General features: G+C 37.8%; 6 protein-coding genes and 1 long non-coding RNA gene across 14 annotated transcripts; 4 read left to right on the top strand and 3 right to left on the bottom strand.

Annotated features, from left to right (window-relative positions):
* Window positions 1-2,350: 2,350 nt before the first annotated feature.
* Window positions 2,351-5,720, top strand: LOC141599096 (uncharacterized). 3 transcript variants are annotated; one of them, XM_074418997.1, is made up of 3 exons: window positions 2,351-2,512; window positions 3,312-3,682; window positions 5,068-5,720. In XM_074418997.1, exons 2-3 carry the CDS (start codon window positions 3,509-3,511, stop codon window positions 5,260-5,262), a joined length of 369 nt encoding a protein of 122 aa, XP_074275098.1. In that variant the 5' UTR covers window positions 2,351-2,512; window positions 3,312-3,508; the 3' UTR covers window positions 5,263-5,720. The 3 variants fall into 3 exon arrangements, with proteins under 3 accessions (XP_074275098.1, XP_074275097.1, XP_074275099.1); XM_074418996.1 differs by having other exon boundaries at window positions 3,315-3,682; XM_074418998.1 differs by having other exon boundaries at window positions 3,332-3,682.
* A 728-nt stretch (window positions 5,721-6,448) lies between these two features.
* Window positions 6,449-24,778, top strand: LOC141599099 (nuclear pore complex protein NUP160). 4 transcript variants are annotated; one of them, XM_074419001.1, is made up of 27 exons: window positions 6,449-6,795; window positions 7,893-8,025; window positions 8,158-8,422; window positions 8,504-8,564; window positions 10,397-10,545; window positions 11,729-11,814; window positions 12,048-12,152; window positions 12,323-12,420; window positions 13,362-13,482; window positions 15,539-15,721; window positions 15,887-16,079; window positions 16,193-16,752; window positions 17,109-17,271; window positions 17,999-18,276; window positions 18,368-18,555; window positions 18,676-18,752; window positions 18,840-19,186; window positions 19,604-19,672; window positions 19,769-20,084; window positions 20,445-20,573; window positions 21,010-21,118; window positions 21,218-21,289; window positions 21,425-21,545; window positions 22,592-22,699; window positions 22,820-22,957; window positions 23,836-24,009; window positions 24,236-24,778. In XM_074419001.1, the coding sequence occupies exons 1-27, from the start codon at window positions 6,638-6,640 to the stop codon at window positions 24,278-24,280; spliced, it is 4,446 nt and encodes a 1,481-aa protein (XP_074275102.1). In that variant the 5' UTR covers window positions 6,449-6,637; the 3' UTR covers window positions 24,281-24,778. The 4 variants fall into 4 exon arrangements, with proteins under 4 accessions (XP_074275102.1, XP_074275104.1, XP_074275100.1 ...); XM_074419003.1 differs by having other exon boundaries at window positions 20,448-20,573; XM_074418999.1 differs by having other exon boundaries at window positions 6,451-6,795; window positions 8,155-8,422.
* Window positions 24,779-28,047: 3,269 nt separating this feature from the next.
* Window positions 28,048-32,407, top strand: LOC141599101 (uncharacterized). Of its 2 annotated transcripts, XM_074419008.1 has the most exons (6): window positions 28,060-28,289; window positions 29,051-29,146; window positions 29,274-29,344; window positions 30,224-30,423; window positions 31,636-31,708; window positions 31,892-32,407. In XM_074419008.1, the coding sequence occupies exons 3-6, from the start codon at window positions 29,296-29,298 to the stop codon at window positions 32,083-32,085; spliced, it is 516 nt and encodes a 171-aa protein (XP_074275109.1). In that variant the 5' UTR covers window positions 28,060-28,289; window positions 29,051-29,146; window positions 29,274-29,295; the 3' UTR covers window positions 32,086-32,407. The 2 variants fall into 2 exon arrangements, with proteins under 2 accessions (XP_074275108.1, XP_074275109.1); XM_074419007.1 differs by lacking the exon at window positions 29,051-29,146 and having other exon boundaries at window positions 28,048-28,289.
* A 2,204-nt stretch (window positions 32,408-34,611) lies between these two features.
* On the top strand, window positions 34,612-40,996 carry LOC141599103 (uncharacterized). Of its 2 annotated transcripts, none has more exons than XM_074419011.1 (5): window positions 34,612-34,853; window positions 37,722-37,989; window positions 38,988-39,224; window positions 39,307-39,524; window positions 40,555-40,996. In XM_074419011.1, exons 2-5 carry the CDS (start codon window positions 37,741-37,743, stop codon window positions 40,808-40,810), a joined length of 960 nt encoding a protein of 319 aa, XP_074275112.1. In that variant the 5' UTR covers window positions 34,612-34,853; window positions 37,722-37,740; the 3' UTR covers window positions 40,811-40,996. The 2 variants fall into 2 exon arrangements, with proteins under 2 accessions (XP_074275112.1, XP_074275111.1); XM_074419010.1 differs by lacking the exon at window positions 34,612-34,853 and adding an exon at window positions 36,737-36,844.
* A 21-nt stretch (window positions 40,997-41,017) lies between these two features.
* Window positions 41,018-44,885, bottom strand: LOC141599102 (MLO-like protein 13). Its single transcript, XM_074419009.1, has 13 exons — window positions 44,685-44,885; window positions 43,813-43,870; window positions 43,485-43,699; window positions 43,203-43,389; window positions 43,032-43,120; window positions 42,884-42,958; window positions 42,716-42,804; window positions 42,568-42,617; window positions 42,340-42,380; window positions 42,019-42,261; window positions 41,847-41,914; window positions 41,675-41,735; window positions 41,018-41,583 (listed from the first exon to the last, which is right to left on the bottom strand). The coding sequence occupies exons 1-13, from the start codon at window positions 44,799-44,801 to the stop codon at window positions 41,332-41,334; spliced, it is 1,545 nt and encodes a 514-aa protein (XP_074275110.1). The 5' UTR covers window positions 44,802-44,885; the 3' UTR covers window positions 41,018-41,331.
* Window positions 44,886-45,566: 681 nt separating this feature from the next.
* Window positions 45,567-46,648, bottom strand: LOC141602427 (uncharacterized). The gene has a single exon (XM_074422715.1). It carries the CDS (start codon window positions 46,525-46,527, stop codon window positions 46,054-46,056), a length of 474 nt encoding a protein of 157 aa, XP_074278816.1. The 5' UTR covers window positions 46,528-46,648; the 3' UTR covers window positions 45,567-46,053.
* A 6,931-nt stretch (window positions 46,649-53,579) lies between these two features.
* Window positions 53,580-57,728, bottom strand: LOC141602428 (uncharacterized). Its single transcript, XR_012524439.1, has 2 exons — window positions 56,500-57,728; window positions 53,580-54,071 (listed from the first exon to the last, which is right to left on the bottom strand). It is a non-coding gene; the product is annotated as an uncharacterized LOC141602428 (long non-coding RNA).
* Between the last annotated feature and the right edge of the window lie 12,478 nt (window positions 57,729-70,206).

Here is a 70,206-nt window from a genome sequence, read left to right on the forward strand (position 1 = left end):
AATTGGAGAATAAGAATCGGTTTCTAACTAATTATTATTTATGCATATTATAACATATGATAAGATCAAATTGACATGTGCATCGTACTTTAATAATTTGGCTAAGCAATTTGATTTTTAACCTGTTTGACAAAGTAAAAATAGAACATAAGTGTTACAAAGCAGATTAAAGTGTAGGAAAGAGTGAAGGACAATAATGCAATAACATGTCAACAACTTATTAAAGATTTTTGCTACCATTCGATATTTCTAATACACCATTGCAGAAAAAGAAAAACTGACAAAAATGAAAGAGTCATCCAAACCAAGAAAAAAAAATCTGTAAAGAAGATCCATAGCCATTATTTCGAATCTCGTGCATTGTTATTGATATGTGAGTATGTCATCCTCCTATAATATTAATACAAACACACACACAAAAATAACTAATAAATTCTAATTAATTCAAAACATAATAAAAATAAAAAGTGAAACAATTAATTTAGTTCTCATTGTATAGTTTACCTATCAATTTTTTTTAATAAAGTTGAAAATTCATTCTCTTGCAATATTAATATAAACACAAAAAAGTAACTAATAAGATTCTAATTAATTCAAAACATAATAAAAATAAAAAACGAAATAATTAATTTAGTTCTTTAGCTATACCTTACCTACCAATTTTTTGAATAAAGTTGGAAATTCATTCTCCTGCAATATTAATACAAACACAAAAAATAATAACAAATTAATACAAAACATAAGAAAAATAAAAAACGAAACAATTAGTTTACTTTTCTATGTATACTTTAGGTGCTATTTTTTTGAATAAAGTTGAAAATTATGGTGAATATAATAGTTATATATATGAAAAATTCTATTACAAATTCTCTCAAAATTTTATGAATGAAAGAAAAATAAAAAAATATGGTACATAAATACGAAGTATATATAGTAATGATGAAAGGAAAGTTAAAAGGTCATTTCATTAAATAAATGAAATAATGGTTAAATAAATAAGGTAAATAAATAAAAAAAAATATGAGAGGAGATCAATGGTTTACAATTTTTTTTTTTTTTTTTTGTGTGTTTATACCTTATTTTAAATTTTTTTACCTTATATTTTTTAATTTTCTTAAATTGGTAATCCATATCACTTTTTTTACCATGTCACATTAAAAGTTGCTACGTCACAATTAAACTTGCAATGTCACATTTTTTAAGTTAGCCTTTTAATAAGATTTTATAGATAGAAACTATTATAGGTTTTATAGCTATTATACAACCATAAATTCCAATATTTTAATTTTATTTTGTGGTATTATTTAATTAGATAATTGATTGCCGAGAAACTCAAGAGGTGAATTAAATAGGAAAAAATGTCAATGAAAATTATGGGTGTTAACTGTTAAGTAATATAAAGAGTTTTAATCAATTTATTAACATATTATATTATAAAAATTAATTAAATAGGAAAAAAGTTTAATTAATTTGGTGGGTGTTAAGTATTATGAAGAGTTTTAATCAATTTATTTCCATGTTTAATTAAAAAAAATGAATTAAATAGGAAAAAATGTTAATAAAAATGGTGGGTGGTAAGTAATATAAAGGGTTTTAATTAATTTATTTACATGTTTTATTACAAAAATTTCAATTTTAATTATAAATTATAAATTTTATTAACATGTTTTATCACAAAAATTTCAATTAAAATGTCAATATTAACTATAAATTATGAAATTTTGATTTAAATTTCTAAGGTTTACATAAATTTGGGAAAACAATATATTTAATATACAAAAATCATTTAAGAATATACATAATATCTTTTAATATTATAGATAAGTGAACTAAATTAATTTATAGATAAATGAATTAAATTAATGTCATGTAATAATAAATTAATGCCGGTTAACGAAATGAGCGGAAAAAGGGGGATTGTCGTTGTCAGTAGGAACATTGATGATAAGAGACGGGGTAATTGGGTGTGTGTGTGGCATTTGGGTTATGACGTGAGCTTCAAATGTCTGCGTGACTTTTTTTATCCTATGTGGCATTGTCTACGTGGACTTAATTGGACATTTTAGGGTAGCCTTTTAATAGTATTTATAGATTTATATAAAATTGGTTTGTAAGTAATTTTTTAATTTAATATATTACATTAATTTTTTTTCGATTTTTGTAAGATTTTTAATTCCTCAATGACCAAACAGCTCCAAATAGTCGAGTTGGATTTCACCCTTAAAAATTAAAATGACGGATTATTTCTGATTCAGGTCATTCGGGTTGTGGGTCAAAATTTATAGGTCTTTGAAATTGAAAAATTGTGGGTCAAAATCAAGTTTTGACAGATTTACGTCAGCCCACTAATCTAAACCTGTTAATTTTATGTCGGTTTGTGTTGAGTTTTCCGGTCGTCCTTATTGTTTGCTGACTCTTACGTTTAGATCAGTCTGAATAACTATTCCAGGCTGCTCATCTCACATCCTTCGGCCACTACCACCAACGTCATTCCGCTGCGCGACTTTTAAAGGTCGGTCTCGCTATCTTCTATCAGTTTAAACTAGTATTTTCTTACGATTGAACTTGGGTTATTACCGAAGCGGTTTTAGATGATGATTCATGTTAGTAGGCCCTAAATTATTTTGAGACCTTCGTCCCAATGGTTTGTTCCTTTGATTAAAATACCCCTCATAAAAAAAATTAAAAAGTAAATAAATGATTGAGATGAAAATTTAAAAAGTAATAAATGATTGAGACAGAGGGAGTATATGATTCGGGGATTCGAGTATGCGAGATAATTGATGTTTTATGATTCACTAAGCTTGATTGTATAATTGCATTGATATGGTTATGGTGAGTTTGTATTGTCTTGGCTCGAAACCCAAATGTGAAAATAGGTTTTCGTTTGCTTATCTCTGGTGGTGTATCAATTACAGTTATTTGCTACATTTTGATAGTGTTTGATGATACTCCTTTCATCCCGTTCATTTGTTTACCTTTTGTATTCTTTGTGAGAGGTAACGGAGAGAGTAAGATAATTGTTTGATTTTTATCATGCCATAGGATTTCGAGAAAAAGGATTACGCATCTGATGTATTACTTCAGACCCTTTTAGTTATTGAGCATACATGCATTTTTTCTGAGCATACTTCAATTTATATGTATAGTTTTTGAGTAATATTGTATATTTTTAGTTTAATGTTTAAGCTGAACATGCTCAAAAACCTTATACTAAAACTCATAATATTTAAAGCAAAACTCAAAAACTTTATAATAGAACTCAGAAAGTACACAATCAGTACATCTGATGTAGTTATATTGCCCTTTAGCAGCTCCTTTTTCATTGAAGGTTCAAGGCTGAGACGTGTCAGGGCGCCACTGTAGTTGCAGTTGCAGTTGCAGTTGCAGTTGCAGTTGCAGTTGCAGTTGCAGTTGCAGTTGCAGTTGCAGTTGCAGTTGCTGACTCGAGGAGACGAGACGATAGGAGAAGAAAATAGGGTTTAGAGAGCGTTAACAAAATCTGAGAATGGTGGTGAGGACAGTAATGAGAATGATGATATCAAAGAAACCAAAACCGAAAATGAAGGCAATTGAGCTGAATTATCAACCGGAGCAAACTCAGACTATCACTAGAGCTGTTTTCGATATTGTCAAGGAACACGGTCCCCTCACCCTCGCTCAAACCTGGGACCGAGTCCAGGTCTGTCTCTGAATTACACCATTTCTATTTTCTAAAACCCCTTGTGTATCACCATTTCGTAAAGCGGGTCAGTCTGTCTCTGTATGTTCACTTCCAACTCTATTACATTTGGACTTCCACAAAGTCGCGAACTTTCTGCTAAGCCCGTGGGTTTGAATTTGCGTCTGATTGTTGTTGTTCTTGTTCGGTTTGCAAGCACTAGTTTTGAGGATACTCCTTGTTCTGATTGGAGGATCTGCCCTATGCATTTTTTTTATACTATTATGTCAATCTTCTGCGGAAAATGAACTAAGTTCACTGTATGGCTATTTTAAGTTGTGAAATAGGTCCCTAAATATCTGACGTTTGATTGTGATCTTGAGCATCTTCTTCAAGCAAGGATATCATAACATGGTCACAACTCATAAGTATGCCTGTCGGGATGAAACAGTAGCCGTCATATTAATTGAAGTGTATATGTATTACTCTGTTAAGCTAATCCTAGGAAGAAGATTGCAATGGAGTAATTAGTGACTTTAGTGGTAACGGATAATTATTCAGAGTAGTGAAGGATCCCTCATACCAATTCATTACCTTCATTACCATTGGGATACATTCCACTAAAACTTTTTAAGTACAAAATCGATCATCATCCACTAATCCATTGACATACTATCTGTTGTCTAACGGACTGTGAGAGTGGCAACGATACAAAAATAGCATTACTGGAGTCACACCAATATATGGCTATTGTTTTCCAATAAGCCATGGTTTTTGCTGAAATTACGTTGCATATTATATCTCTTGATGAGATTTTTGCTGGTGGGTGTGGCTTGTTCATATGCGTGCAAGGGTGCATGACTTCTCTTGTTTCTCTTAGGTAGGCAAATGTTACTCATCCGTTAAATCTTGAGATTCTTGTGTTCATTTTGTGTTTTCTGTATTACTATCATGTCCGTGTTAACTTCCACATTGTGAGTAGATAGTAGATTCACGGTAAAGACATTACCCCTTTATTTCTATGGTATTCATATAAATATCCTCACGATTAGCTTCTTACCTATGTGTGACTTCTAGTTGAATGCGATTGATCTTTGCAAATTGCTTCAGGTTGATAACAAGAATTGCGTAAAAGTTACTTAAGTTATAGGAGGTTATTGCCTATTATGCGGAATTAGACTTAAAAGTTGTTGGGATCTTAATAGTTGAGTCTTCATCAAATACTTAGTGCCTCAACCCTTCGAAACTCTGTTCAAAGCGTGGGTGTAGTTTTAATGAAAACGCTGGATGATGATTTATCATGTTATGTTTTCTTACTACAATATCTCGTGTTTGTGGTCTTTTTTGAAGAACTATGTTTATGTAGAACTTCCTTTGATATCGACTTTCCTGATATTTTCTTATAGGAGGTTGGCTTGAAGCAACTCACTAGCAAAACTCAAATGAAAACTGTAATGAGGTGGATGAAGGAGAGACAGAAACTCAGACTGATTTGCAACCATGTCGGGTCTCAAAAGCAATTTCTGTATACGACGTGGTTCACAAAGGCAAAAATGAGCCAAGAACAACCCACAAATCGTACTTCAGACAAGTATGAATGACAAATTCACTGCTGAGTACTTTCTGGTCCTGTAATGTGCCTACGGACATTGATTGACAGATTACATCCTGCAACAAATCACGACTTTATGTACATATCTCTATACTTTGGGGGACGTTTAGGCGTGAGCTCATGGCTGTTGCACTTTCAGCCTACCGACTCCTAAGGCAGTTTGTTCGACAAATTGGCATAACCTGGCGCACCTGCTGAAGTATAGGGGTTACACATAAGCTCAGTACGAATGCGGTTGACTGGTTGTCCAAGATGCTCATTATCACTGCTATAGAGTGACTCTGAAAAGATTCATACATTTACGAATGTATTTTCCCTTGAGGATCCAACTTTTTCTATATTCTGTATGAAATGTCGTATTGCTACAGTTATTTTTTTTCTTTGTAAATTATCAAAATGGCTTCATGTCGAAACAAATTATCACAAATTAGTTCACATAAGTTCTTTATTCTTTTTTCAACTTTGGTTTAAAACCGCTAAATTGCTCAGCAGCTTTGGTCTAATGTAATGATTCGTAAATACAAGAAATTCGTGCAAAATAATAACTTGGAGCAAAGTCGATACATCATTCAGCAACTTTGAAGCCGTTGAATCATTCATTGGACTTTTTGTTACCTGTAAATTTTACAAGTTTTTGAGGATTTTATCTTGGAGAAAAGTAGCTCAATGTGAAAACCATGTGAAAAAAAAAAGAGAAAAATATGGCTGCTTAATTAGTTAACAACTTACGATTTTACTTCAAAACCGATTAATTTTTTTTTTTAAAATTTAATTCAAAGCACTCTTTTATTTATTTATAGGCCATATGCATTTCTTAAATGTACACAATTTGAGTACTGGAGTTGATTTTAGTCGATTGAATATTTTTATAACGACAAAAAAAACATACGGTGTATAAAAATTAAACATAGAGGGTATTATGTACAGAAACATAAAATACTGGGTACCATGTGCAAAGTGACAAAGTTTATGGGTATCACTTGAATTTTCCGAAGATTCATTAATCATTACTCCATTGTATAAATTCAATTCATTTAAATGTTGTTGAACCAATTTCAAACTCGAGTCCAAAAGAACGGGACCTAAATGAGGCAAGTGCTCCATAGTTTGATGGGCTTGGACCGGTAAAGTGAATACCTTATACTCCCTTTGACCCTTTACACACTATTAGGAAGGAAATGCTGCGTTGCCCATTGTTATCTTTCTCTTCTCCGCTCTTATTTCTACTCTCTTACACTCCCTCCGGCGACCGGCGTTCCTTCAAACTCTCCAATCCTAACCTACTTTCCTTCGTTTTATCCTAACCTAACTTTCCTTTGAGCAACGCCGCTTCGGCCCGTGACTCCGTGACCGTGTGAGCAGCAATGGAAGTGCCCTTTTTCGGGTTCGATTCCGTAAAATGGGTCGAAGCCGCTGTTCCTGATACCGCCATCTCCGCTTCCGCACCGCCTTCCGTTGCTCCTCTTGCTGACGACTGCGCTTCCTGCTCTGTTATTGGCACCCCTCCTACCTATCTTATTTGGTACCTTCTCGTCCCTTTATACTAGTCGCTTTAGCTTAGTTGTTAAGACGGAGGTATCCCCGTTCCCAATGTAGTCCCTCTTCGTTTACCTTTGATTAAAATACTCTTAGTTGTTAAGACGGAGGTATTCCCAACTCCCCATTCCCTATGTACTCCCTCTTCCGTCCCAATTATTTGTTTATCTTTGATTAAAATACTCTTAGTTGTTAAGACGGAGGTATCCCCAACTCCCCATTCCCTATGTACTCCCTCTTCCGTCCCAATTATTTGTTTACCTTTGATTAAAATACTCTTAGTTGTTAAGACGGAGGTATCCCCAATCTCTATGTAGTCCCAATTATTTGTTTAGCTTTGATTAAAATACGGTATACCGCTCACATAGAATTTAAAAGCAACGTAAACAAATGATTGGGACGGGAAGGGCAGGGTATTTTAATCAGAAGTAAACAAATGATTGGGACAAATCGAGTGTTGTTCTAGCCTTGTTCCTGCTTTCATTCCACAAAGGTAGCCAATTATTTGTTTGCTTTTGATTAAAATACGGTATACCCTTGCATGGAATTAAAAAAAACGTAAACAAATGATTGGGACGGGTAGGGTATTGGCCTTGTGCCTTTCACTGCATAAAGCTAGCCTTGTAGGTATGGTTAGCCTATAACTTTTCGCCGTTTTCTCAGGACTTTGTAAGGTTTGTAAAAATTTGATTTACCAACGTGAGCTAATTCAGTTAAACGAGTATTTGAAGGAGATAAGAAAGTTATTGGTTATACGATAGACAATTAGGCGAGGGATAGAATATAAGTAGCTACATTCGCTACTGTAATTGCATGGTTCAATGAGTATTTGAAGCTAAAATTTGTGGCAACAAACGCTTTTGGCCGTTTGTCACAAATTTGTTGTTATCAAGGATTTCGTCAAACCAAATGAGCACTTGAATTAACGGCAATAACATGAACTATGTGGTTTACTAATTACTACGAGCAAGTTAATAGTAGTACTATAAGTGTGGAATTGACAACAAGTAAATAACTTAGATACTTTGATTTGCGTCACTCAATGTCTATTTGGGGTTCTGACTAGTGGCATATTTTTACTAGGCGTATTTGTAAGAGGCTCCCTCATGCTATTGAAATATTGGAGCTTAATGCTGATAAAGAATTGCCGAAGGTTGGATTGCGCGTCGTCTTTCCGGAGGCATTATCTCCTTTTGCCTGTATTTGCAAAAATGAGGTTTATCTTGTTCCCTCTAACGTTTATGTTTAGTCTTCTCCAATTGTTTTTTTGTGAATATTGTAAATATTGAGTAAGCCATGAGGACCCCATGGAGAATATTTCTGACTTGATTAACTTGCATTGAAGCAGATAGGTGCTGGTTACGGCAGTGTTTATCTTCTGTATGTTTTGTCTGTGTCTGGTGTGGCGTACCTTCTAAGCCTCAAAGACATCTCAACGTATGCTTCTTCCTTTGTTTTCTCATCCAACGACTTTCGGCACATCAGCACAAATGTCTCTCCTGACTGTTCACCTATAACTTCTGCCACTGCAACGGCTGGCTGTCTTATTGTGGGGAGAGATGATGGGTCAGTCAGTTGTTTCCGATTGGGTGCCATTGATGAAAATGCTCAAGGTAGAGGCTTTTATAATTCTACTGCAAGTTGTTTGTGGTGTTGTTAGACTGCCATTTATTGATACTGCTTTCAATTTTTAGGTTTCATGTATGAGCTGCGAGATGATGCAGCTTTAAGTCGCTTATGGGGTCTCATGTCGAGGTACTTCTACATCTTCATCTTACAAATATCTTGTATAATCACAAAATAAAGTATGTGTATTACTTATCAAAACAATCTTGTTACAAAACACGTTTATGTAAAAAAATGAAAAGCTTTTTATTATATGAAGAATATAATATGTACCCTGACTTCAGTAGGATGTGCTGATGTACACGACAATGCCCTAGAATTAACATGAATATAATATGTACCTTGTTTGAAGCAACTTCGAAGCAGCATATAGAGGCTTCAGTGCTTGTAATTGTATGTGTTGGACACTTCTTAAAAAGACTCTGGTGCCTTCTCAAAATAGGCTCTAAATTGAACTGTATTTATAGTTTTTTTAATAATGCATCATTATTAGTACAATTTTTATTATAATTTTTATCTATACATCTTCTTTGAAGGGAAAATGTTTAATAAACGCTTTTATGTTGTCAAGTATAGAGCTGCAAGGTCAGACTGGGTTTTAAAGGTTTAAAATCTTGTGTGGCCGGTAGACACATGACTATGCAATATCTCAGATACTATATACTATGTGCTTCTTGTATTTCCTGATCTCTTCTGATTTTGGACTTCTTTGACGTTCTCTTCAATATTACAGCCTGTGTTATGATTTAGAAATAGTGCAAAATGCAAACAAATTTTATTTTCGAAAAATTAGGCTTCTGGGTTGAGGTGGGTGAAAAGACAATGACAAAAGTAACAGAATTGCAAAGACTAAGTGACATAAAATTCTTTCCTATTTCTAACTTGGATACTTTTAGGAGTGAACACCTTGAGTTGATGGTCACAGTAGTTCAGTAGCAGTTTTATAGGTGTTGAAAGTGGAGTTAGTTATTGGTGAAATGCTTGCAGAAGAATTTCAAAGTGATTTGCAAACATTATGGCTTTTATCTGTCCAGTCTCCAGTGGTTTCTCTCTATAGAACTGAAACAGTTTAATCAAATCAAATTTAAGTTCCAAAATACAACTGTAGAGAACTTTAGAACAACGTATTGATAGGATCAGTATGATCATATGGTCATTTATGACCAAGTGATTTATATTCGTATCTTCATTAATCTATTTTTTCACGTGTTGTGAGCTTAGTATTTGAAAGAGACGGGGTTAATAAGCGTGTCTGACAAGAGGCACTTTTTTCGGAAACAAATTTGTATTTTTCATGATAAACATTCATGCAACAACACCCTTTTGGTTTTTTATAGAAAGTTTATTTGTGAAGAAGGCATAATGGAGCAAAGAGGAGGGTAGAATAATATAACTTGTAGAAAAATATGGATTTTGCTACATAGTTGTAGATAGATTCTTTTAATGGGCACAGATAGATTATTCCACCTATCATAGTGCTGCACCTTGGTGGGACCCTTCCCTGGACCCTTGCCTTGCAGGGACGCAATCGTGCACAGGCTGCCTTTTATCATAGTGCTGCACCTTCCTATATTCCTTTTGCGCCTTGGGCGAGCCTTCCTAGTTGCAGTATGCTGGTATTGCACCGTAAGGCATTTTGTCTGGCACCTTTTGTTCCTTGTGTCTAAGCATGTGTTTTTATTCTAAGATTATTACTAGCTGTTGTCCAAATGCATCGACAGATTTTGAGGTTATACTTTCCCGTTAAAACTTAGATATTGACATTGTTAGGCCTTATGAGTCAGCTTCACTGATGACCAATTGATTTATTTGGGCTTGTACTGATTGTATACATGTCTGAATCACTTGTTACCTTTTAAGGCGCAGTTTTCAGATGATTTTCTGCATAATTTCTTTTTTATTGATCTCTGCTTTTCTCGATCAAGACTGATGTATTGTCCTTTGCTGATTTATGGTTACAGGAGCAGGTTAGCTGGGAGTGTAAAGGATTTAATGATATCCGACATTTCTGGTAGAGAGTTTGTGTTTGTACTTCATTCCGATGGAAACCTACGAGTTTGGGATCTTCAACGTCGTGGCAAGATTTTTAGTCAATCTTTAAGTGACCCAGGTATCCTGAATTCATTACTTTTACATTACCAGACAAGTTCGGAAGCTTGTTTTCCTAGTCGTTCCTCTGCATAAGGAAAATTGATTATGCTTCTTGTAATTGTTAGTTTTCGAAATGATGTTTCACATGCATTCTCTTATCAAAGGCCATTAGTGAATCTGTTGCACTTTTCTGTACATCGACTATGGATACACATTTTGCATGGGACATGAAGATTTTACTGTCCTCATGGTTTCAAGATGCTAAGATATAGGTTAATCCATGAATCGAGGACCGTTGGTTCTGATGAGGTAGTTGAAAAGAGTTGTGTAAATGACCATAATTTTCCTTGTGGGCATCATCCCGATGGTTTTGTTTTTAGATGGGCGTCACCTCTATGTATCATTTTGTACATAGGTGTCACACCCTTGGTGTCCCGTAACTAATGTTATAATCTTACATTTAAAAAAACTAGCAAGGGAATCAATAAATTCTAAGTGTGAGTCTCCAACCTGAAATTGTTTGAGGTAATGAAAGATAAATAATTGGAAGGTTAACAAGGACTATTGGCCATCCAAAAAATGGACGTTTGTGGACTTAGTAACCAGTTTATCACACTTCTGCCCTTCTATTGTAAACATAGAAACATTCTGATTTTAGAAGTCAAGGAAAGACGATCTCTGGCCTCTATTAACCATGAAGCATTTGACTCCAGATATTGTACACTCAAGACCTCAAGTTTTGTATGATGTTTTTTTTCCTTTAAATGTTACATCGACTCTTTCTTTTAGTTCTGGATGTCGGTGTGGACATGAGGCTCTTACCAACATCACATGCCAGCAAAAGAATATGGTGCAGAGAAGCATTCATTTCATTGCACCATTTAGAGATTACGTGTCAGACCCTTGGTTCTTACTTGCACTAAGATACTTTTTATTTTCTGATTACCATTTTCTTTAACTCTGTAATTCTTGTGGATTGTTGGAGCAACCAACGTAATGAGCTGGTAACTTTTGAGCTTCTCAAATGTGAGTATCTGTTATCCTAATGCTAGGACTCACTGTATTCATTCTCCAGGCATTAGGATTTCACTAATAATTTTATTTGCATGTGTTCAGTGATGGTGAAATTTTGGTATGTAATTTGAATATCTGTTCTAGCTGTAATGTCATGGAATGCTATCTTAGTGTGTTTATCTTTCCAGGAACTACTCCATCTCGATTGTGGGTTGGTCTAGTCAATGTCAACTCATGTACCATTCCCTTGGCAATCTTGCACAAGCAAAGCTCGGTATGTTTGTTGTCAAAGTACTGCATTGTTGATTTTTTGTTCAGCGAAATTTCCAACAGACAAGTCATTATGTCTATAAGAAATCAGCAATAAGCTGTAGTTTGTGATTATATCCAAGTGTACATTTGGATTGGTAATTGTCTGTTGTAATTTTATCATCAGTGGCGACTCTTTGATTCGTCATATCTTTACCTATTGGCTTACAATTAACTGTTAGCTGCTTCAAATTGAAGGAAGCCAACATGCAAGGAGTCCGTATCTACCGACTAACTTTCCCGCCAGGGCAGACGCACAGTTTGTCTATTGTGTCTTCAGGGGAGAACATCCCCTTGTGTGAGGTAAGGATGTGCCCTTTCTTGAGGATTTTCAAGCATCCTAGTTGTGATATCTTTCTGCTACTGTGATAACGGCTATACCTCTATTCCTTTCTGCTACTGAGATCTTTTCTTAATTTGTAAAAGGGATTGTTGTATACTTGTATAAAGCAAAAGTAATTTTTTCTGCTTAGGGAAAGCTGCTTGATGTAAAGTTTTCATCAAAGAACTTATGGGTTCTGAAGGAAGACAGACTGCTAGAGTGGAACTTGAATTTTCCGAATATTAACTGGTAAGTATATGCAAATTTTTGGTCCATCAAGATATTGGAGATTTTTCATAATAAGCTGTTGTGGAACTTCCATGTCCTCAAGATTTTAAAAGCTAGCTTCATTTTTTTTACCTCCCATTTTTCCTCAATTACTATCCATCTCTGTGTCAATGTATGAACAATAACCTGCAGGCTGCAATAAAATTTGGTGGTAATATTTTAATTGTTTTGGAGAACTAAGTTTTTGATTTGATTATGTTGACAAATAACGCTCTGTCGCTCTTCATAACATTTTAGCTTCTGTTCCCATCACATCTGGCGCATTTATTTGATGATAGGATTGTTGGTCTATTGTTTGATTAACATTTTAAGCTTCTGTTTCCTTAATATCTGACACAACCTTACCCTTAGAGACTGTTTTCGAGTAATCCATAATGAAAATTATGTTGGCAATCCTCAAACAACCGCTATTTTGCAATTAAAGGAAGTGCCATTACTTTAGCAAACCATTTTGCTTTATTCCATCATGAATGATGATCTAGAAACAAGGAAAAAGTCTGGGGGTTCATCGGATATGGACATTTCTCATCACCTGGTTCAACCTGCACATTATCTCCTTCTCTCCTTCAGGGACTAGTTCATTGAAGCCTTTCTCTCTTTATAGCAAAAATAGGTAATGGGGTGTTGGGGATCGGGTAACTGCGGTAACTAGAATTGGACTCAAAACATTATTAAAGGTATCAATTGTTTCCTGTGTCCGTGATAAAAACAACAGTTGTATTCTCTGAGTAGATATACTTCTTATTGTATTTTTTTTCTTTTTTTAAACTTAGTTCTCTGCTATAAAATAGATATAATGATGATGGAGCTTTAGATAGTTGTTAAGATCCTTTATTTGCAATTGCACCTGTGTTTATCTGCTTATATGCATAATATTGACTTCAACATATATGTTTTCTTAGGGAAGAAAGGAGATGTTACTCCATGCAGGAAGCCTTCATTGCGGAGCAATTGTTTCAGAGTTCTGAGAATGACCTAGATGATTTATACCAATCTACCTGTTCGATTTTTTCGTCATCAAAGGTATCACAATCTTTTCGGATAAAAAAATAAAAGAGAGGACGACAATGTCTGCATCTTGTATATGGGTGTCCTTTTACAGTGTCACCTCTATGATATCTTTTTGTACATGGGTGCCCCCCCCCCCCCCCTCCCTCCTTTTCTCCTTGGTGTCCCATAATTTATAAAATTCTCTCTTATATAAAAAAAGGCAAGACTTGGTGAGTCATTTAGAGAGAGGAGTGAAGTGAGAGGAAAAAGAACAAACAACTAAGTACAGCTCACTTCCAACATCCCATATTCTTTTTCTTTCAAAGAATAAAAAGTTCAGTTTGCCTGTATGTAGTTTTGGCTTTATTTTTTTATTTTTTTTGAGCATGGGAAAGAGAAAATCAGATGTGATGAGCTGCGGATTCCTGGTTGGATCGGTTGATCTGATTTTCAAAACGCTGTGTTGTTGAAGTCTAACTTTGAGTTCGTTTTCAACATTCAATATATATATTGTGGCAATGAGGATCAATAAGCAATCATATATTCATATTCAGGGATGTTTATGACTTTTCTCTTCAAGTCACTAAGTCATCACAATTCTAAACTTGTGACCTTTGTTTACAAAATGAGCTTAAAATATTGTGGCATTCTTTTAAGATAATTTGAGAGTATAATTATCTAAATCTAAACTCGTCTCTTCTTATTTTTGTACATTAGATTACCCACGATAGGTTGAGGCCATAATTATCCATCTCTCATTTTGTATATTATGGGCGTCACATTTAGGATGTCTCTTTGTATATGGGTGTCATGTTTAGGGTGTTTTTTTTTTTTTTTTTTTTTTTTTTTTTTTTTGTATATGGGCGTCTCCCTTATGAGTTATGACGTCTTTTTTTAGATGGACATCACTTCTATGATAGCTTTTTGTACATCGTTTCCCGCTTGGTGTCCCTGAATTAATATTAAAAAAAAATTGTGGCATTCCTTTTCTTCATTCTATCTGAGTTCACGGGCTTCCCCTTTATAGTCTGATACTCTGATGTGATTGGTGATCATATGGGAAGGGTAATTTAAAAAGAAAACTTGTTGGTTGTTATTTATGCCACAACAAATAAGAACGCCTCTATAGCTGCGATGCTGTTATTCCAATTCATAATGATTGCCACAACTCACTCGATTCCTTGTTTCGTATGAATCATACACTACTTTGACATTGTCATCTGTCAAACGATGAGACAGCCAAGCTGTTTCTTTCTTCTTTTGTTCGTGTGTGCTGACACTAATTGTCAATACTGATTTTGCCACTACATTAGTGTACAATTTACTTTGATTGGTATTAAACTCCTGCTAATTGCATGCTAGATAACCATTTTGGCTGGATTCTTAGTGTTTCTTCAGCGTGATTTCATGCCTGATCTGGCAATAATAAAACAAAGTTACGGGAAATTCTACGACGTAGTGAATCACTAAGAGTTTAGACAAGTGGACCAGTGCCTCTATTTTGTTGGGTGATATAGGATGCATCATTCTCCACTCTTTTTTGGTCTATTTTGTACCATCTATTTCTAAGAATTTCTTAATAAGCAGTCAGAAATGTTGAGAGAGAGATTTCCTTTGGTCACTCAGGTAAAGCTAAGAGCATGACCTTTGAGTTAAGAGCTTGTTGGTCCACCTGCAAATGATTTAGGTCTTGGCTTTAGAAGAGCACTGGTGTTTGAAAACATTTTCTTGCTGACTAAGTGGCTTTGGCAGTTTCCTCTAATTCCCTTAACTTTTAGGTCACTCGGCTAAAATGTATTAGCTTTACTACTTTAAGAGGAATTGTCTGGAAAAGTCTTTTAGGTGCTTATGGTTGTGGAGATTAAGTGGATGTGCCAGATTACTATGATAACTTAAGAGTTTAATCTTCTCGCTTTCTTTATGTATATGGGGTCACTCCCTTGGTATCCTCTAAACAATATCCTCTGAAAGAAAACAAGTACTTGGAAGTTTTTTCGAAGTTTGGATTACTAAAGAAAGTTGGTCCTGCTTCAATATCTTGCGATTTTGATACGTTACTGAAGCAAATGTATACTATCTTTGTCTGCAGGCACAAATTATTGGATTTCTTTCATCTATTGTGCTGCGCAGGCTTTTGCGTTCAGGAGTTTATAATGGCGGTGTCTTGCGTTTGACCTTCCAAGATTATGATAGGCGGTGGTCTGATAACGAGTTTAAGGCTTTGACTGTTGATGAGTTAAAGAGGGAAATCCTTCTTCTTATTGAACATCAGGTACGTGAATGACTCTCTACGTTCCCATTCCTATTTTTTGTTATTGAAATCACAATAATGTCGGGAAGGGAAAGAAACAGAACACTGAAATTAACTAATCCTGTTCTTTCAACCTAAAACCTAGTAAGTGATGATCAAGCTGCCTAACGTACTTTTTCTTACAAGGCTGTCAGTGGAAGTCCATTTTCAGCTTTTAAGTGCTGGAAAGAATTTTTATCTCGCTACTTTGATCGGTGGCGCAAGAGCAATGTGCCGTTCAGCTTGCTTACTGATCCAGCTTGTGGAGTTGTTGGATTAATTAGAACGAATGCTGTCTCTCTCTTTCGCTCACTCGAGGACGTTGAGCTGCTTATGTATGGTTGGTTTCCATCTCCTAGAACTTTTAATTGCCGCCAAGTTTGTTGTATCGATCTCTAAAACATGACAATAACATTTTACATAATGTGTTTCTTTGGCTTGGCACTTTTGAAGAGTGTAAAGATTTTGAGGAGTTGGGCATGGATTTATCAAGTGATGACTTAGAGCATGAGATTTTGTATGAAGTGCTTTGCTGTACAAGACATTTAAGCAGACAATTGGGGCCAGCAATTTCACCCATTCTTTATGAATCAGTTGTTGGCGTATCAATGATATCTCCTGAGGATATAGTACCTCGGTTGCTGAAGACCGTAGAGTCTGGATATGATGCATCACTCGCAGCACTCGATGTTTCAGAGCTAGGAGCTGATTTTGTCTGGAAGAAGGAGCTTTCAGATCACAAACGTTTCAGGAAATTCTCTATAGATACTCTAATTTCCATCCATGGTTTATGCAAGAAAGGCAATGGATGGGCCAAAGTTCTCGGGGTTATAGAGAGTTATTTGAATCGTTTAGTACTTCGAAAACCCACAGAGAAGTTAGATTCTGAAGTTGTATTCAGTGCTAACCTATCCATTATGGTTCAAGCCACATCTCAAGTTGCTGATACAATGTTTAAGTCTGCTTTTGATGTGCTACTCTTCCTGAACTACATTATAGACATCAGTGGCCAGGTACATGAAGCTACCTATGAGTCTTTAGTTTTATCCCTTTCTTCTTTTGAACCCATACACTTGTTTGTCATGATGCATCGTATAATTTCCCTTTTTTTGTTACTTGTTTTATGTTATATGGATCCTACAAATTTTCCTTGGGTGTATGGAGAAAATATTTGCGGGTTAGACTTAGATTCTCCTTCCATCCCAGTAGGTTGATTTTCGAAATATGTGGGCCAATTTGAAATATGTAAAAATCGTCTGGGAATGGTAGGAGTTACATATTTGTCCTATTCCCTCTTGGGGGAGAGAGGGGTAACAGAAAACTTAGATTCTACTTTTGACGAGTGATGCATCTGCCTTCCCTGTTACAGGTTCATATGTTACCTGATGATAAGTCTAAAATCCAGCTTGAACTCATTCCAATGATTCAAGAAATAATTGCCGAGTGGCTGATTATTCATTTTCTGGCTACCCTACCATCAGAATCTCTCTCAGCAGAAGATTTCAGTGCTCAGTTGTCGTCTCTGACCATTGGTATGTGTAGGTTTTCTCTGTTTGTCCTGCAATGATAAATCGTGGATATTATGTTATGATTAATATGTGTGGCCCTGATGCAACTAGAAGTTTACTTTGGCACCTCACACTCCTCATTCCCTCCCCATCTTTGTGTCTCTTAGTAGTCAATACTGATATTCAGAGGCAGGGGCGAAACTTCAAACCTCCAACTAACACCAAAAAAAAGGGCCTTGGGTCTTTTATTTTCCAGTCGTTATAAATTTTGTCTTATCCAAGAACAGTGAAACCTTAGTCTCAACCTAATTAGGGGCCACCAAACATTAACTGACGTACGAACTTTGTAGTAGAGTTACAAAGAGGAAAGGGAAGGGGAAAAATATAGGGCAACAGGAGGGAAAGGGGGAAACGTATTGGAACAAAAAATAAAACAAGCGCGTGTTTCTGTATGCAAGAGGGAGGGAAGGGTAGAGAGAGTGAGAGAGGTAAATATTACCTGAAAATATAAGCAGCGAGGCAAAACAAATATGTGACACGAATTCAAACCCCTCTTTCCATCAAATTTCCATCTATCCATTTTGAAAGCCTGATTTTGCTCAATCCCAAGTAGGTGTGTGTTAACTCTGTTTCCGCCATGTTTTGTGTTTCTTGGAATAAGTTGGAAGCCAACGTCTCAGTCTTTTAGACATCTTTGATTAATTGTGTCATTATATGTTGTACTCAATCTGGCTTTTTTTCTACTGTACAGATAACAGTAACAGTAAAAGATCTTGGACTGAGAAGCTAGGTTCTGTTGACTTCACATTGGCTTTCATATTGCTCTTAGATGCTCAGGATTCCTCCAAAGACTGGAGAGGTCACTCCTTTTCTGGCCTTCCGAATCCAGGAAGCTGCATTAATTTAACAAGGCATTTAAGCAGTTGGATTATTTGGGGAAGATCTGAGAAAATGTCGTCACATATTTTTGGCCACACAATCGAACTTGCTCAGAGCTTGCTCAAGCATCGACAGTATGATGCTGCTGAGGTTCATATATTTTTCTCGCCTTTCTTGATGGTGTAGCTTCATATATCGTCTGGAATCTCATACCGTTTTACCTTGATCTTTCTGTTGATAGAATTTGCTCATGGTTATGGATGCGCGTCTGAGGAACGAGAAGCTATGTGGAAGCATTCAAAGCAGCGGTGGTGAATGGTGCGTGCTTCAGCATTTACTAGGATGTTGTCTGCTTGCTCAGGTTCAAAGAGGATCACATGGACCTTCGAAGGAGAAAAAAGTTAGAGAAGCCATGCGATACTTCTTTAGGTATGTACTATGTAATATGGAATTGTATTTCATTATTATTGTGTGCATAAAAGTTAGAGAAGCCATGCGATACTTCTTGATTATTGTCGATGTATAATAAGAAGTTATTTCTTTTTTCAGGGCTTCGTCTGGTGAGGGGGCTGCTGGTGCTTTACAGAAATTACTTGCAGATGCTGGATTATCACATCTGAATAATTGTAAGTGACTAAGTACTACTGGAAATCTTGTTCATGGAGTTGTTTCTTTTCGAACACGTTGATTGTTGACATATTTCTTGAATACAGCTGGATCTGTATCCAGTGACGCCTGGAAGCTCTACTATTATCAATCGGTGATGCAGAAGTTTGAGCAATTTGGTATTAGTGATGCTGCTTGCCAATTTGCTCTTGCTGCTCTTGAGCATGTAGGTGATGCTGTTTTGCCTGACAGTGATGCCTCCAAGAACCTTTTCCCTGATGAATCAGCAATTTCCGTTAAAGGGAGACTCTGGGCAAATGTTTTTAAGTTTTCTTTGGATCTTGATCAATATTATGATGCATACTGTGCAATAGTTTCAAATCCTGATGATGATAGTAAATACATTTGCTTGAGGCGGTTCATAATTGTCCTTTATGAGCGTGGTGCCACAAAGGTAAACGCTCCAACTACTTTTGTTAAGTTATCTTCCCTCTTTCTCCTATTAAACTTTCTCATTGGCCTTTTATGGTAAAAAAATTTGAACTTTGACCTTAAGTATGTTTAAATTTGAAGAAACTTATTATTAATTCTAAAATATTTACATTATACATGATCCTCTCACAGAATATATTTTGCAACAGACTAGTACTCTAATATGTAAATAGAAAAAATAATGATCAAATTGTGTCTTGGAGATCACGAAATAGATCACGAAATGTCAAATGAGAATTTTAATCTATAAGTAATGATTGCCGGCTGTAGTATCTGTCGGTTTCACTGCAGAGGAATCCACAGTTGTTGACGTCAGCACTCTTCACATTTATAAAAGAGTCCCTGAAAGAAAAGCTAAATGCATATGTATTTATTGCAGATACTTTGCAACAGCCATCTTCCCTTCATTAGTTTAACGGATAAGGCTGAGCAAGAGCTAGTTTGGAAGGTAACAGGACATCGCACAGTGTCATTTATATGGTAGTTATTCATTTTGTATTTAGTCCTGATTTGTGAGTGCTCATGTTCTGATGTTTTTTTACAGGCGGCATTTGCTGACATTTCAGCAAAGCCTCATCCTTACAAATTACTATATGCCTTTGAGATGCATCAACAAAATTGGCGGAAGGCTGCAACCTACATATACTTGTATTCAGTTCAGCTGAAAAATGAAATGAACATGAGGGCTTCCCAGAACACATCACATACTCTTCAAGAAAGGCTGAATGGCATATCTGCTGCCATTAATTGTCTGCATCTTGTTCATCCCATGTATGCCTGGATCAGTTCTCATTTGATTGGAAATGACCGACCAAGTGCTTCTCATCCATCTAAAAGGGCTAAAACGAGGGAAGAACAATGTAATGGACAATTGGAATTCTCTTTTGTGACTTACAAGCCAGTTTTTCACGCCACAAAGTTGTGATTTCTGGCTTATTTTTTATTTTTTTGATGGCTTAAATCATCACTCTCGTTCACTCAAATGGCTGCTTTTATTTTCAATTTCAGTTTTCTACAAATCTGTTAATCCGTACCAGTCTCTGCCTCTTGTGACTTCTACTTTTTCTACCTACTTTTCTTCAAAAATGTTGTTTTTAACGTTTTCTTTATATAACAATAGGCAATTAGAGCAAGCCCTTTGAATCGGCGCATTTGTCATGAATCTTTTTAACATTGTAAGTGAAGGCAGAACACCAGACTGACTTTCTTTTTATGTGTAGCAGGTACAGGTGATAATGAGACTCAAAAGCAGGAATCGTATATTGGCATAGAGAAACTTGAAGATGAGTTTGTGATGACGTCTGCAGAATACATGCTTTGCTTGGCGAATGTTAAATGGATGCGTACAGGTAGTAGCCTGCTATTGCACTTTTAACATTTTACCAGATTGTGTACATACGAAAACCAACCTAATAGAGAGGCCGTTTCAGATTACCCCAAAGGAGCGTTGCTTCGTGAATGACTACGACTTCACACTAAAAGGAAACACAACCAATTTAACAAATAATTTTGCTTTATTTGTCATTATTCGAAACCAAAAAATAACAAGTATTTGGCTCCATTGGACATGAAAAACGAAGTAATAAATGCAAGTCATTATTAATTTTTTGTAAGTTTTACTTGGTACCCACAAGCCCCAATGTCTCTGGTTGAAATTTAGTCTTTGCTACCTTACTTGACCTAGAGAGATTCTTCCGGCGAATGTTCATCTTGGGATGTTGTCTCCTGTTTGAAGAACCTGTGGTCCTCTTGTAGAACACTCAATAGTTTTTTTTTCTGCCTCAGGAAACAGAAATTTGCAGGAAGACTTAGTGGACCACTTGATTGAGGCGAATTTGTATGATATGGCGTTTACAGTTGTTCTCAGGTTTTGGAAAGGTTCTCTATTGAAGAGGTTTGCATCTTCCCAGTAGAACTAATTAATTTTTTTTTTGTGTTTTTGGGGATTCATCTTGTCGTCTTCTCATTATTCTTGTCTTTTGTGCTACTATAGGGAACTGGAAAGAGTTTTCTCGTCCCTGGCCCTGAGATGTTGTCCTAATAGAGTTACTTCTCCTTTGCTCGGGTAGGAGACCTCTTCTTCTTATAACTTATTTTAGAGCACCAAATAAAAAGAAATGCAAATACGATTTTCAGCTTTTGCAGGTCTGTTCTTGTTTTAGTTCATGGTTAATTTTGCTCTCTTGTTGTTCCGTTGTAGATCACCTGGTCTTTTGTTAACATATACGCAAGATGAGACAATGACTGAACCACCATTTGATTTCGAATCTCAATCGCGACAACAAAGGATCAGTCAGTGGGAAGTCCTTGAGCAGAATCTTGTACGTACTTGTTCTATCTTTCTGTTGATTCTCTTGTTGTGATTTTAATGATACAGCTGTTGCTCTGTCCTGACAAAGCGAACTGACAAGGCCAGTTTTTAGCATTAATCTATATTGTCTTTCTTGTTTGCTTTATTTTTAATTGTACTCTCTCTGATTCACAAATACTTTCCGTATTCAATACATACAAGGATTTAAGCAGTAGTGGTAGAAATATCAATATTTCATTTTTTTGCACATCAAGGATAAGTGAAACTATATTCGTTCTCGAGGTGCAAAAAAGGAACACAAACTAGAAGTACGTGTAATTATACTCCTTTATGATTTTGAAAGTGGAAGGTATTTGTCAATCGGAAGGGCTAAAAGTAAAAGTAAATAGAGCACTTGCTAGTTGCTAGCGCCATTATTCTTTAAGTGGAATAAATAAGTCTCTTGATGTCTGTATATCTTTCGCTTTGTAGTTTCTTTACTATTCAGAGTGAGAAACTCTGTTTTTTATGTTAAATGAATTCTAGGTTACGTGTTACCTCTTGATGCATTGGGTATTATGATGGACTGCCAACGTTTACTGGCCTTTTTTCATGTAGTATAGCCTTCGTCATCTTTTTGTAAGTCAACTTTAAAAACGATTCATTAGTGCTTAAAAGGTTAAGCTGTATTGTATTTGAAAGTTGAAATTATCTTTGATAGAGAATGTCTTTTACAAGCTAGAGGAGTAACTTCTTTGTCGTCACTTTTCTTGTGTATTTTTAATAAAAGTTACTCCCTCTGTCTCCATCATTTCCTTAAATTTTCCTTATTTTGGTGTCAAACATTTCGTTATGTTTTTGGTTTTAGTAGGTAAAAGTTACTAATTCTTTATATGTGCAAGTTACTTTTTCACTTTCTGTATCCTACAAAGCAAACCTCTCTCATCTCTTTGATCTATGTGCCAAAACCCGGGCAGAGGGAGTAGGTTACTAGTTTACTGCTACTTCTAAGGTCCAAGTTTTTAAATAACTGCCTTATTGAGTTATTATGTCTGATGATCGAGTTTCTTTTTTTAGGAAAAATACAAAGGACTCCATGAAAGATTGCCTGCAGTGATTGCAGAAACGCTCCTGCGCTCTGATCCTCACATTGAACTGCCTCTTTGGCTAGTAGATATGTTTAAGGTAATTTACGCATCATTAATACTGACTGTTTTGAGGATGTTCAAGCGACAGTCTTGTTGCAAGCAGGTAATTTGTTTTCTTGAAGGTTCTGTGATCTTTTTTTTTATTGTTTTATTCAAGGGTCGTCAAAGACAACAAATAGGGATGTCCGGCCAAGAATCTGCTCCTGCCACGCTTTTTGGTTTGTATGTTGACTATGGACGTTTTCCAGAAGCAGCTGAGCTGCTAGTTGACTACATAGAGGCCTATGGATCAATGGTAAGTTGCAATCTCTGTTGGCATTATGTTTACTTCTTAACTATCTTGACTCGTAGTGCTGCCAAAGTTGCTCATGTGCATTTAAAAGTGTAACCTGTGGAGGTCATCTTTGCATCTCAGACATCTGCCAGTAATCCAGTATATCTTTGGTCCGTACATCATTAATGCTTTTATTTTCAGAAACCATATCAAATTTCCATAACCGTGATGAGGTCTTGTCTATTGTGAGCTATTGGAGTGTCAATTTATCCAGCTACCCATTTACCTGAGATGCCTTCTTGGCTGCTCATTGTCCTCATTAGTACTCTCATACGTCTGAAGAAGCACCCAAAGCTCTGATGGACGAGGTGGCCTTCTGCTACTTCCTGAAAAGAAAGGCTTCAAGGATTTTAGGAGTCATTTTAGTCAATTATATACAAAGTCGAAAGAACTTCTAATGATTGACACTTTGACCTCGTAAACAAATGGATAGAACAACTTGGTTGCTCATTTACAGTACACACTATACAAGCTCTTGTTTAAGACCGCCCTCACAACCGATTTAAATAAAACAAAAATAAAGGAGTCCTGTGAGACGTCTTAAGCTAAGACGGTCTTAACTAAGTCCGATAGGCAAAACTACTGATGTAGGAATCTGAGAGGCATAAATTTAAGTCTGATATAGGAGTATTTTTTTCTGCCTTTTAGATTTTTTCCCCGTTTTTGTTTGTACTGTTGCTTCAGAAAGAGACATGACCTCTACATTTTTTCATACTCTGTTTTTGAGCTATATTTTAGGCATGACAAATTTACAATCTTTCTTGTACTTGGTTAGAAAGTAATTGAATAGGTAGATATTCTTAATAATGTTGTTGAGAGTTCAATCTTTGTGACTACAGAGACCAGCGGATATTATTCACCGAAAAAGACCTTTTGCTACTTGGTTCCCATACACAGCCATTGAACGCTTGTGGTGCCATCTTGAAGAGTCAATACGTGTAGGTCACATGATTGAGCAATGTGAAAAGCTAAAGGCACTTCTGCACGGAGCTTTACGTAGTCATCTCATTCTGGTATCCTTTTCTTCCTCCACTTGGTGCTGACTAGTCCCCCATTACAAAAAATCACGTGTTAGTCTCGGTCTTACGTGTGAGGACCGATCCATTAACCTTATAATTAAATGTTGAATATATTAGGATTTGAGTTGGTCTCACACGTGAAACTGTGCTGTAAAAGATTCACTGATTCGGTTAATCTTATTGGCATGGGAAATCATCTTGGTTCTTTTGTTGATTACAGCTAAAAACAGACTCGGAGGATGCCATCTCTTCTGCCATTCATTGAGAAGAAATGATATAGCAATATGGCATCATCATATTCAAGCGAATCATTGCCAACCTAAATATGACTTCATAGTCCCAACTTGCTTATTAACCTTGGGTGTCGCTCTTCCCGTAATCAAACTATGATCTAGTCATCACTCATCAGGCCAATTACATGCCTCTTGTCCACCTTTAAGGAGAATGATCTCGAAGTTACTGGAATTATCAAAGAGACGAAAGAGCCTCAGCTAATAGAGTATCAATAGAAAGTCCTGCCTCTCGGTATAGAGAAGATGCTCCCTGCCATGTTCGGGACAGTTTATTAGAGGTTATTACGTGTAATTTACTCAGTTCCGGATTGTGCAATATTGTATTAGCAAGTCCGTAGTCATGGCCTTCAAAGCATGCTGTCCGTCCTTTCCTGGGATTAGAATTCTCAGTAGTGTTTGTAAATGGTTCTTTTCTGAGGGAATCTTTGTTTGCGGTGTAAATTTTGCTTGAAATGTCGGCTTGCATTCCAGTGATGGCTTGTTTCGTGTCCGTGTTTTTGCTCAATGATATTATTATTAGTCCCTAAAGCATTAGGGCTAACAACCTACTGATTGGAAGTCCAAAGGATGAGAAATTTATGACCTCCTGAAGGTATTCTGCGACGCAAATCACTTTGAAAAGGCTAGTAGCCTTATTTGAATTTCGATCCTTGGGTCGCTATGTATCTGTCGTGTGTTGTAGCCGGAAGAAGTCGTTACACTCTTTTTTTCCATGTTAGGAGTGAAGTCACTCGATTATGATCAACCACTTGAGCCAAACAGCTAAATACACCTGCTGAATTTATTTAAATATTTCGCAAGTTTGGAAAAAAAAAACAAATAATATAAACACATTTGAAAATTCACATGGTACCTTGAGATATTTAGAAAAAAAAAATACAAAGGCTATTGGACCGGCCCACGTGCCAGGCACGGCCCAAGAACGAAACTGGGCGTGTCAGGAGCGGGCTGCGGCGGGGGTTTGGGTGAGTGGGCTAGGCACGGCATGGCACGGCCAACCCAATATCCGTGCTTGGGCCCGGCCATTTTTTGGGGAAGGCACGATGGGCCGCCACGCGGGCCAGCCCAGCACGGCCCAATGCCATCTCTAGTTCTATGACTTTTATTTTTGAACCAAAATTTTTTGGCTGATCAGAAGTTATAACTCGTGCTTATGAGTTAAAAAATGGGTTTTTTGTCAAAAATTACCTTATATTTAGGGGTTTTTGTAAAATAACTACCTTCCTTTATTTATTTTTTATCAAATGCTACCTTTTATATTTTTGATTTGTATTTTTAGTACCTATTTTAACTTTCCGGCCAAAAATGTCAAATCTCAGGCATTGACTTAGTCCACACGTGAGAGCTTATGTGTTTGTTTTACATTTTTACCTTTTAACCGAAATCAACCCCTTTTCACTTTCACTCTTTCACTGCCTCCTCTTACTTTTACACTTCCCTCATCTTACCTCTCTCTCAACAAAACAAGTATAAACCTTTGTTAATCATTCATCAAGTCCTTGCATTTGTCTTGATCATCATCATCATCATCCATGTTCTCAGCTATTCGAGTTTACTTCTAGCATTTGACCGGTATTAATTTTTATGAAAAACCCTACTTTTAACAATAAGTAATTTGTATTTCTTCATCTCCTTTTTCAATAACTCCAAGTCTTTATAAGTGTCATTGTACTTTGATTCAAGTCTTCACAAATTCTCCTCAAAAGCTTTTCTATCTTGAAAAGAAGAAGGGAAAATGAAATAGGAGGGAGAAAAAGGAAAGTAAAAAAGAAGGGAAATAGGAGGTAGAAAAGCAGGGGAAGAACATAAACATAAGCTCTCATGTGGGAACTTAAATCAATGCCTGAGTATTGACTTTTTTTGTCCGGAAAGTTAGAATCTTATCTATATTAATACAAAAGACAATACTCAATCCTCAGCGCGCCACGTCATTAATGCATTTTTTTTTTAAATTCATGTTAGGGTGGGACCCGTTTGTGTGCAATGTATTTATTTCTTCATATTTTCGTCTATTCAAACATGCGATAAATTCCGTCTTACAACAAATTCTACTCCCTCCTATTCTAAATAAGTGTCCCATTTGTCATTTTCGTCAATTCACATAACTGTCCCATTTGCCATATTTAGACATGGTTTTTTACTTTCCTACCCTTGGCTCTTTTCTTTATTTATCACTTCAACCACCCATAATCCATCATATTCAATACTTTTCATTATTTAACTCCTATATTCTTACCCCTATACAATAATTTTTATTATTTTAACTATATTCCTTAATTTTCGTGCTATTGTCCAAATGGGACACTTATTCGAAATTGGAGGGAGTATGAAATAATATTATGAAAAAATTCTATAAATTAATATTATGAAATAATTTTATACATTCCGTGTAAATAAAATTAATAACATATACGCAAAATGAATTACAAATGCGACTAAATGAAATTTAATTACATAATTTTTAAAACAAAATTACATAATAATAAAATTACACAATTTCAAGAAGGAATAACATTTATATACGGGATCGAACATAAAACGCAAATGAATTACATACATATGTTAAAGTTGATTATATTAGTTTATATTTCTTTTATCCGGATGTAAAGATTTTTATGTATGCAATTTTTATTTACAAGAGTAGATTACGTTATTTCCTTATTAACCCGTGTATGTGAACACGTGTTTGTAACAAATTTAAATATAAATTATGTAAATCGTAGATTTAGACCAACTAGATAAGTACAATAGAAATGCAAAAACAAATATACATCCAAAAATATTAATACTGGCCCAAATACATACCCGTGCAATTTTGCACGGGTATAAAACTAGTAGGTACTAAAAATACAAATCAAAAATAGAAAAGGTAGCAATTGCCAAAAAATTAAAGTAAAGTAGTTATTTTACAAAACCCCTAAATTTAAGGTAGTTTTTGACAAAAAATCCTTAAAAAATTGACCTTTTTATTTTCAAATCCGTCGTGGTTACAAAAGCTACAATTTGAAAAAATTATCTCATTCTTGCCAAAATTGTTTGACCGAATAAACTTTGACTAACCTTATTGATGGCCGAAAGTTCTTAAACCAAGATTTTCTTTTCACATTTAGGGGTGTTCATCGGTCCGGAACTGGGCTGGATCGAATGAACTGGAAAACCAGACCGGTTAGAAGGGAACCTAGATTGAACTGGGCGAGGAACCCTTTAGGTCCAATTTTTTTTTTATTGAATTAAACTGAACCGAATAAAGAGTTATTTTTAGATTTTTTTTCAAGTATAGTCTGAACCGGAGACTGGGCACCAATTTTTATTGGACAGAGAGACCGAACACCCCTGCTCCAAATTGACCGTCTCATAAAATCCTTGATTTAGAAAAAAAGGCAATTTGTAAATTAATCATCGCGAATTATGGTCTGTTAAAGTTTGGAAAAAAATATCTAGGCCGACTAGTTTAGCAAAATTAGTTGCCTCGATGCTGATGTAGCATTTCCACCTAGGGCATTAGCAATAGAGGTTTGTCAAAAGGTTTGTGAGATGATGTGTCAATTATTTTAGAGGTTTGTCTACAAACTCTCTATTGTTGGACATGGGAGTTGAGGTTCATAGACGAGAGGGGTTACAAAATAGTATCCGGGTTTGTAAAGAGAGAATATACTATGAATCTTGAAGAGGTTTATTTATTGTTGGTGTGAGGTTTGTAATTGTAAGTAAATAAATTTGTATATTATCTTAGGTGGCAGAAGAACAAACCGGTTTGTCTATTGCCCTTATCATCTTCCTTCCATCTCATTTTGAGTCTTTCTTCCTCCTTTCTTTCCCTCTTTCCCTCTTTCTCCTCTGCATCATCATCATCAATCAATCAATCGTCGTGAAGAGCAGTATACATCCAATTTGCGAATTATTCATCAGTTTCCCTGATTTTACGGCGTGATTTTAGGGGGTGTAATACCCTCTATTATTCAATTTCTGGGTAGTTTTGGGGTATCTTACTCTTACTATTTCTTCTCTCTTTTAATTTTTGTGGGTTTATCGTATCTTACTTGAATTCATATACCCTTTTGATTTTTTTATTCAATTGAATTGTCTGCCTAATTTTGGTTTATCTTCTTGGTTTACTGCTGAATTATTTATTTATTTTTTCCCTTTTGTTGATTTTTGTAATTAGGGTTTAGTTTATTTTGGAATTTGTGATTAGGGTTTGATCAAAGTGTTGAGCTTTAGCTGAATTGATGTATTTCAATTACAGTACATGATTGTGAACTCGGTTTTCTTTCGGGGACGTAGACGCGGAAATTTGGTGTTTTTGAAGTGATAAAGTTTGTGTTTTAGTCACCATGGATGGATGTGTTTTTGTGTCTGGTGTTTAAATACTCCCTTCGAGTCTTTGGAATCGGCCAAAAGTTTGTATTAGGATAATAGTTAAGCCAAAACTCACTATTGTTTGGCTTTGGGGTAATATGGACGCGACAAGGGTCTTTGAGACACTTGAGTTATGTTGTTGTAGTAGTAGAAAAAAATGTACTCGCATATTTTGACTAATGTAATTAAATGGACCGAATGAAGGAATGATTAACAATATTAGGCTGGTATCTTAGGACAGATAGCTAATTTAATAGTTTGCCTGGAGGCGCTGTGAAAAAATATGCGACATACACTACAGTTATGCAACTTGTGGGCAACTGTTGTGTCTTATATGTTCATACTTCACGTTTTGGTTCATTATTTCAACTTTCTGTTGACAGCTCTTTCGATCTCAAAAATCGTAGCAGAAATACTACCCAAACCCTAGAAATCCAAGAATTGAAGCTATCCAGATCCCTTTTATCAACTCTCGCCTTGTATTTCCTTGTTCCATTCGTTATCACTTTCTTCTTCTTCTTCTGTTCTCCCTTTATTTAATTCATATATGATCCACCCCTATAAAGTACTCCTAATCGAGTTTTTTTTTTTTTTTTTTTGGTTCAGGTTAACTTTGTTGTGATTACACATGGCCGTATCTTGTTTCAATGCCACTTCTGCTGTTTTTTTACCCCAAGGTATCTTCTACCTCTATTTATCTAAACTACCTCAAACATTACTTGCTTCAATCCGACCAGCTTTCCAACAATATCATTGCCATTTCCGTGGCGATGCTGCTACTTAGTTATTTGGTTGGACGGATTATATATATACGGATTACGGAACGAACCCGTGGAGTTCCTCTTTTTTAGTACAGGGGATTTGGTTTGATGCATAAATTGTCACTTGATTTTTGGTTTTAAAAATCAGCTCTACAAGGCTATACCTACGTTTCTTGAATGCCCCATCTTTTATAGGACTGACTCTATTGCATGGTATGGGACATCCATCAAATATTCAAATGGGGAGGTTGATGTGGGGTTCTCCTTTGTCCTATATCACCATCCTACATTTCTGCTATACATGCCTTGGTTTGTTTAATGATAACAACATGTAGGGCTTGTTTGGATGAAGGATTTGGATTAAAAGGAAAGGAAAGGGAGGGAGAGTCAGGGATTTAAAATCCCTTGTTTGGATAACAAATAAGGTAGGAGGGAAATTACTGGGGAGGGATTTGGAGAGATCCATTTTCCCTTCTCCAAGGTAAATTAAAATCTCTCCGCAATAGGAAAGATTTGGAGGGAAATTGTATCCAAACACCTACACCCCATTCCCCCTCCCCTTCCCTTCTCTCCCTTTCCCTTCCCTCCTTCCCCCTCCCCTCCCTTTCCTCCTATTTTGGTATCCAAACAAGGCCTTAGTGCTCTTTCATGATAACTATGGAAATGACTGGTTTGTTTACATTATTATTGGAAGTATTAGTTTTTCTAGTTTCGACGTCTTCTGAAGCTGATCTTGTGTCAGTTTTTTTCCTTTTAATAGTAGCTTGAAGATAACTTCACTTATTCTTGGAACAGGGAGACTTGAAGCTTCAAAGGGACATCCATTAAAGCATTCTTCTTACAGTGCACCACACAGTGGGAGGGTCTCATTTTTGTTGAACCAGAATCAACAACTAAAGAGGCTTGACAAGCTCTCATTATCTTTAACTTATAAATCACTGTCGAATCACATTACTCGTGCACGTTCTGCGTCATTTGTTTGCTTATCTGCTTTGGTGAGCTTTTCTTATTTCAATTTAAGGATCTTTCTTTCGTTCAACTATGACAATCCTTTCAATTATTTTTTTAAGCTGGATTAGCTCTCTGCATCGATTGATGAGTTTGGGAATTTTGTTATTTTATTTAGGATTGGTAAAAATTAACCAAATTACTTGATGCTAGTTTTGAGATGGTTGGGTATTGTCTGAAGTGATATTTTACTGGGATAGTGGTTTGCAGTAAAGTTAGGCGGGGAGATTCTGTCATATCTCCTGCGATGTTATTCGCTCCTTTTCATTTATGGGGGAACTCTGTCTTCCAAAATCTTTTCAGTGTGCTTGTTGTCGGCTTTCTAGTTTAAATTGGATGATGTTGCAATTTTGGCAATCATCTAATAGGCAGTGATGCAGCATAATACGCTGTAGCCTGGAAACAAGGATGAACTGATATCGCTTCAGAGTTTTGGTAGGTCGTAGCCTCGTAGGCTTGATTGGGGGTTAAACATTGTATCTGCCACGGAGGTTGCTGGGGTGGAGCCGGGAGGTAGATTTTGCATCGTACTTGTGTTTCATACCCTACTTGTATTTAGTATCATTGTACTTTAGGTGGGAAACCGTATGTGAAAATTTCAAAAGATGATTCATGTTTGTCGACCCAAATAATTTTGGGATTACTTTGATGTCGTTTTGAAAAACAAATATGATAACTAATTGTATGTTTATTGTAATTGTAATCGTTTTTATGTAAAATAGCAGTGGATAAAGTGATAAAATAGATGGGTAGCAGGTACATTAAGGCTGGTGGGGTTTTAATATTTCACCCATTGGAACGGTTGTGTTTGAAAACTTGTACCCGCATTGGGTAATTAGGTAGGTATCGGTAAATACTTTGCTGGGTATATCAGGAATGTGAAGATGGTGGTCTTGCAGAAAGCTTTGGGAAGAAGTCTCGAGAAAAACAGGAATGCTAAATAATCTAGTCATTGAGAGGACCTTATAGGATTGTTCTTTCATGGTTGTGCGTGTGTCTTAGTCAGTCATGACTCATGCATGATTTACGTCGCTTCTTTGCATACAACCAAGCTGTACAACATTTTATTACTTAGTTAATAATAAGATCAGTAGTTTGGTTGTATGCGCACAAACGTCTCACACTAGACTTACTGTTGTTATTGTACAATAGTTTTTAGCCTATGTCATGGCGTTTATGAAAACGTTTCTCCGTTCCAGAATGCCAGATGTGGAGCAGAGGGCCAGACTCAAACCATGGAGAAGCCGACTTCTGTAATTCAGAATGCGCCTGGTAAGCTCTAACTGTCTTGTATGTTTGTAACACTATTTTCGATCCAAAGGATCATTTTGAGGAATGAAATTACTTCTGAAGTATTCCATACTTTGTATCTTACGAGGATGCCTATCAACACCAACCTAGAACCATGGCTTTAGCTTTTTGCTGACCCTTGATATTTTTTTTATTCATTTGCAGGCAAAGAAAAATCGCCACAAATTGATGATGGTGGAACTGGACTACCACCTCGTGATGACGACGGTGGTGGTGGCGGCGGAGGTGGTGGAGGTGGCAATTTCAGCGGTGGGTTTTTCTTTTTCGGTTTTCTAGCATTCCTTGGATTCTTGAAAGACAAAGAAAGCGAAGGGGACTACAGAGATTCTAGAAGGTGATAGATCTGATGTTCCGTAATTGGCTAAAATTTTGTCCCTCAAGAGTCAGAGGTCTTGAGGATTAGGCCACAAGTTCAAATCTCCTTCCATCCCTGATATATTGTATTTGATCCTTGTTTCTCTTCGTACCCAAAAAAAAAAAAAAAAAAAAAAAAAAAAAAAAGGAAAAAAAGAAATAGAAGTCATCTAGAATATAATTTATACTCCAGTAGTTACTCTAGCTTCTCCTTTGGCCTGCCAAATGTAGTTCACAGTATGATTATGTAAAATTGATTACCCTGAATGTTACTTGCAAAAATTCATGGAAATAATGTTTTGATTAGATGGAGTAGTTGGTGGTTTAAAGACTAGCGAGGAAGATTATACTCTGTAGTTTACAGAATTCGTATGCTCATTTGCATCGCCGTTGTCGCACTTTTGTCCTAAATGTATAGAGATCTGAAAGGAATTGGGGATGACTTCGATTTTCAGATCTCCCACAGTTTCATCTTTTGCATAATTGTTGTTACACTTGAGTCACGAATGTATCGAGAGCCGAAAGAATTGGGGATGACTTCGTTTTTCAGATTGTAGAGTGTGCCACACAAAGCAATCAGGATAAAGTCCCTCGTTCCATATTTTTATTGTTCTACTTTCTAATTTGGAAAGAATTTTAGAAATAGGGTCAAATGATCATCCAATTCCGATTCCCGAGAAATAGAGATAATGATGAGGCCTCCGGACACAATTGTGAACGGAGCCAATGAGAAACTGTCGATCATGTTTACGGGGCGAGACGCAAAATGGTGTCCTCCTGATACGGGCTCTTGAAGCTTTATATTGACGCGGCCTCTTAGAGCATTTGCAAATGTGGAATTTTAGCTCCCTATATACCTTCTCTCTCTTCATATGAGGCATGTCATTATTGCACACACATTCCCATAATATGAATTTAGATCCTCTCCATTACCTTCTCTCTATTTCCTTTCTAATACAACCATATTTTAATATATTTTTTCTCACTATCAATTAAACCTTTATTTTTATGAAACAATTGCAAGCGTTGGATCATCACAATATTTGATCTGGACCGTTGATAAGAAATGGATGTCCATTTCTTTTGAGGAAATTTAGGGTTCGTTTGGTTACCACTTGAAAAACACAGGCATTAGAAAATCCCATGATTTTAAAAAAATAAGGTTGTTTGGTTGCCATTTTTTGGGGAGAAGGTAGGAATTGGAACTTCCCAGGAATTTCCAATGCCTACATGATGTGGGAAGTGGCTTACCTACTCCCCCCTTGGTCATTGGAAGTTCCTGAGGAATTTAATTCCTGCATGAGCAACCAAACAAATTTGCCAAATTCATCCGAATTAGATGATGGAACTTAATTCCCATGAATTGCAAGTTCCTAGGAAGTTGAAGCTCCTTGATCAACCAAACGACTCCTTAGAGAATCCGGACCGCCATACTATGGGGTTCCACTACTTTTAGAGGAGGTCCTCAACGAAATAAAAGACACAATGTGTGTTCTTTTGGGAAGGTTCCCAAAAGATTACATGTATACTAGTTTTGTTGGGGAACCTCATTGTTGCGGAGATGTAATTGTAAAATGGGGAGAGTAAATGAAAAAGTTAGTGGAAAATGAGGTGGACGAATAAGAAAATAAAAGATAAAATATGGGGCACCTCACCATTGCGGCTAGGGGTGTTAATGAGCCGAGCCGAGCCCGAGGTTGGCCTTGCTCGGCTTGTACTCATATACTCATAAAGTAAAACTTGAGTTCGAGCTGATCTCGGGCTTGAAAAAATTGTGCTCGTTATCAAGCTTGCAAGCTTTAATGCGAGCTCGAGCCAGCTCGAGCTCAACTCGAGTCTATATATAATTGTTGAATTGTCGTTTTTTCTCTCTCGATATGTTCAATAACAAGGCTCGAAAGTTTTATATACAAATATTGGAAAATCAATAAGACATTTTTGATATGAGTGATACAAATATATAATCATGACAAAATATTTTTATAAAATATGAGTAATATCTCATCTAATTACACAAGTTCGAGCCGCTCACGAGCTTTTCGAGCCGAGCCAACGTTTGCTCGGCTTGACTCGTTAAGCTCTCGAGCCGAGCCCGAGCCCGAGCCGAGCTCGAGTTGCTCGCGAGCTGTCTCGTCTCATTAACAACCCTATTCCACATTATAGATTATAGAGGGGTGTTCATCGGTCCAGAACTGAGCTGGATCGAATGAACTCGGAAATCGGACCGGTTAGAAGGGAACCCGAATTGGACTGGACGGGGAATCCTTTAGGTCCAGTTTTTTTAGGTTTGAACTAAACCAAACCGAATAAAGAGTTACCCTTGGATATTTTTAAAGTAAAGTCCGAACCGAAGACCGGTCACCGATTTATATTGGACACGGAGACTGAACCAGTGTCTGATCAGGACCACTTTTTGAATACCTCTGCTTCATAAATTCATCCGGGTGAATTATGGTCCGTCAAAGTTTGGAAAAAAATATCAAGGCGGACTAGTTTAGCAAAATTAGTTACCTGGATGGCTGATGTAGCATTTCCACTCATCATCTTCCTTCCAACTCATTTTGAATCTTTCTTCCTCCTTTTTTTTTCTATCTTTCCCTCTTTCTCCTCTGCATCATCATCATCATCATCAATCAATCAATCAATCATCGTGAAGAGCAGTATCCATCCCCTTTGGGAATTATTCATCAGTTTCCCTGATTTTACGGCGTGATTTTAGGGGGTGTAATACCCTCTATTATTCAATTTCTGGGTACTCCTACTATTTCTTCCCTCTTTTATTTTTTGTGGGCTTATCGTATCTTACTTGAATTCATATACCCTTTTGATTTTTTTATTCAATTGAATTGTCTTCCTAATTTTGGTTTATCTTCTTGGTTTACTGCTGATTTATTTATTTATTTTTTCCCTTTTGTTGATTTTTGTAATTAGGGTTTAGTTTATTTTGGAATTTGTGATTAGGGTTTGATCAAAGTGTTGAGCTTTAGCTGAATTGATGTATTTCAATTACAGTACATGATTGTGAACTCGGGTTTCTTTCCGGGACGTAGACTCGGAAATTTGGTGTTTTTGAAGTGATAAAGTTTGTGTTTTAGTCACCATGGATGTGTTTTTGTGTCTGGTGTTTAAATACTCGCTTCGAGTCTCTGGAATTGGCCTATTTGATTGGAGGATACTTATTTAGGAAAGCGAGTGATCATTGTATTTACTATACTTATCCGTCGAAAGAAAGTGTATTCTTACAAATAAAGCGAGTGATCATTGTATTTACTATACTTATCCATTAAGAAGGTGAAGATTCTATCTATGGTAATGGTTATCAATCTCACACATGAATACCAACCCATTAGTGGTTTTGTCGGATTTCTATTTGATTGGGTATTATAGTAGTGTTTTCTTAATTTCAATTACAAAACATAGTCAACATACATCAGGGAGTGATGAGCGTCGCCCGTTGCCATTAGATTGAGACTATTGGTATGAAATGATAGGGGAAACGTTGACGTTTTCCCAACATCAAATATGCCTAGAATAGAAATTGGGAAGTTATAAGATTATGTTAAAACCTGAAATGGGAAAATTTCAGAAATTAGAGGGAGTACAATATACACAGGCATCAGGCGAAAATGTATAAAACAGACTGGTAGTGGTTCAGACTTGAGAGGATGTTATAGAAGTTCCTTAAGAGGAGAGGTAGTTGCATTTTATACTTGTCTATGTCTTTAGAGTTGGTACCGTGGTAGTATGTTAAGTCATGCTTTGATAGAATACTCGGGTTTTTATTTCATTCTGAATTGGAGAAACAAGTTTGACAATTGTGTTTAATTTGGATCGAGATGAATGGCTGCATGTCGGCACTAGGTCTTACAAGATTAGGTTTTCTGCTTAAAGATATACCAGTAACAGCTGAATTTGAATAGAGCATGCAGTAAGTTGTGAGCCAATGCTGGAATTCTGAATGATGAATTCCCTTTATGTGAGCCAATACCAGTAACATCCTAGTTCTTCTATTGTGATTGTTTAATGTGCCCCACTGTATGCCCAATTCTGAATGATGAATTCCCTTTATGTCACTAGATTATCTTATTTTAATAGATACACATCTTGACGAATGTATCTCTTAATGCCGGCTTTAAAAAAAATATACTTCTCTCTTAGCTATCTTTTGTCAATGGCACTTTCCAGTTTCCACGTTTATTGTTTCTTGCGATTCAACGGTGGAGAAGAGCAGAATTCAATGTAACAACATTCAAGTTACTAACCAAAATGGTCTATAAGTGACATGAAAGTAGATTTTAGGACCATTGAGGGAATGAACTTGGAAAAATCACTTCTTCTCTTTACTGATTTAAATGATTGTAGTTCAGTTGTGTAGAGAGTTTATGCCCTTCCCTTAAGATTTAGAACTTATACATGCATTTAATGAATGAGATCAGAATAGTTGCTATTACTAATTGTCAAGAGTTCAGTCATAAGTAATCTGCATATTAAATTATAGATCTGTTGGTACTTGGACAACGTGTAGAAACTTGTTTCCGTATCTAAAGTACTACAAGTAATATTTATGATGTCTCTTTCATTCGAGTTAATGGGTCTCTGGACTTTCCTTGATTCCTTGCACTATCTTGCATAATTTTTTATCCAGTAAAATGGATGAAAAATGATTGCGCGAGGCCGTCCTTTATTGGAGCAAGATACAACAATTGTTAGAGTATGCAATGGATGTGACTCATCACCACTCATGTGAGAACTGAAGTACTAACCAAAAGTCTATTCAGCTTACTGGTTTCTTGTTTCTATAGTAACAGTTACGATTCCTAAATTTGATTTTCTTAAATTCTACTCGATATTCAGCAAGTAATATACTTGAGCAATCTGCTTCTGCTTAATTTTGGACGGAGAACTCGTTTCTTAAAAAATAGTGTTGGACTGATGTTACTGTTAAGCACAAGGGTCTTGTTGGGTTGGTATTCATGTGTGATATTGATGATCATTACCATAGATAGAATCTTCATTTTCTTAATGGATTCTTCAAGATGTATTTTTATTTGTAAAAAAGCACTTTCTTTTGACCGTAAGTCAAGTAAATTCACTGCTCAAGATGCTTTGCTCTCCTTTTGTTTGAAGGAGAATGTCCCAAGATTCAGGCTACTCGCTAGTCGCTACTGTGCAGATTTCTTAATTCTCCTGATGTGGATTGTTAGACGAGGAAGCAGTACATCTAAAGGATTTTGTATTATTTTGATAAATATCGACCATGGGATATGTATAGTATTTTTAAAGGGTATTTATTAGGATAATAGTTAAGCAAAAACTCACTATTGTTTGGCTTTGGGATAATATGGACGCGACAAGGGTCTTTGAGACTCTTGAGTTATGTTGTTGTAGTAGTAGAAAAAAATGTACTCGCATATTTTGACTAATGTAATTAAATGGACCGAATGAAGGAATGATTAACAATATTAGGCTGGTATCTTAGGACAGATAGCTAATTTAATAGTTTGCCTTGCTGTGAAAAAATATGCGACATACACTACAGTTATGCAACTTGTGGCAACTGTTGTGTCTTATATGTTCATACTTCACGTTTTGGTTCATGATTTCAACTTTCTGTTGGCAGCTCTTTCGATCTCGTGGGGATGCTAAACATGAAGGAGTTGGCTGAGCATGACACAGATGTTGGACTAGCTATGAGAGACGATAGTGAATATGAAAAATTGGTGACATCTGATTTAACTGTGAAGCCTGTGGCTGAGATATTACACCCTCAGGCTGAAACAAGACTAAAACCCTTTATCTGGTGGATCAAAATTTTGATATCTTGCCTTAGTGCTGTAGCATTTGTTCTCATATTGCTGAAATGGGGAGTCCCATTTCTTTTTGAAAAGGTAAGTGATACATTTTTTTGAAGTTCATTGATTCATTCTAAAATTTTCTTGTGGTGTTGTCAAGCAGTTTCTGCATGATGTAGTGTTTTTTCAGATTGATACAATGATCTGGATTGGACAGAAAAAAATAAATAGAATTTCAGATCAGAAGCTTTGGCCTTGTAGGTCAAGCTTTTCTCCTTCTAGAGTAGTATTGAAGTGGCCTCATGTAGGCTGCGTAAATTAGCCTACTGGATTGCATCAAAGTCAAGTACTGAAGATTTGCATGCTGGTGTATGGTGTGGTTGGTGCAATAAAGATGGTTTTAGGTCTCATAAATTAAGTATCCAGTTATATTGTGAGCGTGTTAAGCAACGCTTTTGAGAACTATGCTGCCACTTCACCGTTTGCAACTGTTTCTCAAAGAAGCTAAAAACAGTATGGGAGTGTAGTGACTATTGACCATTGAATATTGACTAATTAGATCCGTAGTCTAAAGAATGCTACTCGAGGGCCCGAGAGAATTTGGTCATGGAGAAGGAACACACCGCCTTGTGATATATAACTAATAATTATCTAGGGGGGTAACTTACTTGAATTTTACTGTATATAGGGGGATCTATACCTTTTGAGGTGGGAATGATAAAATTATCTTGAAATGTTCGTGTTATGACACATGAATACTCTCATTTTTCCTAATTAAAAGCTTAACTGAACAGTCTGTGTAGCACTCACATCTTATCTGTAGAGCTCTTGTCTATCCTACACTTTATTACTTCTGCATTGAATTTGTTTCTCGTAGAAAAATCTGAACATCTCGTGAAGCATATGTATTCTACGTCTACACTCTTCTACGTTTTACATAGGGTTGTGAATTTATGATCTACCATTAACTATTAAGGTAAGCAAAATGACTGCTATGGCCATAGTTGAGGGAAATATTGCGTCAATTGTCGTATTTTTGACAATATGCGAGCAGGGTATATTTCCCTCAGGTTTTTGCTTTTTTTGTTCTACAGATTCTTATCCCTATGATGCAATGGGAAGCCACTGCCTTTGGTCGTCCAGTTCTTGCCATGGTGCTGATTGCTTCCCTGGCATTCTTCCCTGTACTTTTGCTACCTTCTGGTCCTTCCATGTGGCTCGCAGGCATGATCTTTGGCTATGGTCTTGGTTTTGTGATAATTATGGTTGGTACAACTATTGGAATGGTTCTTCCCTATTTACTTGGACTGTTATTCCGGGATAAAATCCATGTAAGCTACTGCCTAAGTTTGCTGATCTATGATGTTGATCTTTATTTCCTCCATAACTAGTCGCATGTTGTGAGTTTTTCAGCAATGGCTGCAAAGATGGCCGGACAAAGCTGCAGTTCTTAAACTGGCTGCAGAAGGTGGTTGGTTTCATCAGTTTCGTGTCGTTGCGCTCTTCAGGGTTTCACCATTCCCATATACTATCTTCAACTATGGAGTAGTCGTGACAAATATGAGATTTTGGCCTTATCTTTGCGGTTCAATGGCAGGAATGGTACCCGAATCTTTTCTTTACATCTACACGTAAGTTCGTTGAACTTGGAAATCCATAAACTGCTTGAATGTTACATAGAAGTGATATCATATACTCTCTCCGTCCCGGTCAATTGTTGTCCTTTGGTTTTGGCACAAAGACGAAGGAAAGAGGAAGGGGCCAATTATAAGATGACAAGTAGACCAAATTGAGTGTGAAGGATCAAATGCAATCCTAAAATAGAAAGGACAACAATTGACTGAGACAGACACCTCAAAATGGAATAGGACAACAAATGACCGGGACGGAGGGAGTATTAGGTCAACTTTATCACAATTGTGTTCATCTTTGTTAGTAATTTTTTTTTTTTCGTAACCTACATCACATGACATCCTGTATGATTAACTTTGGAGTACTAGCTAATGACTGCCTAATGTACACCAGGTGACCAGGCAAAGCTGATTTGAGGTTTAAACTGATTTAACCTTATGTCATTTTTCCTGTACTGCGGCTTGTGTAGTAGTATACGAAAAATTCTTAGGTACACCCGGTGCACCACGTCACCGTACACCCTAGCCAATAAGAATATTAGAATTACACACACTCCATAAATAATAAAGCAAAATCTAAGTAGAATATGATTAAAGCTTTATCATTGGTTAGGGTGTACGATAATCTTGTACACCGGGTGTACCCAAGAATTTTCGTAGTATACATAGATGACCTTTTTACCTATTCAAGTATGCTAGCTTAGGTCACTCCAACTTGGCTGCCAATTGTCGGCAGAGTGGAGTGTTGGACACAACTATTTTTGTGAAAATGTTCTCGTGCTTGGGTGTTTAGCCTAGAATGAAGTATCAGACACGCACCATGCATCGAATGTAAAGTATGGAAGTAAAAGTGATGCTAATAATTTTAGAATTAAAAATGTGAGGGGGCTGGCGAAGGAGGCCAGCTAACCTAAAATTTGATTTATTTTGTGAAATTCAGTTCATGACCATATACTAGGCTGATTAATGTCTTTTTTATTTACTCGTATTTGTTAGCTATTCAAAAGTGATGTGAAACGATTATTTGCAGTGGTCGGTTAATAAGGACATTTGCTGATGTCCAGTATGGGAATCATCATCTAACTTGGGTGGAGATTGTTTACAATGTCATCTCCTTAATTGTTGCGATAATTACCATTGTTGTCTTCACCATATACACGAAGAAAGCATTACAGGATCTTAAGAAAGCAGACGCCAAAGAGACCAGAGAAGACATTCTTTCAATGCATGATACTCGGATTCAGATGGAGGAACTCCCACTTGAGAGACAACCAGGCACATCATAGCTTCTGAACTAATATGCTCATCAAAGTAGGTTTTAGAGCTGTAAATAGGTTGTTTGATATACTACTCTGTGATTTAGGCGACAGAGAGCTTAGAAATGTCTGTAGTTTGTACTGGCTACTTCATAAGGGTGTATCAAAGCCTCGAAGAGATACTTGAAATAACAAAAATAACACAGTTTCTGGTCATTCATGTTCAATTTTTTTTTTTTTTCTTTTCTTTTTTTTTTTTTTTTTTTTTTCTGCTCAAAAAAAAAAAAAGTCCAAATTGATCGGTTTGTATTAACCTGAGATGGGAGTGGAAATAAACAGCACAATCTGTTTATTTTATCTAAATCGAGACGAGCCCTTTAAATAAATTTGGCCAAAATAACAATTATCTAAACCGAAACGAGCCCTTTAAATAGATAAGCAACAAATCCACAATTAACTTCAAAGCAGGCCTACAGCCTGCATTTCTCACTGCATAACTGTACAACCACCTGCCAAATGTAGTCGTTCTGTATCGAGAAATCCACGAGATGTCAGGTTTGGTCGTTTGCTGTAGATGATTGCCTAGCCGTCTGAGGAGAATGAGATCCTTCAATGCAAATGGTAGTCTGATCTGGGACAGGGATAATATCCCGCGATTCTGAAGCTGAGTTTTGCATCTCAATTTTATTAAACCCGAAGAAGTTCTTACCGTGTCCTGATCTTTCCCTTACGTCTTCTAACCAGTGCTCGACTGATTCATGGGCTATTGGCCCCAGTATACCTTGCTTAAACATGCTTCCCATCTACGCAAAATAAGCGACAGTGTCAGAAACAGGCACTGTGGACCTGAATAGATTATCAGGATGCTTAGTGACATGCTACTCGGTTCCTCACCTGGGTGACAATTGTGTACAGCGGCAATGTACTGTAACTACAGAGAACTTGGACGACCAACCTGCATTATTTGACAGCAAATAGCGTTAAAACGTTCTCATATTCTTATAACGCATCGCTAATTACTACTGTACCAGAGATTAGGAATCAGGGAAACGTGGTTACTACTTACCCAACTATAAGCCTGGGGATGACGAAGCTTACTTTGTCGAGAATGCATGAATGGATGCCATATGTTAACTGCACAATAATATTTGCATAATTGTCCATCAACAAAGGATGATCTTAAACACGACCTGTAGTCCAATGAGACGGAGGGAATATTTGGTTTTGCGTTTGCTTACCAGAACCCAGAAGAAGAATGCAATCTCAAACGAGTTCTGAAACAAGATGAAGTGTATCAAATACAGAACAATGTTGGGTCGTTCAAACCAAAAATGCTTGTCGGATGGCTTCACCCACGGCTCTTTCACGCTCTGCGCTTCTTGTGATATCTGCACATCATTCTTTCCCCTCTTTTTCTCCTCAATCTCTTGAGCCAAACTCATAATGATGTGTTCAAGTTTTGTTCCGACAAGAAGCAGAAGCTGTTCACCCATTTCAGATCAGCCTTAGATATAAGTCAAGCCGAAGAATATAACCGTTTCTTAGCAGAAGTAACTTACAATCAGTGGTAGAAATGATAACCAGAAATATACATGCCTTCCTGCACATCATCAAATATTACAGAAAAACTGAATTGAATTGAACTAAACTGAACTGAACGGTCCTGAACTGAACTTATAAGAACTGAAATTAAGTCTGAATGAACAGGGCCAAAACGTCTAGGCAGAAGTCGAGAAGAAGAAAAAGTCATGAACTGCAGCGTGTTTTGTTCGGGAAAAACATTTTACCTTCTAGATTAACCAGCAGAAAGAGCACAACAAACATCCACAACCACCAGCTACACAAAAACAGTAGTTCTTTGTCAAAAAAACAGCAAAAAAATCGTTTTCATTCATCGCAACAGAGTTTAGAAGAAAGATGAGCACGATTACAAACCTAATGCCAACAACTTTCTTGAACTCATATTCCAAAGTCCTTAACATGTATTTATGGAAGTCAAAACTGAGATTTGCAGGACAGTGTGTCTGAAGAAAGGAGTAATTGTATTATCAGATTCATACTGTAATGAGCGTTTTAGCGAAAAGTAGACAGTAAACTTCTTACCATGATGAATCCATGCCTCAATGCAATGTAGTCTGATTTGGTGACAGAACCATAGAACTGTTTGAGAAATGAAACCTGCCAAGTTATCAAAATTAACACCAGATCGGGTTAAGTCATCGCTATTGATTGTGAAGTTGATGAAACTCACCATAACACCTACTACAGTTGAGTGTCCTCTGCGTTGCTTAAAGAACTCGTAAAGATGTCGAGCGTGAATTTGGTGTACCCTGCTTGATTCTTAACACAAGAAAATTCTTAGCTTGTTAGTTAGCTAGAGCTTTTAATTTACATACAATACATAGTTAATGAGTTTTCTCACTTTGATCTCCATTCTGTGCTTTTGAGGCTTCACGTTTTAGCGATTCCTCCCAATGTTTCCATCTACGTACCTTCATTCCCGCAAGGATCATGGTTGTCGCATTGAAGACGACAAAAACAACTGCTAATACAAATATAAGTATGTGTAGTTGATGTAGTGCTTCCAATGACATAAATTGAGCCATTCCCTGAAATCATGTTAGCCAATCCCGAATCATATTCCATGTAATGTTAAAGATGTCAAAGTTTGGGGGCCTAGGATGGATAGGAGGCATGACTATACCTTTTGTTTACAATGATGGTCGTCGACGCCCTCAGATAAAAGGTGTCTTTTACTCGATGAAGGTTGGACAGCAAAATGAGAGGTCTCATGATCAGGATGAGTTTCCCTTTTGCAAGGTAGCATATAATTTGTAAGGTGTGCAGGAATGCACATATTGCTGATCATTCCTTGGAAGACGGTGAGCAGTAATGAGATGAATCCCAAAAGCATCAACTCTGCATATATCCATAGGAATCGCTTTTACAGAACAGCTATTCTTACTTGTGATGAAAACGTATTTGAAGAAGAAAAAAAACAGCTCGAATATGTAGTGAACAGTATAGCTAACCTGCTTGTATTTTTTGTAAGGCCTGAAAGAGTGACTGTTGATCCTTTCTTACCAAGCACTAGAATTCCAAAAAAAAAAACACCAAGATTAATCACATTTCAAACAACATCATAGAATATTCAATGGAGAAAAACACCACGAGGGATTTTTGGGTTGCCTTGAAGGAGGGAAACTGAATCACTCCAAATCTCTTCCCCTCCATTTTCCTCCTACCTCATTTGTTCGAGGAAGAGCACTTTGCCTTGTAGGAGGAAAATGGAGGAATCCCCAAATTCCTCCACGTAGTACATGTTGCTATCCGAATAATGAAAATTGTCTCCCTTCAAATCGTTTCCCTATTTCCTTTTAAATCCCATCGTCCAAATATCACAAATTCTCATTATAGACGGACACTATCCGTCTATAGGATACCCCACTTGCACTACCCACTTTAATTTGTGAGAGAGACACTATCGGTCTATAGCTATAGACGGATAGTGTCCGTCTATAATGAGACGGACTGTCCAAATATGGGCTAAATCAAGCAAAATCTATCTAGAATTTCGAAAATCGTTCCAATTCTTAACTATTATAATTCGCAACATATGTAATTCCAATCTCCAAACATTGACAGTGGCGGAGCCAGGATTCTCAGCTGGGGGTGTAAACCTAAAATTTCGAAATTTTTTTACTAAGAATTTCGAAATTCCCAATTTTCAGCGGAGGCGACCGCCTCTGCTAGCCCCCTAAATCCGCCATTGAACATTGGCCCTCAACACTAGCATTTCCATGTGTAATCAGGCAAAATAACTACTTATATAAATATTTGATTATATGAAAAATATAAATTATGATCCAGCAAAATCAGGCAAAATGCAATACAATAAAAATACCTTGCCAAGGCGATGAAGGCCTCGCTCGACAACGAGAGAAATGGCGACAATAATGAAACAGACAACAGCAACAATCCATGTAGGAGTGAACTCCAAGGAGCTCAATTCTTCTCCCATGTTGAGCAAAATTCAATGGCGGTCCGAAAATGGCAAAGTGTTTAGCCATTGGAGCAAACTTGTAGTCAAATAAAAAAGACGAGTTTGAGGTAAAGAATATATTCAATGGAGAAAGAAGTTAAATGAGGCAACTAACGGTAAAGAATCCGGAGAAAGTTTGAGTGCCAAGGAACCCTCCCTTCATACAAAAGCCAACTTACTTATTACTCTGTTGGAATATTGCTCCAAAATTAGTTTAAGATATTTCACAAATTCTCATTGAAGACATGACATATCCGTCACAAGCTTGTGACGGATACCATTTTACCTCACAATGTACCCACTTTTTCTCTCTCTGCAACACTATTCATGTGATCCCCTTTCTCCACTAACCCATTTTGTTACCATTTTATCTCACAAAATATCCGCCACAAATGGTAACCCGTCACAAGGGAGACCAATTGAAGATATTTCCTATATTTTAGTTAGTGAATTATGGGTCTAAATAAGTTAATTAGTTGCTAATAATATGGGAATTAGTTGTTAACATTAGTCTAATGTTGTGAACATGTCAAACGTGGGATATCTCCCACTTAGGTTAGTTTTAATTTTGTTAGTAATGTAAGCCTATTTAAGGGTAATGAGTTTATGTTAGTAATTGAGCAAGTTTATCCTAATGATTTCTCCCTTTTCTCTCAATTATATTCCCCCTTAGAAATTCTACATCATGAAGGGGACTACTAAAAATTAGAGAGGAGAGTGAAACATAAGGAGAAAGTTCTCGTCTACTGACTCAATTAATATCATAAGACTTAAGCCTTTATATAGGCCTAGGATACATAGAAAATAAACGTGATTTACCCTCACTAATCACTAAACCCACGTACATAGGGCACTTCCTAAAAACGAGATTGTTCACTAACACAATGCTATTTATTAGGAATTTATCTAACCACTAACTAATAATTAGGAAACAAACATTTGATTTATATTTTGGGATCATAAAATCCAACACAGCCCCTTAATCCAAAATTTATTGAATCGATATTCGCCTTCTTGCCATGAGGAGTCCGCCTTCTTGTGATTCCATGGTTACCACGTTTTGGTACCGCAACACATACTAGATCGGGTTTTTTGCCTACCCGTCTTCAAACAAACTCTATTTTCTTGAACTTCAACGGAATTCCGAGACTTCAAAGTATTAAGACTACTTTTATAATCTCAAATGCTCACAAATTAATTTGTTTGTGTCCTCTGCCAAATAACGGGTTTATTAGCTAGTATATAGTTTTGCTTTGGACTTCACTATATTAGCTTGCCTTTCACGAATTATAGCAGCCTCTATCGCATCATAGAAATCGCTGTCATCATATCCATGCGGGTCAAACACATCTTTGTTGAAGCAAGATCCAATCTCATCAATATCTTGGTATCTCACTGCATGGCGCAAAAAATCAGGGTTCCGATAGTCTTTTCTATTACGAACCTCCACATTGAAGCTTTTCCCTTGCCGTTTGTATGCAAGGAACTTATTGATTTTCTCTTGCAACTCATCTGAGCACTTCTCTTGTGGCGGTGGAGGCAGAAACTTATCCAATGGATCAATATCTTTACTGTCGACATCAACGCCATCTCCAACTTGAGTGTCAGAATCTCTGACCTCCACGTGATCAGGTAGGTGGCTTTCTGGTACCATTTCGTCGTCGTCGTCCTGGTACATCTGGAGTAAGTTGAATGCGTCCGCCATTGGACAAGTAAGCTAGGTTTACACAAGGATCAAGAATTGAATTAGGGTTTCGGGAAAGAGGAGGCGCTAAGAATAAAGGAGCACCCAACAACTTCCTAAAAAACGAGATTGTTCACTGACACAATGCTAAAAATTAGAGAGGAGAGTGAAACATATGGACAAAGTTCTCGTCTACGGACTCAATCAATCAATCATCAATACATATATATAAAGCAGAAATTTTTCAAGCGATATTAGAAAGTCCAATTTTTTTAGAAATCCTAACAATAGTAGATTTCGAAACAAATTTACTAAAATTATCCTAATACAAGTAGATTTCTTAATATTTAAAACAAAATTTAATAAAATTATCCTAATATAAGTAGACCAAATATATTTTAGTAAGATTATCCTAATATAAGTAGATTATAATTATCAAACAGATAACAGACAATTATAATAGGCCAAGTTATCATTTTTATTTTTCTCACACTTATGGTCTCACACTAAGTTTAGTTTTCAATCATTATTTGGTTCAGTTACTTCTCTATTAAGTCAAACATATCAATTTAAATATTAAATTACTTTCATTTTGATCAATGTTAAGCTTAATTAATAATTGTCGGGTCATCAATTTAATCGGGTTAATAACGGGTTGGATTGGGTTCGGCTTGAGGTTAATGAACATCTGGTCGTGTCGGATTGCGGGTCTTCATCGAGTCGGTTTCGGTTTGCAACTTTCTCGGGTTCTATCTATCGATCGGGTTTGTTCTGGCGGTTCTGGTAGGGTCATACTTGCGAGCCCTACTTACTCACATGAGAATGTATGTTTACATAACAAATTTACGATTTAGAATGAAAAAAAAAAAACTTACATTTAACTAGACCTGTCAAAGCATGACCTGGCCCGTAAACCCGACCCGATTTTTAGAGTTAAAGACCTGTAATATTTAAATGCGTGATTTTGCATGGTCTACATAATGCACAATTGTGCGGAGGGAGTAGCTTTTTTACATCAGAAATTTTGCATCTTCGTATCGTCCTTGAATTTTAACCAAATGTAATATCGTTTGACCATCAAAATCACGCATTTCCGCAGAATCTGGGAATTCGCTTACTATAGCATGAATAGTATGTACAATTTAAATGCGTGATTTTGATGGTCAAACGATATTACATTTGGTTAAAATTCAAGGACGATACGAAGATGCAAAATTCCTGATGTAAAAGACATAGTAAATAAGTATTTACCTTAGATTTATAATTAACTAAACTGCTCTTCCATGAAGTGGTCGTCTTCAAATTACCCTAGAAATTTAGACAGTGGTACAAATGGATGTGTGTAAAATAAATAAAGCTACATACAATGCAAGTTCAGTCAAATTGCATTTCGAGAAAATAAAAATAAAGTAAATAAAATCACATAAAATAATACCTGAAATATTGTGATATCAGATAAATTAATATTATGTTGATGAATCAAAGCAGTAACAGAAAGCCGCTCCTTATTTTTGATGGTCAAGTCTGCGGATGAATCTAACAAGGCCTTAAGCATTCCAAATTCACAACTCATTTGTGCTTCTTCTTGTTGTTCAATTATATCCTTGACGATCACAAATACAGGAGTACGTATTTTCATAACAATCTTGTCGATTTTTTAGACGAACAATTTGAGGAATTTCCATCAGAAATTTTGCATCCTCGTATCGTCCTTGAATTTTAACCAAATGTAATATCGTTTGAGTTTTGACCATAAAAATCACGCATTTCCGCGGAATCTGGGAATTCGCTTACTATAGCATGAATAGCATGCACATAAGTCGAGTTTCCTCTCTCGCCCTGCTAGACTCTGCCTCATCAAATCCACCCTTAATGCCATCCCATCCCACCTCATGCAATGCCTCCACCTCCCCTCCTCTATCTCTTCTCTCATCGACAAAACCAATAGATCCTTCCTTTGGTCTAGCCTCTCCTCCCGCAAACTACACCTCTCAAACTGGGACCTTGTTACTAAATCGCAAGCTAATGGCAGACTTGGAATTAAAAAAGCCCAACCTCTCAATGCTGCCCATTCTACCAAACTTGCTTGGAAGATTTTCTGCCTCAAAGGCAACTTCACCTCCATTGCCTTGCATAGTAAATATCTACACTCTGATCCTACCCATCCCTCCTTTAGGCGTGGATCTCACATTTGGAGGGGCATTGGCATCGGTTGGTCTTTTCTCCAACCCTCCCTCACTTGGTCCATCGGCGATGGTTTCACCATCCGCCTTTGGCACGACAATTGGTCCCCTCTCGGACCCTTAAGAAATTGCCTTCATGGACCCCTCTCCCCCTCCTCCGACACCGACTTGCTGTGCACAATTATCAACAACGGTCAGTGGGACCTTGACTCTCTTGAATATGACCTCCCCCCTGCATCACAAAAACCATCCTCTCTATCCCCCTCCCCTCCACCTCTCTTCCTGACCTCATTTCTTCGTCCTTCGCCTCCAAGAACAAATTCTCAATTGGGGCTTCTTATAATCACATCCTTGGTGACCCGCATCATCCTCTGCCCCCGCTTGACATGAGCTGGCTGTGGGACATTCCATCCCAACCCCGCATCAAACTCTTCATTTGGCTATCCTGGTGGGACAAATTACCTCATAACCTCACTCTCTACAAAAGACGTGTCATCCATTCACCACATTGCACAGCTTGCCTTAGCCCTTCGTTAGAAGAAAATACACTTCACATCCTCCGTGATTGCATGGGCCCTTTCTGTTTGGGATAATTACACCCTCCCTCATAATTTCTACTCCCTCCCCCTCCAACCTTGGATTAAGGAAAATTGCACTTCTACTAACAAGTCTTGGGTTACGCTCTTCTCCTTCCTCACTTGGCGCCTCTGGCTCAGGCGAAATGACTTCATCTTCTCGGGTTCTAACCTACCTATTGACTCCATTTGGATCACTCACTCATCCTCCCTTGCCTCTCAATGGAGCAATGCCCAATGCACTCACACCCCTCTCTGCTCGCACACAGGTCTGCCTGTCCAGACCCCCACTTCTTCTCAGCCTGCTTCCCACCTGCACACCACACACCACCAGCCCACCCCCCTTTTTACTCTCTGTCCAGCACCCGCCACATCCTTTTACCCAAACCGTTGGGCCCCTCCCCCGCCTAGTTGGTCTAAGATCAACGTCGATGCGGCCTTTTGTCCTTCTTCCTCCTTAGCTGGTCTCGCGTGTGTATCCCGTTCCCCTTTAGGTGTTTGGATAAAAGGTTGGTCCATCAGATTGTTAGCCCCTAACCCCTTCATCTCCGAACTTCTTGCGATTAAGAATGGTCTTACCTTTGCAGCCTCAAACATTGGAAATTTTATTGTCAGTTCTGATTGTTCACTTGCGGTAAATGCGATTTTGGGAAACTCGGCTCCTTGTGGGCCTTACACTAACATCATTTTAGAATGCAGGGATCTCTCAAAAGCCTCACCTTCAACGATCATTATCTATGAGAAAAGATCGACTAACCATGTTGCGGATGCCATTTCCAAGTTCGCTTTACATGACTCGAGCTCTAATGGGGGCGTCTTTAGCTGGGATGTAGCACCACCTACTTTTGTTTTATCTTTGTATAATTCGGATCTTGCTCATGTTTGTACTCCTTTATCCCCGGACCCTCCCCCCTAATTTGTATTGAACCTTCTTGTGTTTAATGTTATCGTTCATTCTCATCAAAAAAAAAAAAAGCATGCACATAAGATGCAGTCGCAGCTCTAAGCACAGGCGTCATGCCACCTTCGTCACGGATATAGACCGAAGCACTGTTTTTACGTAAAAGTAGTTTTATCATACTTAATGATTCTTCTTTTGTTGGACACTTCCTTCCCTTGTACGTCAAACTTCCATGTTGCTTGTTCATTATCTCTATGGTGTTTACTATCATTTGTTTTTCATCTGCAAACTCGATACCACCACGACACCACCGCCATCAAGACACCACCACCACTAACATAACCACCTCGTCGCCACCGTATCTAAATACTATTGTATTTAATTATTTTTTTATTAATGAGCAAATTTCCTAGCCCACTATCTAGTTAATTCCTGGATCCGCCCTGCTTAAAATATGGAAACGGAAGTTAAGTTCAGGAAGAAAAAAAGGTGACTTTTCCGTAGACGGGATTTAGAAGTTTTTGCTTAATTAGGGTCGAAACCCAAACTATTTAACAAAATAGGGCGGGTTTCAAACTATTTACCAAAAATGGGTCCACGTCATCAATTCCGATTTTTTTTTTTTTTTTTTTTTGAATTTCATAGCATGTCGCTGTCCTGGACAGCGAGAAGTTGGTTCCATGTTTAGGTGTTTGACAACGTACATTCGTCGTCTCCGTTCTCCTAACTCCGACCACCAAATAATGAAATACAACCACCATTCTCTTCTTCTCACTTCCCTTATCATATAATATGTATAAAGTATACGTAAACAATTCATTGAGACGGAGAAAATATAAGTCATGAATTTATGCAAAACATGATAGAATTTACTAAAAGAAAAACAGAGGGTGATACCTTTTATTCAATCATAACCATACACATATTAAGAAGTTGGATCGAGAATTAAAAACAGAAATAAAAACAAGAAGGATAATATTGATGAAGCGAACTACGCCATTTTATAGTCCGATGTGCCCATTTAAAAATGGTCACGTTATTATATAATTAATTTGGTGATTCAACAACCTTTAGGATACTCCGACGGTCTGTGGCATATCCATGCATCCGGGTACGTATGCAGGCAAAGACAGCTCCCACAACAATCGGAGTTATGATTACAATGATCATACATTCCCTTACAAGTGAGAGGGTGAAGAACGGTATCATCAAGCATAATATTGAATAGACGATTATTATTATCATTGAATTGACGTATTGCAGCAGTTTTCTCCGGAGTAATGGCAAGAAGCACTACTAATGCTAACAATGCCATCACACTTATCGCCTTCATATTCTTCATCACAAACTAGACGTGATTATAACTTGTTTGTTTGTTTGTGTGCTTTTGATGCAAAGCTTCACTATCTTTTTATAGCCAACAATCTAAGTCACAAACTAAACGTGATTATAATATTTCCTATACGTCTGAATTTCTGATGTCATGCAAGTGATGGTATAATTTCTGAGCTTTGAAATAGAGTTTTTCAGTTTTATTTTATACTCTCTCTGTACCAGATTAAAGGTAACACTTACTATAAACGGACGTACCACACCAAAGGTAACATTCCTTATTTGGCCCACAACATTACCAAGTTATCCTTATACCTATTTGATATTTACACAAAATGCCATTACATACCCCCACCTACCAACCCACAATTAAACCCACAATTACATACCCCACCTATTTTTTCCTTCTTTACCCTTACCTTTTCCACTTTTTCTTAAATACTTCATTTTTCCCTACGTTACCTTTGGTGTGGTACGGACGGAGTAGATTATGAATTTTATCCAATAAAGTTTATGAGTTCGTTTACTTAAACATTAAACTCAAAAAATTATAGTATAACTCAAAAATAACATTACAAGATCGATAATTTGAGTTTTGACGTTAAAAAACTAAAATATAACTTATAACTTTATAATGCTCAAAAAAAATACACATAAATATTAGGTGCGAAATAATATATACATCCAATGTATTTCCCATTTCTCGGGGATGGCAAATTACATACCCCCATAACTTATATTGTACTCCCTCTGTCCCGGTCATTTGTAGTCTTTTTCTATTTTAGGGTGTCTCAGTCATTTGTTGTCCTTTCTATTTTAAGAATAAATTTGATGAGTAATTTGATCATTCACACTCAATATATTCCACTTGTCATTTAGTAATTGGCCCCTCCCCCCCCTTTTCCTTGATCTTTGTACCAAAAGCAAAGGAGAACAAATGACCGGGACGGAGAAGTATGTGTGAATCAACCCTTTAAGTTTCAGTTATAGCAAATTAATAGCCTCATAAGTTTCCAAAAATGTGCAATTAAGCACAAATTAAATTTTTTACCATTTTTTTACATAAACTTATTATTATCTATTATAAAAACTATTTTAAATATATCTATTAAAAATTAAATACAATATATTTCTACATCTTCAATGAAAAATGTGAACAAAATTTAATTTAAACAAATTTGATGTAATTGCTCATTATACCTTCATTAAGAATTCTCATACTTTGAATATTTTTTTCACCAAAATAAATAAAAAAAATATTTGAACATGCTTTCTAATAATTATGAATTTTAATATTTATATTTGATCAATAATTTTGACTTTTAATAATAGTAAAATATTTAATTTAATAAATTTTATTCTTAAAAATAAGATATGTGGCTGTTTACACCCATAGAGAAATTTATGGGGTCAATTTGCTACATGTAGAACTTAAAGAGCTTAATTACACATGGGAAGTGATAGAGCGACACCGGGTGTTACCGAGTTCGGTAACACCCTAATTAAAAAAATTGGAAAAAAAATAAATAAATAAATTTTCGTTTTTGCGCCAAAATCATAGGGATAAAATTGTAATTCACAATCTATTATATTCATAAATTAATACAGTATAAAACATACTAATAAAAACTAGATTATACATGGCCTAATCATACATTCATAGTTTCATACGTTTATCTTCATCAAATAATAACAATCGCTTGTTTATCATCATCAAATTAGTCATACGTTTGTCTACATCAGATCATAACAAACACTTATTTATCTTCATCATATCATACATTCATACGTCTTATCAATATAAGAAAAAAAGGAGAGAATTCAATTGTTAAATGACGATTGCCAGAGAATATTGTTAAAGGACATTTAGCCTGCGATAATTTTCTTCAAATGTATCTCACCTCATAATACACAAACATCATGACCTTAAGGAAAAAAAGGAGAGAATTCAATTGTTAAATGATGATTGCCAGAGAATATTGTTAAAGGACAATTAGCCTACGATAATTTTCTTCAAATGTATCTCACCTCATAATACACAAACATCATGACCTTAAGGTGATTATGTGCTAATACCAGTAATTTGGAACCATTCATTATTCATATATAGATATGCATATACTTTGGTGATGAACTTAATTTGCTCCACCAAAAACGCATGCATATCTTTCAATATCAGTTTTTTTAATTATTATTATCAATTGTTGTTACAATTAATGATTATTGTTGATTTCCTGAACTACCCTTTGCAACTAATTACTTTGAAATTCGAATTTCGATAAAGGTAAAGCAAAATACTCAAGTAATTTCCAATAATACCCCGGGTGTCGCTCAATTTGAGTAACACCCGGTATCGGCATCTCATTTTCCATTACACATAGTATCAAACTTATGAGTTAATTTGCTATATTTCTCATTCCCCCGGCCCTCTCCATAGTATTTCGGAGTCGGTGTGGGAAGTTGTCTCCGAGTCTGGTTGATCTTAGGCTCGTCTCATGGTTCTCCTCTTGGGGCGTAAAGCCTTAGAGGGATGTGTGCACATTGGGCAGGGTCGTCCTTGACATTTCGGGGGCCCTGTGCGAGATTCATAAAATAGTCCCTTTATTAGCGGTATATTTTGTATTTATACAAAAAAAATAATATAATTTTAAGAAAGTAGTTGATTTTTTTCTTATAAAAAATAAAGACATTTTTTTCTAATTGGATGCAAAAAAAACAAAAAAAAAAAGTAAAGAAAAGAAAATACTTCTCCATACGGTACAAATAAATGTTTGCATCTTCAAGTAGCATTCACATATTCATTTCTTAGTGGTAAGAATCGACCATCGCATGTATATTGGTAGTTAACGCAGGTTCGAATCTGCAGCTAATGAGGATCGAATGCGGGATGGCTAGTATCATTGACCACATGTTTACCAATTGAGTTACAAGCATTATATTGATATTCAAACACGTTAACATTATATATAGTTTATTTTTTTATTTTTTATTTTTGCTAAAATGGCGGGACAGGGACGGGCCGGACTAGAATTTCAGGACCCGGCCAGGCCAGGGTTAACGCCGGGCCGGGCCGGGTCAGGCCAAGTTGCATAAAATAACGGGTTAAGGTGGGCCGGGTCCGGGTCAGCCCGTGCTGATGCCCAGCTCTACTCTCGTGTTTTCAAATTTTTCTCTCAAACTCTACGAGGACAACTTAGGAGTTTTGTTTATGAGTCAAGCTGAGGAAGAAAAAAGGTGACTTTTCCGTAGACGGATTTACGTACCATTGCTTTAGTTATGAGGGGTAGGTTAGTTGTACCATTTCTTAGGTGTGAGTAGTATTTTGTCTGATATTTCGGGACTTCAAAGAAATCGACACGGACAATCCTGTTGCACACGAACATGCTTGATTAGAGTCGGGGCAATTTGGATTATGTCAATCTTGGTTTGAGTTAGCTATCAATTCATCTCTCAGTTACAGGCCACGACTCACGAGTAGTCTCGAGTAGAATCATTTCTATGCAAGAGCTTATGAGCCAGGTCGGTAAGGTTTGATTCGGGCGATGGTTGCTCTCTTAATCCTAGGGAGATAATATTGAGTGTAACATTAAATGAATAATTTCCGTTGTAATTTTTATCATATTCAGGTGAGGCGGCTTTAAGAGGTCATTTCCAGTTGAGACATTATATGGTTTAGCTAAAGTACGTATGAGCTGGGTTTTGGTTAAGCCGAGTAATCTTCATGCTCAAATGTCCGATACTCAAATCGGGTTAGTTTTATCAATGTTCAGCTCAAATAATGCAACTTACCCTTGCACCTTCGTTATGTCATCCTTTAATCTTTACATTTATTTTACTAAGCCGAGTATGTAAGATTGAATGTTAATGGAAATTATATTGAATAATAAACTTGTTACAATTGTGTGCTATATATATACATAACAAAGGAGCTAAACCCTAACCTAATTACCAAGACACAATCTTAAGAATATAGAAATTACAACAATAAGGAAAGCTATACAAGAGACAAATATATGGAAAACAGAAATAAGGCAAGACACAAGATTTAGGTAATATCCTTAACAGGCCCCCGCAAGATGGACGAGCCGAAAGCGAGACCAATCTTGGAAAGCAAAAAACGATGACGAGAACGAAGGAGCGGCTTCGTGAGAACATCAGTGATATAGGGATTTGTCGTCACTTCCCAATCAAAAATATAATTTATAAACCCAATTAAAAGTAGTATTTATTCGGGTGTCGAACACAAAGATGGCGGGGGTGTATACTTAGTCCGTTTAAGTCCTATTTTAGTCAAACAAAAGTAAGAGGTTGATTAAACTGTAAACTAAGATGCAATAAGATATAAAATTTAAACTAAATGAAATTGTTTTTTAATTAATAAGGGAAGGCTAAGGTCTTTGGGTTCACATACAAAGGGCAATTAGGGGGAGAAACAAGGTCTAACAAGAGAAGGGTAATAATAGTGGTTAAGGGTTTAAGACTAATTTCTTAGTCACCTTAAGCTCCTCAATAAGTTGTCACTTGATCGAGATGAACTAGCTACAAATAAAGCATAAAGACTACCCAATAGCATGAGCACCAAGACGGATCGAATGCATCAAAGAAATGTTTTAACTTTCATTAAAACTCATCGATAAACACTTCTAAAACTATCTAATAGCACAATGCACCAAGGTAAGCCAAACATGTTAATGAAATGTCCAATTTTCGTTGAGGCATTTCCACAAACACTTCAAATGCATTAAGAGTAGAAACCACATAATCACCCAATTCAAAAGGTTAACAACCCAAATTCATCCCCTTAATTACCCAAATTCCCCCTAGACCCTAGATTAGACTACTCACACATGTTCATGGGTGAGAATTCAACAATAAATTGCAACAAAACACAAGTAAACATTGTAAACATGATAAAGGTTACTACTTTAGATGAATAATGATTAAACAACATAAGAAATGTAAACAATTGAAGTAAATGTAAACAAAAGATGAGAATTAATACCAATAAAGAGGAAAAGAACCAACTTGGATAATAATGGAAGATGAATTTCTTCTTGTCTTCCAAATACAACCCAAATATTAAATGTAAACTATTGAGAAAATGAAAAACTTGCATAAACAAAGGAAGAATTAAGCTAATAATTAAAGAAGGATTACAACTTTTTATTGAATGAAAATGAGGGAAATATTAGGGAATTTCTATTCTAAATTGAAGGTGGTAATGTGTTAGTGTGTTGTCTAATGTGTTATGGGTAATGTGTCCTTATATACTAATTTATTAATTAATAATATTACTAATTACTAATAATAATGATAATAATAATAATAATCCTAATAATTCTAAAGACACACGACACAATTACATACACCCAATAATAACAAAACAAACAAAACAACAAAAAGGGGAAAGGGGAAATGACGGAAGGAACAAAACGCAGCAAGTGGGTGTCCTGCCGGCCCGCCGGCGGCCGGCGTTTATGCCGGTAGCGAGGGCAATGAAGCAGGGGGAAGAAATTGACTTGGTGTGCGTTAAGCCGGTCTGTCGGCTGCCGGGGCACCGGTAGAGGAGACAAAGATTGATGCGAAATTGTTGATTTGGTGCGTTGTGCCGGCTGGCCGGCTGCCGGTGCCTATGCCGGTAGTGAGGCCTTCACAAAAAGAGAGCAAATTGGGTGTGTTCTGCCGGTTGAGGGAGTCGACTGCCGGGGTACCGGCAAAGAGCACATGAATGAAAAATTGATGCAAGTTGGTGACGATCTTGCTTGTTGTTGCCGGAGGTGTCGCATTGATGCAGAGGGGTGATGGAGGTGGTTGTTAATGGTGATGGTGAGTGAAAATAGAGAATGGAGGAGAAATGAAGGTGTGAGTGGTTAACGGTGTGAATGATGGCTGAAATGACGAGGTGATGAATTGAGGAATGGTCATGGTGATGGAGTAGTATGGTGAAAGACTGAGCTCAGTCGGGTTTAATGGAGGTTGAATTGAGGACGATGATGGTGGAGATGATGAGAAGGTGCGGTGATGTCGGGTTTTGGTCATGGTAGCAGTGAAGGTGGAGTGAATTAATGATGCAGGATTTATGGAGGATTGTGATGGTGAAGGTGACGGGAGGATTGAAGAAGATTGATGAAAGACGATGATGACGGCCAAATGTTAAGTCACTGGTTGACTTTTCATTTTGGTTTTCATTTGTTCTGATTTTTCTCTTTCACCCGTCTCAACCCATCTTGTTCATTTATTCTCTTTTATTCAAGAACCCGTTTCCTACAAAATCGATTAACACAAAAGCAAGACATTATTTATATAACATTTATGGTAAAACTAATACATTAATAAATATATATATTTATTCGCGACAAATAAAACCGAATTATTAAATATTAATATTATTAAGATCCGACTAATTATTAAATATAACTAATGCAACTAATTATTATAAATTCGTAAATAAATGAGCTATTTAACGATTAAGGCACACAAAATCGAGTCGGAATAAGCTATAAATGAGGGGTAAAATACGACTAAAATGCTACTTATCAATCAGCCAACTGATCAGTACCCGAAATGTGTTGCACACGGAGAGTGCCAAGTTGTACTCGTTCGCGAACAAAATGAAAAGCGGGTGCTACATGCTTCATACGGGAGTGAAAAACGGGATTAGCCGAGTAATGGGTAGCACCCAAATTGTCACAGAAAATGACCGGAGGATCCGAAGACATGAAACGAAGCTCAGTAAGAAGCGATTGAAGCCACACCAACTCAGAGGTAGTGTCAGCGACGGCACGAAATTCAGCTTCAGTGGAAGATAGAGACAGGGCGCGTTGTTTCTTGGACGACCAGGATAGAGGATTCCGACCAAGATACGTAATGTAACCAGTGGTAGACACAAAGACATCTTTGTCGCCACCCCAATCGGCATCACAATAAGCATGAAGATGATTGGGAGAAGCACGAAAGAGTTTTAAACCAACATGAGAGGTACCATTAAGATACCGTAGCAAGCGTTTCAAAGCTGACCAATGCTGGTCCTTAGGGGTTTGCATAAATTGCGACAATTTGTTCACAGTAAACGCAATGTCAGGTCGAGTGAATGACAAATATTGGAGGCTGCCGAGGATAGCCCGATAATCAGTCGAGTTATCAATAAGAGAGCCACCAGTGGAAGACAATGACGGGTATGCAACCATCGGTGTAGGATATGGTTTAGCATCAAGCATTTTGTATTTTTCAAGTATATCATGTATGTATTTGGACTGAGCAGTAGACCATGAGCATTTGGAGTGACTTCGACACCCAAAAAATAAGATAGTGCACCCAAATCCTTGAGTGAAAATTTAGACGCCAAAGTGGCAATGAATGAATTAACATGGGCAGGATTAGGACCGGTGACGATTATGTCATCAACATATACTAAGATAAATATTTTGTGAGTATTTGTAGATAAATAAAAAAGGGATGGGTCAGCTAGAGATCCAATGAAACCTGACGCAAGTAGAAAATTTTTGAGAGTGGTATACCAAGCACGCGGGGCTTGTTTGAGACCATAAATGGCTTTTGATAATTAACAAACTGAAGACGGGTTGTCAGAATTAACGAAACCTTGTGGCTGAGCCATGTAAACATCGTCAGTTAGGGCGCCTTGAAGGAAGGCATTATTGATGTCCAACTGACGGAGACACCAACCATTAGTGAGAGCAAGAGATAAGAGAGTGTGTACCGTAGCGGGTTTGACCACCGGACTGAAAGTGTCCGAGTAATCGAGCCCGGGTCTTTGTAGAAATCCTTTCGCAACAAGGCGTGCCTTGTATTTATCAATTGTATTATCAGGTTTATATTTTATCCGAAAAATCCATTTACATCCGATCACATTCATAGTAGGGAGGAAAGGGACAAGGGTCCATGTTTGGTTATGTTGTAGAGCATCAAACTCAGATTGCATATCATTACGCCAGAGAGGATCAATTAAGGCTTGTTTTACAGTGGTAGGGAGACGGGAAGGAGAGGAAACCGTGGCAAGTTTTGTGTATTTCGGATTAGGCTTGACTATATTATGTGACAGCCGAGTGCCATGTTGGTGTGTGGGGAGGTGGTGGGGGATGTAGGGGTGGTGTAGGACTGTTGGGCGACTCTGCAGAGGATGTAGCAGGGGAATTGGCAGGAGAAGTGGCAGGAGTATGGACAGTGGAAGTGGCAGGAGTATGGACAGTGGAAGTGTCAGGAGTATTGGCAGCGGAAGTGAGAGATGCAGTATCAGGACGAGTTGTGGAGACGGGGTCAGGGACAGTTTGTGAGGGAATGATAGTAGTTGTCCAATCATGGACATTGGGGGAAGTAAAGGGCGTGGGATGAGCAGTAAGAATGGAGTACGAAAATTTTGATTCAAAAAATTTGACATGACGGGACACATAAAATCTAGAGGTGACCGGGTCAAGACAGTAATAAGCGCTTTGAGTTGGCGAGTAGCCAACAAAAATGCAGGGAGTAGAGCGGGGTTCTAGCTTATGAGCAGTATATGGACGCAACCACGGGTAGCAAAGGCAACCAAAGGCATGAAGCTTGTCATAATTTGGTTTAAAACCGAATAGACATAGAAAAGGAGAGGAGTGCTTGAGTGTTGGAGTAGGCAGACGATTGATCAAATAGACAGCAGTAGCAAACGCATAGGGCCATAAGGCCGTGGGCATGGTTGCGTGAGTGAGCAATGATAATCCAGTTTCAACAATGTGACGATGTCTCCTTTCGGAGTAACCATTTAGTTCAGGTGTATGAGGAGGTGTAGTAAGTTGGCCGATGCCATTGTTAGCGAGAGTGTGTGCAAGCTTAATATATTCTCCGCCATTGTCGGAGTAGAGTTGTAATATGGGTTTATTGAAAAAAATTTCTACGAGTTTGCGGAAGCGAATGAAAATTTGAGTTGCATCAGATTTTAATTTCATAGGATAAAGCCATATGAATTTTGTAAAGTGATCAACAAATATGATGTAGTATTTGAAACCATCAGACGATGTAACCGGAGAGGACCAAACATCACTGAAAATTAAATCCAAAGCAGCAGTGGAACGAATTGTATTTTGCGAAAAAGCTAATTTATGACTCTTGTGAATGTCACAAGAATTGCAATTATTGATAGAACGAAAGGGAATAATTAAATTAAAATGAGTACGTAAATATTTTCGAATCGACTCGGATGGATGACCCAACTTGTGATGCCAGATGGAGGAAGAGGAGACTTGACAGATGTGCGAACTTGTGACGGTTGGACGCCACTCATATACATCATCTTTAAGTCGACCTTGAAGAAGAAGACTCCCCGTTTGAAGATCCTTAATGGAACAAAGAAGAGAGGAAAATTCACAGACAACATTATTATCTTTGCAAAATTGCGAGATTGAAATAATTTTTCGAGAAATACGAGGCACATAAAAAACATTATTGAATTTTAAAGGAATTGAAGAAGAGGAAGGGAGAGTGAATGAACCTATATGAGTGATAGGAAGGGCAGAACCATCACCTATGAGGAGTTCATCACAGCCATTGTATGGAGAATGAAGTGCCAGCGTGTCCAAATCATTGGTAATATGGTGTGACGCCCCACTGTCCAGTAGATAGGTAGAGCCAGACATGGGAGCAGTGGTGGCAGTTTGAGCCTGAGGTGGAGCACGAGGGATGCGGTTAAGGGTGCGGGATTGGAGAACAACCTGAGGATAATCACGTTTGAATTTGTGGCAGAAGAACAGAACATGTCCTGTTACACCACAGTACTGACATTTTCCCTTAAAGGGAGGGTCTTGTCGAGGAGGCAGAGACTCAGAGGTGGCAGGGACAGGGGGTGGGCGGTTGTAGAAAGGTTGATTGGAGCGAGATTGGTGATAGGCAGCATGCACAGAGGCAGGAAAAGGAGAAGGAGCGGTATTTTGATCAGTGGTTAACTCAAAGTTGAGTAATTTTTCGTGCAAGGATTCAAATGAGATGGGTTCGTCACGAGCTTGAACGGGGTCAATGACAGAGCGGTACTTATTTTAATCAAGGCCACGAACAACCTTTGCAATGAGGTCTTCATGGTCCATAGGTTTGCCAAGCACAGCCAGTTTATCGGCGCAGGCTTTGATGGAGTGAAGGTATTCAATGATACTTTGATCAGTTTTACGAATAGAGTTGAGACGGTCTTTAATCTGAAGGATGTGGGCCCGGGAGGGATTAGCATATGTTGATGCTAAGGTTTTCCATACGTCACGCGATGTGGGAGCACGCATGACGAGTGAGTGAACTGTGGAGTCCAGGGTGCCAAGAATCGCTCCCTTAAGGAGATGATCTTGGCGTTTCCAGGTCATATGGGCAGGATTATCAATAGTTTTCGTTTTGGTGGTATCTTTGGGGTCAAGAATAGTGGCAGGAGGACATGGGTGAGTGTCGTCGAGAAATTTTTTAAAGTCATAACCGAAGAGGAGAGACTCAATTTGCTCTTGCCAAGGCATGTATGTGAGTGGGGTAAGCTTGTCAACCATGGAAAGATTAACAAGGAGGAGGGGAACAAGAGGTTCATGGGTGTTTGGAAGGGAGGCAGAGTGGATTATAGGGTTGATTAGGATCGGTTATAGCTCGATACCATGTAAGATTGAATGTTAATGGAAATTATATTGAATAATAAACTTGTTACAATTGTGTGCTATATATATACATAACAAAGGAGCTAAACCCTAACCTAATTACCAAGACACAATCTTAAGAATATAGAAATTACAACAATAAGGAAAGCTATACAAGAGACAAATATATGGAAGACAGAAATAAGGCAAGACACAAGATTTAGGTAATATCCTTTGATGGGGGAGGGCAACAGACCACCTGACCCTTCTTAGGGATAACGATCTTGTACCCCTCACCGAGGGAGAAATGGTCTCCGAAAAATGTCTCGCCGGAACAACTGGCGAACTTATGGGACCAAGCACGGTCAAGACCAGTCGTGCAGGGCTCGCCATGATCCGGGATAGACCGCCTCCCACCATCAGAAGGAGTCCTCTCATCCTCATCAGCATCGTCATCCTCATCCTCCCTTTTTTCCAAAATTGGTGGATCGACTACGGGAGAAGGAGACCTAGGGCCCCCAAACCTTATCGGGATGGCGTCTAGTATCCCCTCCCCATCAAGACGCGACGGAGAACCCTCCGGCGCAGAAGTGCTAGTTCCGGCGTCAGCAGAAGACATAATAGCAATAATTATTTAACAAAATAAAAAGTGAAGAAATTTGTCTGTTTACCTTGAAGAAAAACACTCGCCGGAGTAACAACTCTGAAAATTAGAAGACAAGGAAGCCCTTGAGAGTTTAGAGAGGAAAAATTTTGGAGAATGAAATTGGTGGCCAATTTCACGGAATAACTGCCCTATTTATAGGGAAAAGCCCATAAAGAAGGACCAATCAGCGAACAGCCCATGAAGCGTCATCCAATCAGCGTGCAGACACGTGTCGGACATGCAACCACGGGATGTCAATCGTTGCAACATGATTAGACATCAATCAATGCAATGATGACCAAGCGTCTTCAACACGCCCATTCATATCTCTCCGCATATTCACCTTCCTCAACAAATTCCCAAGCATCTGTTCTCCGCCGGCCACTCGATCAACCAAGCTAGGTAGCGCCGGCCGGGGGCAATCAAAAACAACCGGCACTCTCAACCCTGGTCTCGGCCAGCGACACTTTCTTTTCCACATCGGATACCCTTTACGCATCCATGTGGAGGGGGGATATGGTACGGCCTAGGGTAGACCAGGCCGAGGTAAAAGAAGCCACCGCAGAAGAAGCCGATGCAGAACATTTTTTACAAATTACTTGCGCAGAATATACGCTCAAACGTACATCGGAGCCCATACCACGGCATAGACTACGCTGGGGGCAAATTGATGGCGCATATTCTGCACCGCTGACCAAGTCAACATATTGAACAAGGTCAAAGATATCCACAGCAAGTCAACGACTTAGACAGCCTAGCCGATGCAGCCCATCGGCCTGTTAGCCTGGGTCTCGGCGTGACAACCTGCCAGCCGGGACACATACCCGTGTACTCATATGTGGGTTAATATCCGTATACTACCCCTTAAATTGCAGGACTATAACGTAAAATTTACATGCAATTTATAGTCATAAAACAGTAAAACAATAGAAACGATAAGTGTATAGAAATCAACCTCGGGTCCTTTTAATTGCGGCGTAAAGATCAGAAATCTAAGCAGATTCCCTCCTAATCGTTGCACCCAAGACTTGGTCCGAGATATGCCCTTGTGCTAGAACGTGTTCTCCGATTGCCTTGCAATATAGGGAGAACTGATGTGAGTTTTGTCGAGATGAGAGATCTCGGTTTCGAGAGAAAAATTAATCTCGAAACCCTAATTCTTTCACTAATGATGATTAGGTTAAACTCAAGGAGAAGGCTCTCCTTTTGTTCTCCTAGTTCGGCCAAGCCGAGTCCATGGGGAGGAAATGGGCTTTTCCATTTCCTCTTCTATTTGACTCGTAATCCGAACCCAAATGGCTAAATGTATATGACGCGGTCCGATTATAAATCGTTATCGGTTATCGGAAATTAAGGCATCAGCTAATAATGCGGGTTATTTGAATTATTAATACGTGTCCGACAAAACAAAGTATTTTATAATTTATTTTAATATACATTTAATTAAATATAAATCACGTATATTTAATTTTACGAATTAACTGGTTAATTCGCCTTAGCCCATGATATTTAATCCGTATTAAATATAATATCTCAACATCACATATTTGACTAATTACTTAGTCAAATAACTTGGACTAACTGGTTAGTCAATATTTGGCATCTACATGACAGTATTTTCATACCGTCACATCTCTCGAACGTATCCTATAGGTGTGACTTTTAGGGACCAGTTGATCACCGCCATCTGTATGACAATAACGTCAAACTTATCTAGCAAGCCAACCGTTATTGATAAACGTGGATCAACTGATAATAATACCAAAGTATGCCCTTTGATCCTTTTAGAGGTTTATAAGTCCTTGCACTAACTGTTAAGGACACCAACCCCAACAAGCTCCCACTTGTCCGTACAAGTGTATGTGCAATGACGTTATCCGCACTAACTGGAGGACACAAGCTCCAACAAACTCCCACTTGTCCGAACAAGTGTAGGTGCGATAACCGATTCTCATATTCATTTAAAATCTCTCCCACTCAATGTAAAACAATTTGCAGATCTGGATCCACAAAGGTCGTATTTTACAATCGATCTGTATCTAGAGTGGTTTCCCCGACTAGAGAGTAACTTAACTGATAAAACGAATCCGTATCCGAGCATGGCCATGCATTTCGATTCTGACTCCTCGAGTGGCCCCGAGAAATATCGAGTACACGATAAAGGCTGAATATTTCCTTCAACTCGACTCCTTCCGATCTAAGCACAACATGAAATGACCAAGAAAAAATCTACTTGGCCCCCTGTTACGGATGACCGTGAGAAAGAAACCAAAGTCACCCAAAATGCCTTAGTCTCAAGAGACAGTCGATAGTCAAAGAATCGACTCTTAGGATCACCATGGAAGTCCTATCCACGACCGGGCAACGAATGTTATAAAACATTTAGGACTCCACGTCGATGTCACAATTGTGTCCTACGAAATATCCGTATAAATCGCCTCTGTGATTGGTCAGTCAACCTGTTGACTTATGGCTCGTTGAACCCACCATCAACCAACGTCACAAAATAATTGCCAGAGTTATCAGCTCATGTGGGCAATTAAGGACTAACAAGATATGATGTTTGTTCAGTTCACTTTGTGGTGTTCAAAATTGTCGTACAATTCCACATGAAAAACAAAATATATATATAAAATATCAAAACGATGATGTCGTATAGAGTACAAAGGAGAATGAATCTGATCCATAAAAGAGTACTACAACTCAGTAACACGTTTGATTCCCATGGAATTTACGTGCCCTTCATGCTTATCTTGTCGTAATGCTTTAGTGAGAGGATCTGCTATGTTATCATCTGTAGCAATCTTTTCTATCACTACTATCTTTTGCTCCACGTAATCCCGGATTAGATGAGCTTTCCGTTGTACATGTCTAGACTTGTTGCTAGACTTTGGCTCCTTAGCTTGGAAGATGGCACCACTATTGTCGCAATAGATGGTGATCGGGTCATTCGAACTAGGCACTACAGATAGTCCATGTAAGAATTGACGCATCCATATCGCTTCCTTTGTTGCTTCAGACGCGGCATAGTACTCGGACTCGTCGTAGAATCTCTGTAACAGATTTGTTTCGAACTCTTCCGGTGATCGCAGCGCCATTAAGAGTAAAAACGAATCCAGACTGAGATTTCGAGTCATCTCGATCCGTTTGGAAGCTAGCATCTGCGTAACCGGTTGCGCATAGCGTTTGAGAGCCTCCATAAGTCAATGCCCAATCTTTAGTCCTCCGGAGGTACTTAAGAATGTTCTTGATGACCAACCAATGTGGTTCACCTGGTTCTTTGTTGGAATCGACTTGTCATACTCAATGCATATGCCACGTCGGACGTGTGCATATCATGGCATACATGATTGATCCTATTGCCGAAGCATAAGGAATCCGTGTCATGCGCTCTTTCTCTTCCGGTGTCTCTCGGTGCCGAGACTTGCTCAAATGCACCCGGGGACATGGGAAGGAACCCCTTCTTGGAGTTAGTCATCTTTGAATCTCTCTAGGACTTTGTCTATGTAAGACTCGATCGAGAGATAACATCCGTCGTGATCTATCTCGATAGATACGGATGCCAAGAATTCTTTGTGCCTCTCCCAGATCTTTCATCTGGAAATGGTTCTTCAACCATACTTTCACCGAAGTTAAGAGAGGTATGTCATTCCCAATCAGGAGTATGTCGTCAACATACAATATTAGGAAGACAATCTTGCTCCCACTCGACTTGATATATAGACATGGTTCCTCGACAGATCGAGTAAATCCATTTTCTTTTATCACTTGGTCGAAGCGATGATTCCAACTCCTTGATGCTTGCTTAAGTCCATAAATGGAACGCTTAAGCTTGCACACTTTCTTAGGATTTTTAGGATCGATGAAACCTTCGGGTTGTACCATGTACAACTCTTCCTCCAAAAAGCCGTTTAAGAAGGCGGTTTTCACGTCCATTTGCCAAATTTCATAGTCATGAAAAGCGGCAATCGCTAAGATAATCCGAATGGAACGCAAAGATAACTACGGGTGCAAAAATCTCATCGTAGTGCAAACCTGGCACTTGGGTGAAACCTTTTGCAACTAGTCGTGCTTTGTAGATATCTTGCTGACCTTCCACAGAATGCTTTATCTTGTAAAGCCATTTGCATTGAAGGGGACGAACCTTAGCAGGTAAGTCAACAAGATCCCACACGTTGTTCTCATACATGGAGTCCATTTCGGATTGCATGGCTTCAAGCCATAGCTTTGAGTCAGAACTGGTCATGGCACCTTTATAGGTTGCGGGTTCACTACTCGTTAAGAGTAGAACGTCATCTATGTCATGTTCCTCGACCATACCGATGTATCTGTCCGGAGGAATAGAGACTCTTCCCGACCTCCTAGGTTCCTCAGGAATATTCACCGCAGCCGGGATTGAAGGAATTGGTTCCTCCAATGGTTGCTCGGTGTTTGGTTCTTGAATCTCGACAGTCGAAGGTTCTATCACTCTTTGCATTCTCGAGAAATTCCTTCTCTAAGAATGTCGCACTAGCCGCAACAAAAACGCGTTGTTCGGTTGGCGAATAAAAGTAATGACCACGTGATCCTTTAGGATAACCTATAAAGTATGTCTTGACCGATCGCGGGCCGAGCTTATCCTCGTGTCTCCACTTGACATAAGCCTCGCAGCCCCAAACCCGTATAAAGGACAAGTTAGGGACCGTTCCCTTCCATAGTTCATATGGAGTCTTGTCAACAGCTTTAGACGGACTTCGGTTAAGTATTAGAGCGGCTGACATAAGAGCATAACCCCACAATGAATCAGGTAAAACCGTGTGACTCATCATGGATCGAACCATATCAAGTAGTGTTCGATTTCTCCGTTCGGACACACCGTTCAACTGAGGTGTTCCAGGTGGAGTTAACTGTAGGGCAATCCCACAGTCCTTCAGGTGTTGATCAAACTCGTGAGAAAGATACTCGCCACCACGATCCGAACGCAGTGTTTTAATCTTTCTACCTAATAGGTTCTGCACCCTATTTTGGTATTCCTTGAATTTCTCAAAGGATTCACTTTTGTGCTTCATTAAATAGACATAGCCATATCTACTCAAATCGTCCGTGAAAGTGATGAAATACCTATAGCCTTCTCGTGCGGTGATTGACATAGGACCACATACATCCGTGTGTATGAGCCCTAATAGGTCAGCAGCGCGCATTCCAACACCTTTGAAGGAAATCCGAGTCATCTTACCGATGAGACATGATTCACACGTGCCAAATGATTGAAAATCAAAGGCCGAGATAGCTCCATGTTTGATGAGCTGTTTTACGCGTTTCTCATTAATGTGTCCCATACGGCAGTGCCATAGATACGTTTGATCTTTGTCACCAACCTTTAACTTTTTATTCATTACGTGTAATATTTCATTGGTCTGATCTAAAACATAAATTCCATTCATGGAAAGCGCCTTGTCAGTAAATCATATCGTGTAATGAGAAAATGCAAGCATTGTTTTCTATTACAAATGAAAAACCAAGTTTATCAAGCGCAGAAACAGAAATAATGTTTTTAGAGAGACTGGGTACATAATAGCAATCATATAATGATAACTCAAATCCGCTAGGAAGCTGGATCACATATGTCCCTTTGGAGATGGCAGCTACTCTTGCTCCATTCCCAACACGCAGGTCCACCTCACCCTTTACGAGGGGTTCGATGTTTGAGCCCCGCACATGATTACACAGATGAGAACCACAACCAAGTATCAAGTACCCAAGTTCCGTAACTTGCGTGGTTAATCTCAATCATATGAATAAAAGTAGAAGAGAGAGAAGACATACCAACAGGTTTAACACGACCTGCCTTTAAGTCCTCATGATAAACAGGACATGTGCGTCTCCAATGCCCAGTCTTGTGGCAATGATGGCATTCCATGTTTTCACTCTTGCTCTTTGTCATGCCCGATGAGTTGCTCGCCTCACCAGGACCACTCTCTTCCCCGAACCCGACTTCTTGAACTTCGCCTTACCTCTTTGTTAGGTTTCCGGAGCTTTGCCCTTACCTTTCCCTTTGTTTGACACAACGAGGACATCTGTTTGAACTCCCACTTTGCACTTCATGTCCTTCTCGGTGCTGTACGAGGAGGGAGTGCGATTCATGGGGAGTTTTCTTCAAATCATTCATATAGTAATTCGCTCTGAATTGCGAATAACCATCGTGGAGTGAATGAAGAATACGGTCGATAACAATATTCTCGCCGATGTTACGATTAAAGGTCTCCAGTTTCTCGACATTCTCAATCATCGAGAATGTGTGGGCTAACCGGTTGGCCCTTTCGGAGTCTCGCATCAAAGAAGCGAGTGGTATGCTCATAGGTCACGATTCTCGGTGCTTTCGAGAATTCCTTAGTGAGCGTGGTGAAAATCTTGTTTGCACCTTGGGCTATGAAGCGTTTATGCAAATTGGGTTCCATTGCAAAAATGAGCACGTTTTTAATCGCACCCGCTTCCATGACGAAATCGTTATAAGTAGCGATCTCGTTAGCTCCAGCCGTGGGAACTGGGTGTGGCGGCATGGGCTCAAGTAGATATTTGAGCTTTCCGTCGGCAGCGGCAAAGCATTCCGTAATCGCCTCCCGATCCATGAAGTTGGATCCATCATTCTTGATCGAGTAGACCGATTCATCCGATTCATGAAGATCCTAAGCCAGGACTCACGGTCCAATGTGGCACTTGGCATTGGGTTATCACTTGAACCAGCCATTTGATGTTTAGCGATTTAAAACGTGATCTACACTGAAAAAGAAAGAAAAACAAAACGAAATAAGCAACTCATCGAGGTGATTTAAGTCTATTTTAAAATTCATTTTAAACATGTAGACTCTCGCACTTGCATAATTGATCTCCCTCAAGAATGATACAAGTGATCCCAAGACTCAATTTCGGTAAATTGATAAGCCAACTGTTTAGCTAATTCTTCCGGAAGAACTCTTGGTCGATAGATTTCCGTAAATCCTATCTATAGTCCACCATGATCACAGGATCGTACGAGTGACCATAGTGTTGAGATAAAATAGGTCAATCGGTTCCAACTTACCCGACGTAGAAGGGGTCATAGTATGCCTACCGACGAAGAAGGGACTCATTGGAGTTTGACCTATAAAGACCGTTCTCAATTTTGGTTTATACGAGGAAGATCCCATCAAACAAAATTATAATTCATTTTAAGTGAACGAATAACTAGCGTCTGTCGTGAATGAATTTATTTGGATGATGGCTTAAAACGTGTGACATGAGAATGTCAATGAAAACTAACTCGTGACCTCTATATGTGTCAGTTTTCATGCAATAAATTAGGTGGTTTGGTTTTTAGGCGGAATATGATGCATATTATCGTTGCGAAAAATAAATAAATGAATGCAAAAACGTAAATAAAAATGTCCTAGTGTGGCCTATCCTAGTAAAAAAACATAATACAACTTTGGAATCCACCGTTGGACCCGAAAAGCTTGTC

The sequence above is a fragment of the Silene latifolia genome, chromosome 9 (assembly GCF_048544455.1).
Source record: "Silene latifolia isolate original U9 population chromosome 9, ASM4854445v1, whole genome shotgun sequence".
NCBI lineage: Eukaryota > Viridiplantae > Streptophyta > Magnoliopsida > Caryophyllales > Caryophyllaceae > Silene > Silene latifolia.

Excerpts from the sequence above, each read along its gene's own strand:
- LOC141599102 (XM_074419009.1), bottom strand. The coding sequence starts at position 44,801 with ATGGGAGAAGAATTGAGCTCCTTGGAGTTCACTCCTACATGGATTGTT. Across the intron at positions 43,871-44,684 it reads GCCTTCATCGCCTTGGCAAG|TGCTTGGTAAGAAAGGATCA; the intron begins GTATTTTTATTG and ends TTGGAATTCTAG. Across the intron at positions 43,390-43,484 it reads ACCATCATTGTAAACAAAAG|GGAATGGCTCAATTTATGTC; the intron begins GTATAGTCATGC and ends ACATGATTTCAG.
- LOC141599101 (XM_074419007.1), top strand. The coding sequence starts at position 29,296 with ATGGCCGTATCTTGTTTCAATGCCACTTCTGCTGTTTTTTTACCCCAA. Across the intron at positions 30,424-31,635 it reads TTGTTTGCTTATCTGCTTTG|AATGCCAGATGTGGAGCAGA; the intron begins GTGAGCTTTTCT and ends TCTCCGTTCCAG. Across the intron at positions 31,709-31,891 it reads TGTAATTCAGAATGCGCCTG|GCAAAGAAAAATCGCCACAA; the intron begins GTAAGCTCTAAC and ends ATTCATTTGCAG.
- LOC141599103 (XM_074419010.1), top strand. The coding sequence starts at position 36,762 with ATGATTGCGCGAGGCCGTCCTTTATTGGAGCAAGATACAACAATTGTT. Across the intron at positions 39,225-39,306 it reads TATTCCGGGATAAAATCCAT|CAATGGCTGCAAAGATGGCC; the intron begins GTAAGCTACTGC and ends TGAGTTTTTCAG. Across the intron at positions 39,525-40,554 it reads TCTTTTCTTTACATCTACAC|TGGTCGGTTAATAAGGACAT; the intron begins GTAAGTTCGTTG and ends GATTATTTGCAG.
- LOC141599096 (XM_074418997.1), top strand. The coding sequence starts at position 3,509 with ATGGTGGTGAGGACAGTAATGAGAATGATGATATCAAAGAAACCAAAA. Across the intron at positions 3,683-5,067 it reads AAACCTGGGACCGAGTCCAG|GAGGTTGGCTTGAAGCAACT; the intron begins GTCTGTCTCTGA and ends ATTTTCTTATAG.
- LOC141599099 (XM_074418999.1), top strand. The coding sequence starts at position 6,638 with ATGGAAGTGCCCTTTTTCGGGTTCGATTCCGTAAAATGGGTCGAAGCC. Across the intron at positions 10,546-11,728 it reads TCAATCTTTAAGTGACCCAG|GAACTACTCCATCTCGATTG; the intron begins GTATCCTGAATT and ends TTATCTTTCCAG. Across the intron at positions 16,080-16,192 it reads CGTTGAGCTGCTTATGTATG|AGTGTAAAGATTTTGAGGAG; the intron begins GTTGGTTTCCAT and ends GCACTTTTGAAG.
- LOC141602427 (XM_074422715.1), bottom strand. The coding sequence starts at position 46,527 with ATGGCGGACGCATTCAACTTACTCCAGATGTACCAGGACGACGACGAC.